We start from the raw sequence: 66,967 nt of genomic DNA, 5'->3' as shown, positions 1-66,967 counted from the left end.
TTAACATTCGTTTTAGGTATCTGGAGTTTGGGTGCAAAGCAGGAGGTGTGTGAAAACTATATGTAATTCAAAGGAAGCATTGTAGATACGTTGTAATTATAGAATTGTCCTGCTGTTACCTTTGACCTTCAGCATATAAAAATGTCATGTAGTATTGGGTCAAACAGGCCCCTTCCTCCAAGAGCATTTCATTTTGTGTCCACTAGCTTCAGTGCCTCACCGTTGGCTTAATTCACGTTATAATGCATCTGAACTGAATGTTCAATCCCATTCAGAAATATGTGGCTGATGAGAAAGATGTCAAAAGTATTGTTGTCAGGTCCTTCCAGTTTACCACAAGTCAGTGATAAGTTGAGACACAAGACGCTCGAACATGGGAAAGCAAAACATCTGCTGGAAGAACTTAACAGGTCAAGCTAAGGAAAGGGATCATTGACATTTTACGTTGAAATCCTGAATCAGGATTCATCAAATTTTCAGCTCCAGACCCTGCAACCCTGCAAAGGAAGGAGATTCTTTGTCCCAGTTATATGTGTGGGAGATCTGGGTAGAGGAGCATACCCAATTTTTCAGGAATTGCTCTCTACTCCCTTTCTGTGGTCCACCCAGCGTGCCCTCTCTTCGGTCTCAGCCAAGTCTGCAGCCACTAGTTTAGGCACCTTAAAGACCGACCTTCCTATTTGAGCAACTCACACCAAAGACTCTAATGAGACCGAATGATCCACTTCTGGTGGTCCCTGGCTCCCAAGTTCCAGAGAGTCCCAGTTCTGCAGGATTCAGCCAAGGCTCCAGATGGAACTCACTCTGTCAGCATTCTCTTAAAAAATGCGTAGCTCTTGATTACTCTTAGCTGACTATCAAAAGACCTCCTGGTGAATATCAACTCGTTGGAACAGTTGCATTGCAGATTTAGTTATTAAACTCTTCAGAAATGTGGTCCAGGACAGAAGGAGTTAGTTACTAACACAGCAGATTAAGATTTACTTGGACCAAATTTGCTCTTTTGAGTCCATGGAATTGCTTAGCCAAAGACGTGCGCATTTTGACCTCAGGCTTTGGCTTCATCCCAATGCAAGATTATGATCAGCAATCCCAGCTCTCCTCCCTACTAGGAAGTTACCAGATAGGCTGGGAGAGAATTCAGAGAAAGTTCTGGCTTTGCTGTTAACATTTTGATCTCTCCACCCGCTGAGAGAGAACAGAGTAGGTTCCTGTTTCTGTTACTCGCTGACTAATAGCATAGGTGCTAGATTGATAATAGATTGTACACCTTAGAACAATGTTGTGTTGATCTTTTAAACTGCTCTAAGATTAATCTACCCCTTTCCTCTGATATAATCCTCCATTTTTCTATCTTCCAGATGCCTATCTAAAAGTTTCTTAAATGCCCCTAATGTTTTTGCCTCAAAGGCGGGAAGAGAGAGAGCAGCGCGCCGCGTGTACGCAGCCCTCCAGTGAAAAATGATATCGTATCTGTTAAATAGGGGCCTTGGACAATTCTGATTTGATGGAGAATGGACATAAAAGCACAGAGGAACATCTGGAGAAATTTCTGAAATGCTCATTCGCTGCTGTCGTTACTGCATGGTCGGGAATCTTTCGGAGGGTAGGCCTCAAAATCCCCAGCTTTGCCTGCTGTTGGCGACCGAGGTTGAGGTCGAATCGTTCGGACAGAAATGGTGCTCAGTACTCGGTGTTGGAGAGCTGATCAGAGCTCGAAGTTTTCAGATGACTCAGAGTCGGACCGTGGTCGGCATGGCTGGGAGAGTTTTTTCTTCCTTCTCCCGTCTGCGTGAGATGTGGGACATTTGAGAGACTTTAAACTTTTACTGTGCTCACGGACTTCTTCATCAAGTTATGGTATTGTTGCACTGTTGTAACTATATGTTATAATTATGTGGTTTTGTCAGTTTTTTCAGTCTTGGTTTGTCCTGTGTTTTGTGATATCACACCGGAGGAAATAATGTATCATTTCTTAATGCATGCATTACTAAATGACAATAAAAGAGGACTACGTGTCTTCATAATATAACCAGCACCCCTGACAGGATGTTCTGCACACTCACCACTCACTGTGTAAAGAATTTACTTCTGCCATCCCCATACACTTTCCTCTAATCACCTTAAAATAATGCTCCCAAGTATTAACCATTTCCTCTCTGGGAAAATTAATCTCTAGCTGTCCACTCTATCGGCAATATGTATCTTATCACCTTCTGCACCTCAATCAAGTCACCTCTCATCTTCCTTTGCTCTAGGAAGGAAATAGAATCAGAAGCATGTTTAATATCATTAAGATATATCATGACATTTGTCGTTTCAGAGGAGCAGTACAGTGCAATACATAACATTTACTGTTAAAAAAATAAGTACTGCAAAAATAGAGCAAAGTACTGAGGTAGTGTTCATGGGTTCATGAACCATTCAGAAATCTGTTAGCGGAGGGGAAGAAGCTGTTCCTAAAACACTGAGTGTATCTTCAGGTTCCTGTATCTTCTCCCTGATGGTCACAATGAGAAGAGGGCACGTCCTGGATGGTGAGGGTACTTCATGATGAATGCTGTCTTCTTGAAGCACCAGCTTTTAAAGATGGTGGGGAGCTGATTGCCCATGATGGAGCTGGCTGAGCTTACAACCCTCTCCTGCTGATCCTGCACGATCGACACCACCCCCCCCATACCAGATGGTGACGTAACCATTCAGAATGCTCTCCACAGTACAGCTGTTTCAGTCATTTCACAAAATAAGTTTGTGACAGCATTTCAAAGATACCAAACTGAAGCCTGTAGGTATTGAACTAAGAACTTACACTGGAGAAAAGATAACTCCTGTGGGAATGCTATTCATAACAACAAGCCACATTGAGCTTGAATGTGGTAAAACAAGGACAACCAGCATTGTGAGGACGTCAGTGGCTGAGAAAACTACAACTTGATGAGAGATTCATCCATCGACTGCATGCCACATTCCCAGCAGTGAGGCCGGCTGAAAGCAAATTGAGAAAGCTACTGGGTGATGCCACAATTGTCTCCATACCAATCACCATGAATTGCTGCCCAACAAAGGACAAACAGGCGTTATTGCCAACTTCTGGGGCTCTGGTTGGAAAGTATATTGGACCAAGGAAGGTTCAGAGGAAGCATGAAAGTGATACAAGCAGTGGTCTGACCTACAGTTTTTGTGGGAGCCATTTTTGAGAAGGCTTGTGAAATGGGGCTTGGTTATAAGCTGGAGAACAGTTCAAGAAGCTTCAGGAAATTTTCAAGCATTTGGCTTTTGTGAAAAGAAAGAAACAGAATCTACTTTGCATGTGCAGTTACAGATTGGCAGGTATGATGTGGGCATCGCTGAATAATGGCTGAAAGGTGATTATAGTTGGGAGCTTAATGTTCAAGAATATGCATTGTATCCAAAGGACAGGCAGGAAGGCAAAGGGGCAGGGGTTGGCCTTTGGTGAAAAATTAAATCAAATCATTAGAAATAAGTGACGTAGGGTAGGAAGGTGTTGAATCATTGCAGATAGAGTTGAGGAACTGATGGGAATTGTATACAGACCCCCAAACACTAGTAAGGATGTGCTCTACAAATTACAACAGGAGATAGAAAATTCATGCCAATAGGGTATTGTTGCAATAGTCATGGGGGATTTCAATATGCAGGTAGATTGGGAAAAACAGGTTGTTGCTGGATACGAAGAGGGAGAATTTTTAGAATGACTATTAGATGACTTTTTAGAGCAGCTAGTATTGAGCCCACTAGGGGATCAACTATTCTGGATTGGGTGTTGTACAATGAACGAGAATTGATTAGAGGGCTTGAGGTTACAGAACATATTGGGGCAAGTTAACACAATATGTTTGAATTCACTCAGAAATTTGAGGAGAAGCTAAAGTCAGATGTATCAAGTATTACAGTGGAGTAAAGGGAATTACAAAGGCTTGAGACAGGATTTAACCAGCAGTGATTAAAAAAGAACACTAGCAGGGATGATGGCAGGACATCAACGGCTGGAATTTCTGGAAGCAATATGGAAGGCACACAATATATACATCCCAAAGAAGAAGAAGTATTCTAAAAAGAAGATGACACAACTGTGCTAACAACAGAAGTCAAAGCCAAAATAACATTCAAAGAGAAGGCAGATAATAGAGAAAAAATTAGTAGGAGTTTGAGAACTGGGAAGCTTTTAAAAACCAACAGAAGGCAACTAAAAGGTCATTAAGAAGGTAAAGATGGAATATGAAAGTAAGCTAGCCAATAATATTAAAGAGGATGCCAAACGTTTCTTCAGAAACATAAAGTCTAAGAGAGCCAAAAGTGCATATCGGACCACTGGAAAACACTGTTGGAGAGGTAGTAATGGGGGGACAAGGAAATGGCAAATGAACTGAATAAACATTTTGCATCAGTCTTCACTATGGAAGACAGTAGCAGTATGGTAGAAGTTCTAGGTGTCAAGGGTCGTGAAGTGTGTGAAGCTACCATAACTAGAGAGAAGGTTCTTGGGAAACTGAAACATCTGAAGATAAATAAGTCACCTGGATCAGATGATGAACACCCCAGGGTTCTGAAAAAGGCGAGAGATTAGGAGAATAGGCAAAAAAATTGGCAGATGGAATAGTGTCAGGAAGTGTATGGTCATGCACTTTGGTAGAAGAAAGGAAAGGATTGACTATTCTCTAAATGGAGGGAAAATACAAAAAGCTGGGGAGCGAGGGGATTCCCTAAAGGTTAAGTTGCAGGTTGAGTCTGTGGTGAGGAAGGCAATATGACGTTAGCATTCATTTCAAGTGGATGTGAATATAAAAGCAAAGGTGTAATGTTGAGACTTTATAAAGCACTAGTGAGGTCTATCTTGGAGTATTGTGAGCATTTTTGGTGTCCTTATCTTAGAAAGGATATGCTGAAACTGGAGAGAATTCAAAGGAGGTTCATGAAAATGATTCCTGTATTGAATGCCTTGACAGATGAAGAGTGTTAGATGGCTCTTGGCTTGTATTCACTAGAATTCAGAAGAATGAGGGGTGACTCCATTGAAACCTACCAACTTGTGAAAGGCCTTGATAGAGTGGGTGTGAAGAGGATGTTTTCCATGGTGGGAGAGTCTAAGACTAGAGGACACAGCATCAGAATAGAGGAGTGTCCTTTTATAATGGAGATGAGGAGGAATTTCTTTAGCCAGAGAGTGGTGAATCTGTGGAATTCTTTGCCACAGGCAGCTGTGGAGGTCAAGTCTTTATGTATATTTAAGGTAGAGGTTGATAAATTCTTGATTGGTCAGGGCATGAAGGGATATGGGGAGAAAGCAGGAGATTGGGGCTGAAAAATTGGATCAGCCATGATGAAATGGCAGAGAAGACTTGATTGGCCAAACGGCCTAATTCTGCTCCTATATCTTATTATGATTATTGCATGAGGTTCAAATGGGAGACAAAAAACTGCTTGTAAAAGTAAATGCAAAGACCAAAGCCCAGCTGGATGATTGGAAGGCCAAAAAGAAAGGAGTCAATAAAAATACAAAAGCTGAAGATTCACCAGATGCTGTTGTGGCTGAGAAAACCAAGTGGAAAGATGAGATCATAAAGGGAGCAATAGAAGGATTAATCAGAGAATACTCCAGTGAACTAAATGGACCTCCCCAAGATCAAGGTGCATCCTTACACTTTCTCCCTCACCACCATTCATGGCCCCAGACAGTCCTTCCAGGTGAGGCGACACTTTACCTGTGAGTCGGCTGGGGTGATACACCGCATCCGGTGCTCCCGATGTGACCTTCTATATATTGGTGAGACCCGATGCAGGCTGGGAGACCATTTCGCTGAACACCTACGCTCTGTCCGCCAGAGAAAGCAGTATCTCCCAGTGGCAACACATTTTAATTCCATGTCCCATTCCCATTCTGACATGTCTAAACACGGCCTCCTCTACTGTCAAGATGAAGCCACACTCAGGTTGGAGGAACAACACCTCATATTCCGTCTGGGTAGCCTCCAACCTGATGGCATGAACATTGACTTCTCTAACTTCTGCTAATGCCCCACCTCCCCTTCATACCCCATCTGTTATTTATTTATTATTATTATTATTATTATTATTATTATTATTATTATGATTAATATTTTTTCCTTTTTCTCTCTTTCTCCTTTTTCTCCTCTGTCCCTCTCACTATACTCCTTGCCCATCCTCTGGGCTTCCCCTCTCCCCCTTTCTTTCTCCCTAGGCCTCCCGTCCCATGATCCTCTCCCTTCTCCAGCCTCATATCCCTCTTGCCAATCAACTTGTCACATGGGGGCGCTGGGAGTGGACCCAAATGCAAGACACAAAAACACTATGTGAGATAAACTAAATTGAGTTTATTGCTCGTTACAAGGAGAGTAAAGCAGAAGCAGGAATAGCGTACTGGACAAGGACTCAGACCTTGGACTAGGCTGGGACTAAGGGTCTGGGCTAGGACTTGAGACTTGGAGCTGCCGGGGCCAGGACGTGAGACCTGGAACCTCCGGAGCCAGGATTTGAGACTTGAAGCCTCCGGAGCCAGGAACTCTTCTTATTCATGGGACAGAGTGAGACACAGGACATAGAACATAGAGCTGGGAATCCTCCTTAGACACAGGACGGAGTCGGGACTCTTCTTATTCATTGGACAGACTTAGACACGGTACATAAAACACTGAGCCGGGAATCCTCCTTAGACACAGGACGGAGTCGGAACTGTTCTTGACACAGGGTCAGGACCCTTTCAGGCTATAGGGCCAGGATCCCTTTTAGACACACGACATGGATACGGACACCACACAACGAAGGACAGAACTATAACTGGGCTCAAGTACCCTCCAAGCCACGGCGAGCTCTTGACTCACCCCACCGGGTTAACTTTGACTGACCCGTACTGACAAGGGAAGGCAGCTTGCTGGCATTTGCTTCGGGAGGAGACTAGGCTAGCTCCGGCCAGATGACATTGGTTCGCAGTACCTTCAGTGACCTTATTAACGCTCTTGCGCCGAACAGCTGAAAGCCAGAGACTATAAACTGCCGGTTCAGCCAAGAGTAAGTTGCCTCCAATCACCAAGCCCAAGGGACACGGGAAAACAGGGAATCAAAGGGAAACAGGGAGTCAACGGTCCGGATCATAACATAAACAAAGTAAATTTAAAGGAACCCTGATCCGGACCATGACACAACTGTCCAGTTCTTGGCTCCATCCCTCCCCCTCCTGCCTTCTCCTGTCATTTTGGTTCTCCCCCTCCCCCTCCCACTTTCAAATCTCTTACTAGCTCTTTCTTCAGTTAGTCCTGACGAAGGGTTTCGGCCCAAAACGTCAACTGTACCTCTTCCTAGAGATGCTGCCTGGCCTGCTGCGTTCACCAGCATTTTGTATGTGTGTTGCAAAGGAAGGAACAGTTGGAGAGAAAGAATGCGAACAAGAAAGAGAAAGGTTTGAAAGAGAGAAAGAAAAAGAAAGGGATCAAAGTCAATCCAGAGGGAGAAAAGGTGAAGAAAGGTATCAGAGCTACTTCCTGCATGCTCCAATGAGTTGATTCTCACCAGAAGTTCTTCTAATATTAAGACTCATGTTTTGTAACTTCAAAACATTGAACTAATTCAAAGAAAGACACAAGAACCCAGGAATATGGTACAAGTTTGAGTTTACCTTAAGCAAGGTGCACATGTATCATGTGGTAACGTGTTGACATATGCAATTAACATACTTTTACATATATTCTTCACAAAATATGGTCCGGGGCAGAAAGAGTTGTCATTACACCAAATTGAGGGTTATTTGGACAAAAGTTGCTTTTTGACAATGGGCTTTCTTTGAGTTCAAGGAACTGCTAAGCAAAGACGTACACATTTGGCTTTGACCTTAAGCTTTGGCCGTGTCCCAATTCAAGATTCCAATCAACAGTACAATATCCAAATCCAGGCTCTTGTCCCTACTAGCAAGTTACCTGGTAGGCTGAGAGAGAATTCAGAGAAAGTTCTGGCTTCACAGTTAACATTTTGATCTTTACAACCTGCTGGGAGAGACAGAGTACAGTCATGTTTCTGTACACTCTGATAAATAGCATACGTTCTAGAATAATAATCAGGAAATACATTCAGAATCTGATTTATAATCACTGACACAAGTCATGAAATTTGTTGTTTTTCAGCAGCAGTATAGTGCAATGCATAAAAATATTATGTTACAATAGAAATATTAAAATATCATCATCATGTGCTGTGTCTTATGCCATTGGTGATCATGGTCTACATAACCATGAATGTTCTTGGCAAATTTTCCTACAGACATATTTTGCCATTGCCTTCTTCTGGGCAGTGTCTTTACAGGATGGGTGACCCCACCCCTTATCAATACTCTTCAGACATTGTCTACCTGGCATCACTGGTCGCATAACCAGGACTTGTGATGTGCACCAGCTGCTCGTACAACCATCCACCACCTGCTCCTGTGGCTTCATGTGACCCTGATCTGATGGGGGGCGGTGCTAAGCAGGTGCTACACCTTGCCCAAGGGTGACCTGCAGGCTAGTAGAGGGAAGGAGCGCCTTACACCTCCTTTGTTAGAGACACATCACCAACCCACCACCCCATATATTTTACAACTCAGGTTGATAATGCTGCCCTTCCCTTAGCAGCTAAACCGCTTGAAGAACACAATGAGAGAGGAGAGCTTTTGTCGAAACTTCACTCATTCAAAGGACATGGACACTACAGATGCTTATTACCTAACCCTAACACAGCCTGGACCAAGCACGTAGACAAGGGTCAAGTACATTGGCAGCTCTCAAATCACTGGTGTTCGCTTCCCTGAGGACCATTAATGAACCAGATTTCTTTTTAAATGACAATCCAGTGGTTTTGCAGTTGCTATATCTACCTCCTTTGTTTAAATTCCAGATCTACTTAATTGCTCAGATTTAGATTTCCAGTGGGATTCAAACACATGTTCCTGAATTAATGGGCCAGAACTCTTGCTGTTAGTAGAGTAACTTAGCTGCTGTGTTAGCAACCGCAAGGAATCTGACTCGTAAATTCGCTACACAGATTACAGCAGCCAAAATCTGTTGATGTGCTGTCCGTGTAATATGTTAGGTTGCTTGGCAGAACAGTGCAGCAGAGACCTGGCGTAGAAGGAAGGCACTCCAGCATAATGGTTAACATAATGCCATTAGTAGTAATGTGATCACTCAAGTCGAGTATGATGCTCTGCTGAGGGGTTGTCTATTAGTGGGACCCCAGGTGGCTGTAGAGGCTGACCCAGGGTCTACATATTCTGGTACAATGTGGACACGAGTAAGTGGTGGCTGTGGTTAGTGGCCAGGTCTTTTGGTTGTTCATTCTCTCCTTTCACAGCCGCTGCTAGTTCTCTGCGGCACAGCAGCGGCCGCTCCAATGTAGCACTGCTCTCTCTTGAACAGATTCCCTCCAGGGCCCTCGCCTCGGCCTGAAAAGTCGTCACTTTACTCACCTCCATAGGTACTGCCTGACTTGCTGAGTTCCTAAATCATTTTGTGTGTGTTCTACTGGATTCTCACCATCTGTAGAGTCTCTTGTGCTTATTATGTGACCAATTAACTTACTAACTTTGGAATATGAGAGGTGTCAGGAAACGAAGCAGAGGCGTGACTCAAAAGCGGAACAGAGGACATGACTCAGCAGTAAGCAATACTTTACTAATAAATTGGAAAATAACAAGCCACAAGGGCCCACAAGACATAAGGGGTCAGATACTTCGCACAACAGGACAAAAAAGTAACTGAAGGCTAGGAGCAACTGGACAGGGCACATCGAGGGCAGGCAAGTGACAAGCTGACGTGCACCTGCAATCATAGTGGTACACCAGAACCAATGTTGCAGAAGATCCAGAGTCGGTCACACACCTGGATGGCCAGAGAGGGTGAAGAGTGGGCCCACCAGAGTCTTTCAGAGTACGGGCCACTGGCACGTACGTGCAGTTGTCAGGCGTGTCAGCTGGAGCAGGCTCGTGCTGCACGGCCTGGCAGATCCAGTTCTCAAGCTCATCGATGATCGGGCTGAGGATCTGGGAATCTGGAGTGAGAGCTGAAGGTCAATCTCTGTGTCCGCTGGGTCGAATTGTCCGCCTTAGCGTTATTGGAGCTGAATGGGTAGGAGATGGTGAGGCTGAATAGCTCGAGGAAGAGCAGGAGCATGAGGAGAGATCTGACAGAGGAAGGTTATGAGAGATATAAGTAGGGTGAATGCAAGCCGGTTTCTACTCCTCACGTTAGGTGAGACTAGAGCTAGCGGTCATAGGTTTAGGGTGAAGCATGAAATATTTAAGGAAGATCAGAGGGGGAGCTCCTTCACTCAGAGGATGGTACAAGTGTGAAACAAGCTCCCAGTAGAAGAGGTGGATGGAGGTTTAATTGTAACATTTGAGAGAAGTTTGGATACGTCCATGAATGGGACAGGTTTGGAGGGATACAGTCCGGGTGCAGGTAGATAGGAGTAGGCAAAAGATCAGGTTAGTTGTTTCTGTGCCATAGCAATACTTCAATTCCATTAAGCTGTTCCATCTATAAAAATGTTTCTCCTAATTATTAGAATAGTGTAAGTGATCTGGGATTTGGTGCTAATGGCAGATTAGCACAGGAGAGAATTTGAGGATGGGGCAGATTTGTTTTCATTGCATTGAGGAACAGAAAGACCTGCTCCAGTTCGTCTTAATATATGTTCCTATGTAGACAGAGTGAACCATCAGAACCCGGCATAGAGAGGTCAACTGTCAGAACCTATTAAAGTGAGGGCCCATAATCAGAATCTGGCATGAAGGGGGTCTACAGAACTGGGCACATATAAGATCAAAAGTCATATATAGGGCCGACAGTGAGAATCTCTTGCAGGTAGGGTCGACAGAAAGCCAGCTTGGAAATGTCAAATGCAGGAGAATCTAGAGTTAAGGTGAGAAGAGGAAAGCTTAAAGGAGATGTGCAGGGTGAGCTCTTTTGCACAGAGTACCAGGTGTCTAGAACCTGCGGCCTGGGATGATGGTGGATACAGATCCAATAATGGCTTTTACGAGGCTGTTAGACACATAAATACGCAGGGAATAGAGGGGGATGGATCATGTGCAGGCAGAAGAGGTTTAGTTTAATTTGGCATTGTGTTCGGTGTAGACGTGGCGAGCCAAAGGTTCTGTTCCTATACTGTACTATTCTATTTTCTATGTTGTGATATACTGTGGCGTGCCTTGGCCAACAATGACTCACTAACTGATCTCAGAAACAAATCACTTGTTATTGCTGACAACCTGTTGTGAACAATATGGCTACTGTTATTTCCCAAAGACAACTTGAGTGACACATCCAGAAGGCTTCATTATCTGTGAACCACTTGGGACAGTCTGAGTCGACAGAAGTTCCTGTGAAAAAACAAATCTTTCTCCCAGCGCCCCTTGGCCAGCCATTGATAAAGCTAGAGTGCGAGACGGCTGGAACTGGAGAAGGATCATCTCCTGTGTAATTTATGTCCCTCCATTGATAATGCTTCATGCTGCTTCAAGTCTGAGAATTCACAATGACACCACGTAGCATGTCAGGAAGGGTGAGGCTGCTGGAACTCTGTACAATGTATCCCCAGAGCTCAACACCGAACAGCCCCAGAACTTCCGTTCTTTCATAGTCGTAGTCATAGTCATAGTCATACTTTATTGATCCTGGGGGAAATTGGTTTTCGTTACAGTTGCATCATAAATAATAAATAGTAATAGAACCATAAACAGTTATACTGTCTTAATATATGTTCCTATGTAGACAGAGTGAACTATCAGAATCTGGCATCATCCACCACTCAATTTCACGGTGTCTTCCTCTTGCTGCTTGAGACCTGGCTAATTTTCTGCTAAGTTTGGAACAAGAATCAAATATTTGACAGGGCGGAGTCCCTAAAATTGCAGTCATGTCAACTGAGAATGATCTTAGTTTAAGACAGTCCCCAGACCACCGGCCGAGATAGCTCAGTTACCGGCCGAAATAGCTCAGTTGGGAGAGCGTTAGACTGAAGATCTGAAGGTCCCTGGTTCAATCCCGGGTTTTGGGAGCGCGGGTGTGCATTTTGTGAGAGTAAGAGTTTGGCACGGACTAGAAGGGCCACAATGGCCTGATTCCGTGCTGTAATTGTTAAATATGGTTATACGGTTATGCGACCTCTGACACCAGTATCGGTAATGGCTGGGATCACCCAACTTGTAAAGACACTGCCCAGAAGATGGAAATGGCAAACCACTCCTGTAGAAACATTTGCCAAGGGCATTCATGGAAGGACTGTGATCACCGACATCATACAACATGGCACATAATGAATGAATGAAATGTCACTTTAGGATTTCTCTTGTCCATATTTTCAGATCACAATATAGTCTTTGTACCATTCTGTTGGATTGCACTTGCTGCTGTAGTTATGGTTGTATTTATTACCGACTATTTTATTGTTTATTAATATGCACTCAGTGGCCAATTTATTGGGTATTTTCTGTACATAAGTGTTATGTTTGTGGTCATCTGCTGCTGTAGCCCCTCCACTTTAATGTTCTACATGCTGTGTATTCAGAGATGCTCTTCTGCACACCACTGTTGTAAATGTGATTATTTGAGTTACTGTCGGCTTCCTGTCAGCTTGAATCAGTCTAGTCATTCTCCTCTGACTTCTCTCATTAACAAAGCATTTTCACTCACAGAACTGCCACTCACTGGATTTTTTTTTTGTTTCTCACACTGTTCTCTGTAAACCTTAGAGATAGTTGCTCATGAAAATCCCTGGAAATCAGCAGTTTCTGAGATACTCAAGCCACCCTGTCTGACACCAATTATCATTCCATGGTCAAAGTCACTTAGATCAAATTTCTTCCACATTCTGATGCTTGGTCTGAAAAACAACTGAACTTCTTGACCATGTCTGCATGCTTTTATGCATTGAGGTAGAACATAGAACATAGAACATAGAATAGTACAGCACAGTACAGGCCCTTTGGCCCACAATGTTGTGCCGACCCTCAAACCCTCCCTCCCATATAAACCCCCATCTTAGATCCTCCATATACCTGTCTAGTAGTCTGTTAAACTTCACTAGTGTATCTGCCTCCACCACTGACTCAGGCAGTGCATTCCACACACCAACCATTCTCTGAGCAAAAAAACCTTCCTCTAATATCCCCCTTGAACTTCCCACCCCTTACCTTAAAGCCATGTCCTCTTGTATTTTGCAGTGGTGCCCTGGGGAAGAGGCGCTGGCTATCCCCTCTATCTATTCCTCTTATTATCTTGTATACCTCTATCATGTCTCCTCTCATCCTCCTTCTCTCCAGAGAGTAAAGCCCTAGCTCTCTTAATCTCTGATACTGTTACATGATTGGCTGATTAGACATTTGCATTAATGAGCAGGTGTACAGGAGTACCTAATAAAGTGGCCGCTGTGTACATGTATTATATGTAATTTTATATATAATATACTATATATTTATATATTATTGTATTTTATATTTTAATGGTTGATTGATTGTCTATCATATCTGACAGCAAGCATGTGCAGGAGAATTTATTAAGTGAAAAAACCATTGCAATGGGACTCTCTCAACCTCAGAAATCCAGATCTACTGGTACAAGTAGTCATTGCAACTGGGATCTTCTTTGGTTGAAGTGGATGGCCATGAATCCTTCTGCACCTTGTTACGCCCTTCATTTTCAGTATCATGTTGCAGACTCATCTGTCACGGTGTGTGCTGACAGGCGACTGGACCCAGATGCAGAGGACCAATAAACTCCCATGCCAACTGAGATTTCCAGTTTAAGATAACGCTGATAAAGCACAGAAACTACTTATCGGCAGCAAAGGAAACAAGGCAAGCCATTAAATACTTCATTAATAACACTTTTTCTGGTCAACGATCATTGCTAACACAGGAGAAGCGAGCGGGTGTGAAGCAGAGTCAAGGCGAGTGCAGGCCAGGCAAAGTTGAGACAGAGTCTGGGCCTGTCCTCTGACTCTGAGAGCAAGGAAAGACCCGAGGTTTGATCAATTTGAGCACAAGGAAGGATTGGGAAGGATGGGTACGAGCCAAATCGTGACGGTGCGATCCAGGCCCCAGGATGTACCAAAGTGACAGGGCCCAGGTCTGAGATCGAGGTCAAGGGAAAATAAAAATGTTCCAACATTGTGAAGAGTGTCAGCCTCTACTGTAGAAAACTGGCAATTGTAATTGCAATTGTGAACAAAGTCACCGGACAGACTCTGAAGCTGGTCGGTATAGAAGCGCTTTATTCAGCAAAAATGAGCAACAGGCATCATATTGAGACACTCTTGGAAGAAGAGGCCTGCTTGACCCATTACATGACATTTTTATATGCTAAAGGCAACCGTTAGCCTTGCGAGACCATGGATCTGCGCCTGGAAATTCTTCACTCTCCAGGGTGCAGGCCTGGGCAAGGTTGTATGGAAGACCGGCTGTTGCCCATGCTGCAAGTCTCTCCTCTCCACGACACTGATGTTGTCCAAGGGAAGGGCACTAGGACCCATACAGCTTGGCACCAGTGTTGTCACAGAGCAATGTGTAATTAAGTGCCTTGCTCAAGGATACAACACGTTGCCTTGGCTGGGGCTCGAACTCACGACCTTCCGGTCGCTAGTCCAATGCCTTAACCACTTGGCCACGTGCCCACTTTATATGCTAAAAATCAAAGATAACAGCAGGACAATTCTATAATTACAATGTATCTACAATGCTTCTTTTGAATTACATATATTTTTCACACACTTCTTTCTTTGCACCCACACTCCAGACACCCAAAATGAATGTTAATCTCCATTGACTTTAGGCCACATTCATGGATATGCAGGAGTCCGAGGTCTAATCGTTCCGTGCTGCATCCTAAATCCACATTCAAATCTGAAGAATGGCTGCTTTGGAAATTAATATTTGCTATATACCCTAACTCCAAAATACACCCGAACAGTAATTGTAATGGAGATTGACAGTGTACATTGTGGAGGTGGCCTATATATACAGGAGAAAGGCAAGGGTGACATTAGAAGAGGCAGTGTATACTGGAGAAGTGCCAGTGAGCATTGTAGAAAACCACCAGTGAGTACTGCAGTGGAGTGCCAGTATGCAGTGCAGAAGAGTGATGGTACGCACTGCAGATGAGTGCCAGTGCACACTGTAGAGGAGCACCAGTGAGCACACTAGAGTAGTGCCAGTGTGCACTGTAGAGGGGTAAAAAGTCTCTGTGGAAATGTGGCAGTCTGCCTGTGGAAGAACGTCACTGTACATGAGATCAGACTGCCCGCGTGCATTGTTGGAGATTTCCCGTGCTCTCCGTAGAAAGGCGCCCGACCCTGCCAGAGAGCAATTGCATTGCTCACTGTAGGTGAGTTCATGATCGCATACCATTGGAAGCTGAGAGTCGGCGAGCAGAGCGTGAGCTCACTCTGTGCATTTTAGGTGAAGTGCAGGAGTCGGGTACAAGAGTGGCAATCCATTAGTGTTGATAGAGGTAAGATCATGAACTTTCCACTTTGTGTATCGGCTGGGCCATTGTGGTAAGGACAGAGGGGTAATGATTCTCCCTACTTCTGTATTTTATCGTGGTGTATTTTTGTAAAAGGAAATGTACATCAAGTAGCTGAAAAGGCTTAAACCAAAGAAAAGAGAGAATTGCAAGGTCTGAGCCAAGTTTCCAAGATTTGATGAGGGTGGGGTGGGGAGCCGATAAACTGAACTCTGATAAATTTTCCCACTAACTTTCAAACTCTGGCTCCTGGGGAGGACCTTGACTATGATTGCTGTTGCCTTGCCCTTACAACTCTCTCCTTTTCCACTCTCAGCCACATGGACAATCGCAGTCTCAGGAGCCAGAATCTCAGTAACACTGCTCACTCCACCCAGCAAGCAATGGTTCAATGGTTCAATGGTTCAACTTAATGTCAGAGAATGTACACAGTATACAACCTAAATTCTTACTCTTTGCAGAAATCCATGAACAGAGAGAAAAAAAAGCAAAGAATAAGGGAGGGAACGTCGACTCAGACCATGGGAGGCCTGCGTCGGGCATTTTCATGCCTTACAAGGCTCAGATTGGAAGTCTGTGTAGGACGCCACTTCTCCCACAGACATTAGAGCAATGTGTGATTAAGTGCCTTGCTCAAGAACACAAGCACGCTACCACAGCTGAGGCTTGAACCAGCAACCTTGAGATCACTAGATGAACGCCTTAACCACTTGGCCATGTGCCCAAAGAATAAATAACAGGAAAATGTTAGAACCCCAAAGCCCCACTCCCCCGTCCCAAGCGCAAGCAGTAGCAAAGCATCAACCCTTTGATATCCCAACACTTTGACATCTCAAAAGGCCCTCTTTCTCACTAAAGAGGGAAGGAGAGAGTTCATTCATCAAAAGAGCAGGAGAGAAATTGCTCGAGTGCAGAGGCCTCTGACAGCTGAGCCCGCTGTTCCAGTGTTTCAATCTCTCGTGATACCTCAGTCGGCAAGAACGTCGAGGAATCAAATCTTCTACAGGGCTGCATTCCAAAGGCGCCTGCCTTCCAATCGGCTCCTGGAGATCCTGAAACGCAGGCCACTCAGTGAATTCTGAACAGTGAAAACCCACCGTCCGTGAAAAATGTAGTTTGAGTGCAGCTGTAGATCACGGACTCTGACAAAACCCCAGCCACCTTGAAAAGGAAAGTAGAAACAACAAGAGAACAGAAAATTTAAACCGTTTTGTGGATGAACTTGAAGAAGTTGCCCAGGTCCGCAAAAATCTCTGGCACCATCTTTAGGTCCTCCCACTTCAGTCCCGACAATCTGAACAAGTCTGGACTCATAAAGTCAACAGCCAATTGAAAGATTTCCACATTTTGGGGAACTTCAATCTATTTTATAAAAGCGTTGATTTTTAATTCCCCAGAGGTTAAATTTATGACTCAGCAGACTGGCTGACATTGAATATAATGATCCCACGAATCCATGCCCACCACTGCTGAGTTAGCTCATTTCATTTGGTAATGGGTCAGGGAATCTCTGTCTCAATACATTCACCCCATCCGCAAAAATTATACTCAGCTGGGGACCCTGTTGTCAGGTGACTTCCGTTTGTCAAGTCCAATTGGATGCATTCCCTGGTGGTCTCATTAGTGACCTTCAGTTGAGCTTGCCCTGGTCAAACCTCTTTTCTCAGTGAACAAGTTTTCCTTTGGCAAACACATAATACACAAACAGTGCAAAATAAATCAAAGGGAAACATTGCTTTGAATACCCCCTCATCTTGCCTCCTAGGATTTCTCATTGGAGAGTCTTGGAGATGAAGCTTCAACTGTGGGAGACTTGCCAACTCTGTGTCTGGGAAACTGGGTCGAGATGGGGTTGGACGGAGGCCCATTTCTTTTTATTTTTAACAAAGATTTGGACATCGCTGGTAGTTAAAGGACAGCACCAACTTTCCTGCTATTCTGGCCTTTTCAAAACACTTTCTCTAGTTTGCTGACACAAGAAAATAGGAGAGGGAGTAAGCCACTCAGCCCTTTAAAACTAGTCCATCATTTAGAAAAATGAGGGAAACCTTTTGAATATTGCAAGGTCTAGACAGAATGGATGTGCAGAAGATGCTTCCTATAGTGGGGGAGTTTAGAACCACAGAGCACAGCCTCAGAATAGAAGGATGTCCCTTTAGAACAGAGATGAGGAGGAATTTCTTTAGCCAGAAGGAGGTTGAATCTGTGGAATTTCGTTGCCACAGATGGCTGTGGAGACTAAGTCATTGGGTATGTTTAAAATGGAGGTTGATAGGTAAACACAAAATAGTCTGCAGATGCTGGGATCTACTCAACACTCACAACACACTGGAAGGACTCAGCAGGTCAGGCAGCATCCGTGGAAACGATGAGTCGACGTTTCGGGCCGGAACCCTTCGTCAGAACTGAAGAGGGAAGGGGCAGAGGCCCTATAAAGAAGGTGGGGGAGGGTTGGAAGGGGAATGCTGGTAGGTCCAGTTGAAAAACCAGTAATTTGAAAGACAAAGGGGTGGGGGAGGGGAAACAGGGAGGTGATAGGCAGGAAAACAACGGGTAGTAGACGGAGACGGAACCATGAGGGAGGTGGTAGGCAGCTGGGAGAGGGGGCAGAGTGAAATAGGGATAGAGGAAGGGAAGGGGAGGGAATTACCAGAAGTTAGAGAATTCTATGTTCATACCAAGGGGCTGGAGACTACCTAGACGGTATATGAGGTGTTGCTCCTCCAATCTGAGCTTAGCCTCATCATGGCAGTAGAGGAGGCCATGTATGAACATATCTGAATGGGAATCGGAAGCAGAGTTGAAGTGGGTGGCTACCGGGAGATCCTGTCTGTTGTGGCAGACGGAGCGGAGGTGGATAGGTTCTTGATTAGAAGGGCATGCAAGGTTATGGGGAGAAGGCAGGGGAATGGAGTTAAGATAGAGAATGGAGAATGATGGAGGAGACTCAATGAGCCAAATTACCTAATGTTTACTGGTCGCATGGTCTTAATATGAAACAAGTTGCTCAGCCCAAAATCTCATCATTTCCAATAGTCCCAGATTCTCTAATGTTTCAAAAAATTATCCTCCACCTCTTTAAATATTCCCTAGATCTAGATTCTATGACCCTCCAAAGAATCCTAGAGGTTCAACTAGCCGTGAATGAAGAAATTCCTGTGCGCCGTAGTATTAAATAAGAGTCCTCTAATCTCATAACTATTTCCCCTCATTTCAGACTCTTCCACTAATGGAAATAAGTCAACATCCATTCTGTCAAGCTCCCTCAGAGATATGTGTGTTTGAATAAGATCACTCGTCATTCCTCCAAACACCAGTGAATATAAATCTAATTAATTTAGTTGTTCACAGTGGGACAGGCCCCTTATCCGAGGAATTAGTCAGTGATGGGACAGGCTTCTCAACTGAGAAATTGGTCAGTGTTGGGTCAAGCCTCTTGTGTGGGGAATTACCCCAGTGATGGGATAGGATTCTCTTCCGAAGAATTAGTCAGTGTCTGGACAAGCCTCTCATTTAGGGAATTAGCCAAGCGATGGGATAGCCCTCTCATTCAAGAAATTAGTCAGTTTCAGGACAGGACTCGCATTCAGGAAATTTCAGGGAACTAGCCAAGTGACAGGACAGGCCTTCATCAGAGGAATTACTCCAGTGATGGACAGACCTCTCATCTGAGGAATAAACCCAGTGGTGGGACAGACCACTCATCCAAGGAATTAGCCCAGTGACAGGACTGAGCTCTCATCCAAGGAGTTAGTCAGTGATGGAACAGAGCTCTCATCCAAGGAATCTCTTTCAGGCTGCCTCCTTACATCAATTCTCAAAAAACAGAAGCAAAATTTTGCCTAGTACTTTGTATAATTTTAACAATTCCAACTAAACTCATGCCCTTTTGCAATAAATGCCAATATGCCCTGATTAAGGGTCTCAGCCCAAAAAATCGACAGTTTATTCCCCTCCATAGATGCTGCCCGACCTGCCGAGCTTCTCTATGTGCTGTCCAATAAGCCATTTCCTTCTGAAATATCTACTCCACTGATATTTTGTGATTCATGCAGGCAAACTCTTAGGTCCCTTTGTACTTCATTTAAATGCAATCTGATTTTTTTTTTTTTGGATAATAGATTTGCTGGGGCACTTAAAGAAGTTATTACTGAGCTAATTGCTTTCCTGAAGTTTTATGCTCACTATGAATACAACCAGTGTTTTATTGCTGATCTATCAGAATCAGGTTTAATAACACTGACATTGGAAATTTGTTGTTTTGGAGCAGCGGTTCAATGCAATATAGAAAAAAACTATAAATTGCAATAATAAACATATATATTATATTTTTAATTAAGTAATTAAATTAAACACATAATTAATTTTAATAAGTAGAGCAAAAGGAGAGCAAAAATATTGAGGTAGTGTTAATGCATTGGTTCATTGTCCATTCAGAAATCTGATGACTGCTTCTGAAATGCTGAGTGTGCTTCTTTGGTCTCCTGTACCTCCTCTTTAATGTAATAACAAGAAGAGAGCATGTCCTGGCTGATAGGAGTTTTAAACAATGGTTTTTGGGGACTCACCATTTGAAGATGTCCTCAATGCTGGGGAGACTAACACCCATGATGGAGAGACCTAATTATTGATTTGGTGCTGTTGCAGCCGCGTTACTGAACCAGCAGATGGCTTGTCCAGAGATATGAGTAGCACCCATAGCAGCTGGTAAATTTAGATTCAAGGAACTAAACTGTCTCCATATGACAGAACCGTAGAATCACAGATCCAATTCACAAATGACCTTCAGAGGAAGAAATCTACCATCCATCCTCAGTCCAACATCCACATGATTCCTGACCCATCAGCATCATGGCTTAGATGTCTCCTCCATTTAATTGCTATTTATAGAGCTACAGAGCATGGATCGAGGCCCTTCAGCCCAACTTGTTCGTGCCAATCAAAATGCCCATCTAAGCTAGTCGCATATGCCTATGTTTGGCCCATTTCAGTCTAAGCCGGGCAGCACAATTGTGCAGTGCTGAACGCATCACGTTACTGTAGCCAGCTGTAAGATTGGGGTTCAAATACCACCACAGTCTGTAAGGAGATTGTGCGTTTTCCCCATGACCGTATGGGTTTCCTCAGGGTGCTCCGGTTTCCTCCCACAGTCCAAGGGTGTACATGTTAGGGTGAATGCATGGTGGGCATGCTATGTTGGTGCTGGAAGCATGACAACACTTGCCAGCTGCCTAGGGCAATCCGTGCTGGTTTGATTTGATGCAAATGATGCATTTCACTCTGTGTTTTTATTTGTCGATGTACATATGACAAATAAAGATAATCCTTATATTAATCTTTTAACCATGCACCTGTCTAAATGTCCTTTATTTATTAGCATTTTTTTCCAATGCAATCACTGCTCATCTCATTCTATATACATGCCAGAGCACCTGGGACTGCGAATCTCTGCGCATCCTCTGTGGTAGTCAAAGGCCCAATGTCTGCATGTCTGCATTTGAATCCGAGTCCAAGTCCGAGACCGCTGGAGGCCGGAGAAGATTGACTGTCTTGGGGCTAGAGGAATGCATATTGTGTTGTGTTGGGTAGGAAAGGGGATTATTTTGCTGTTGTTTCGTTGCTTGTTGTGTTCTGTGGGCATGGAATGTGCAGCAACACTTGCAGGCTGCCTCAGGCGTGCTGGTTGTTAATGTGAATAATGCATTTCACTGTATGCTTCCATGTACACTTGATAAATAAACTTGTATTTTCAACCTTGCTACTCTCAGCATGAAGAATTTGCCCCTCAGATCACTTTAAAATCTTTCCCCTCTCATTTTAATCCTTTGCTTTCTATTTTTGGTTCCCTTTTGCTGGAAAAAAGACTGTGCATTCACCCAAGCTCTGTCCCTCATGATTTTAAGCCCTTCTATAAGATTATCTTTTAGTCTCCTAAGCTCCAACGAATGAAGTCTTTATCTTCCTAGCCTGGCAACAGTCTTATTCATCTTTTTTGTTCTCTTTCCAGCTTAATGATGCCTTTCCTTTAACAGGTTAACCAAAACTACATAATACCCTAGGTAAACACAATTCTGCAGATGTTGAAAATCCAGACTAACACACATTTCCTCTACTGCCATGATAAGGCCATTCTCAGGTTGGAAAGCAATACTTCATATTCTGTTTGGACAGCCTCCAACCTGACCACATGAACATCAATTTCTCTCACTTTCATAATTTCTCCTCCTCCCCTTCTCCCATTTTCCATTCCCCATTCTGGTTCATCTCTTATTTCTTCTCTTCTCACCTGCCCGTCACCTCCCCTTGGTGCCTCTTCCCTTTTTACCATGGTCCATCCTTCTCTCTTGTAAGATTCCTTCTTCTTCAGCCCTTTACCTTTTCCACCTATCACCTCCCAGCTTCTTACTTCATACCGTATCCTTGCCCCACTAACGTCTCCCTCACCTGGCTTCACCTACTACCTTGCCAGCTTGTACTTCAACCCCTCCTCCCGCCATCTTAAATGTGATTTCTGCCCCCCCTTCCTTTCCAGTCCTGATGAAGGGTCTAGGCCCAAAACATCGACTGTTCACTCCTCTCGATAAATGCTGCCTGACCTTCTCAATACCCTAGTTGCAGCCTCACTAGCATCTCGTGCAACTTCAAAGTCATGTCCCAACTCCGATACTCAATGGTGTGACTGAGAAAAGACCGGGAGGAAGAAAGGTCTGCAATGAATAAAGGTTAGCAATTAAAAATGCAAATTCTCTTTTACTGAGGTGGGATCTGAACTCTTGTGCATAGATCAGCAGATGCACTGAAGCATCCTCTTCACCACCAGACCTCCAAAGCTCAAAGATCAAAGTTAATTTTTTATTGAAGTTATGTATCCTGAGATTCATTTTCTTGCAGGCATTCACAGAACAAAGAAATACAAAAGAATCAGTGAAAAACCACACAGAAAGACTGACAAGCCAGACCACACTTCCTCAGGAGGTGAAAGTTGCCAAGGCAGCCACTTGACCAGTGTCCTCTAGGGACCAGCTGCTAAAGGGCAGTCAGTTGCCATGGAGTCAAACGCCGATGTGGGGGTGGGGGAGGGGGTCAATGGCTTCCACTGAAAGCTGATGGGGATGGAAACAACTTGGAGCTTGAAACTTTAAAATGTAACACGTCTGCGAACTATTTTCAATCAATCGGTGTGCAATCAGTGTAAGAACCCCAGTCGCTTGTGTTTATCGGGTCTTGTCAATCTGCCATCTGCTTGGAGCTGTTAGAGCTTGGGCCTTCCCCCTGCACTCAGCAGCAGTATTGTGTTAGCAGTTTGGCTTGGATTAGAGTCTGTCTAGACACAAACTGTTTATAACCACATATAAAGCAATTTTAATCATTTCTGAGCATTAGATTGCTACTTTGGTTGTTTCCCATAACAAAATGAATGCTTCTTAAGTTTACTTAGAAAGCCATCATTTTCATAACATGATTTGTACTAATTTATTTTAATCACAATTTTATGGTTCGTCTATTCATAATAAGCTGCCGATTTCAACTTTGACCTCTCAGTGAAAATAAATGGAATCTTGCTCTGCAAGTCTTCCATGGTGTATTTGGAGAAACAACCAATGGGTAAAACAAATGACAAATTTTCAACTATTTCAGGAGCTTTCAAGTACAGAGTCTGAGTAAGACCACACTCGGAGAAGTGTATACAATTTTGTCCCAAGAAGGAACATACTTGACAGAGATGGAGCACAGCTAAGATTCACATGAGGAGAATAATAGAGGTGTATATAATTATGAGGGGTAAAGATAGCATTCCTTAAGGCTGTTCTAGCTGGCAGTTGGTAATGGGGATACCTATTAAAAGCTCCCAGTGGCATGCATCTCAAATACCCTCTGACAACCATGTCTAACTCTTGGCCTTCGTGTGTGATTTGGCAGCTAAGCCCAGCAGAACTATTTCTGCTGACAGGAGAAGGGGCAAAGGTGGGTTACTGGCATCATAAGACCAGTCACTCCAGGCAGCTGGGGCTCGTCAGACGTGATTGGTAACTCATCAAGGAGAAGGAAAAATGATCTCAAACCCCTGGTGCCTTACGGCTATAGCTACTTGTGGGGAAGGCTTCGGGAGTAAAACTTGAGGGAAAACTCCAGAGCTGGAGTCCCTAAGGCAGTCCGGTGTTGAGTTCAACGCTGACTGGCAACTCGTGCAATGCTGCTGGTGCCAAACTCTATCAGTCTCTGCCGTTCCTTTGGGTTCATCAGATGCATGAAGAGGGGGAGCTTGCTAGATGGGAAACAGCTTGCTTTCTATATTGTACTGCCCTGGCTTACTTATCTAGACAGCTCGGACACAATATCCATGTTGACCCTGACCAACAGAGGTCCCTGATAGATAAGATAAATGCAAGCAGGCTTTTTTTTCCCACTGGGGTTGGATAAGGGGAACCTGAGGCGAAGCTTCTTCACTCAGAAGGTGGTGTGAGCACGGAACAAGCTGCCAGCAGAGGTGGTGGATGCAGGTTCGATTGCAACATTTAAGAGAAGTTGGTTAAGTACTTGGATGGGAAGGATATGGATGGCTATTGACCAGGTGTAAATTGATGGGACCAGACAGCATAACAGTTTGGAATGGACTAGATGGGCCGAAGGGCCTGTCTCTGTGCTGTAGTGCTCCATGACTCTATGATTAACTGATTCCAGGGATCACAAACACAAGAATTTCTGCAGATGCTGGAGATCCAAAGCAACACACACAAAATGCTGGCGGAATTCAGCAAGTCAGGCAGCAACTATGGAAATGAATAATTAGTCGACGTTTCAGGTAAAGCCCCTTCTTCAGGATGGGGTGTGGGTTAATGGCCTTCAAGTTGGGATGCGGGTCCAAATCCTAGTGAAACAAATCTAATCAAACTGATTTTTCAACATTCATCTGCCCTGCCATTCCAGGGATGGCAAGGCCGTTGAATGTTGAAAGATCAGGCTGATTAGATTTGTGTCACTTGAATTTAGAAGAACGTGAGGAGACCTAATTGAATCTTACAAAATACCAGCATGGTTGGACAGACTGGGTGAGAGGAGGATGCTTTACCTGACTGGGTTGTCTAGCACAGAGGGGCACGGGGTCACGTTCTTAGAAAATGGGATAACGTACTTAGGACCAAGAAGAGGATAAATTTCTTTGTTCAGAAGGCGGTGAACCTGTGGAATTCTCTAGCAGAAGACAGTGAATATACCTAAGAAAGATGTAGATCCCAAGGCATAAAAGGCATCAAGTGTGTGGTGAGAGAGCAGGAATATGGTATTGAGACTTAGGAACAGCCATAGTTGTATTGAAAGAAAGTTAGATTCACTTTATTTGTCACATGTACATTGAAACATACAGTGAAATGCATTGATTGTGTCAATGACCAACATAGTTCGATGTATACTCAGGGCAGACTGCAAGTGTCACCATGTTTATCCTGTCAACATTGCATGCTCACAGTTTACTAACCCCAATGCCTAGGTCCTTGGAACGTGGGCAGAAAATGGAGCAGCTGAAGGAAGTCCACATGGTCATGGGCAAAGCCTAGAAACTCCTCATGGACAGTGCCAGGAATTGAGCCACAATCATACCGCTGATGCTGTAAGACATTACACAAACTACTACACTACCATGCTACTCCAATAAACTAATCAAAATACATTACATCTACTGGCTCTCCTTGATCTATCCTGAACATTACATTGTAATAACTCATGGAGGAGAACGTACAAACTCCTTACAGACTGCGGTGACAATTGAATCCTGATTAGTGATTGCTGATTTTGTGACGTGGGAGAGGGAGAAGTGGAGAGTCTGTCATTGTGCCTGACGCCAACCCCCTAGGTCTGAGATGATGTAGCAGTAGTAGTAGTAGTGATGTTGTAATACCATTAGGCTAACTGCTAGGCTACTGTACCACCCACCCCACCCCCACCCGTAGGCTTTAAGGGCTGATGCTCTGCCTCTCTTCATATTATTTTCTGTTTTGATGTTTCTGATATCCAGTTCAAGACCTGCCTCAGTGCTAACTGCAGACACACTCGGTGGATCAATTCAGCCGGTGCATTGGTGGCCTTTCATGATGTTAAGCAAGTCCTCAGGATTACTTTCTTTCAAGAGATCCAAATGACATTTAGTTCACTAACTTTTTGTTGGAGTTGGGCTCAGCATTCATTGCCCTTATGTCTAAATTCTGTTTCTCCCTTCATAGCTGCCACCTGACCTGCTGAATATTTTCAGTATTTTCTGTTTCACTTTCAGAATTCCAGTAGATGCATATAAATTTTTTAACTTTTAATTTTAGTAATATGATCATGCAAAAATAATAAAATAATTTTTATTTTTAAAGTTGTTTTTTTACCCCTGAGAAGAATGAGAGAATTATCTCTTAAAATGTTTAAGAGGGCTTGGTGGGTAGTGAAATTATCACCCTGACTAAAGGGTCAAAAATAGGGTCTCAGGCTTTGAGTTTGAGATGAGGATGATCAGTCGCTATTTACATGTGAGCATGAGATGGCTACAATTTCCTATCCTGGTCCAGCATATATAAGCCAACTATAAAGAAGGGACACCAATGACTCTGCTTTCTTAAAAGTTTAAGGAGATTTGATGTAGTCATCAAAGACTATGGCAAACCTCTACACATACACAGAAGAAAGCATTCTGGCTGGTTGCAACACAGCCTGGTATGGGACAACCAACATTTAGGATCGCAAGAGGTTACAGAGAGTAGTGCTCTCAAATAGTTCCATCATGAGTGCAGTTCTCCCCACGGCCAAGGATCCAATGATTCAGGAAAGTGACATCTATCATCAGAGCCCTCTCCTCAATGCTGCCAACACGAAGAGGTACAGAAACCTGAAGACCCACACCTAAATGTTCAACAGCAGCTTCTTCCCCACTGTGATCATGTTATTGAACTTGTAGGGTAATGTAATGGGTGACAGATGACACATGTTGTTTATAATAGAAACTGTTCTACATAATCCGCAAACACCATCATTGAGTTGTGTGCTCACTTTAGGAGATGGCGTCTGATGTAATGACGTCAGTGTAAGGCCACTGCTTTTGGTTTGTTCATTATGGAAGCAAAGGGCTTTTGTTAAGTCCATAAAACCACTTTCGCATGTTTGATTCACAAAATCGTACATTGGTGATCCTGATTCTCTCGGAAGATTCCTGAGTTACTCAATGACTTGTTAGCCAACGCAGCTGCTTTGTAGCTGCTGGAGTCTTGGGAGCACCATACCATGTGTAGTTTGCACAGGTGGAAGCCCAGTTAACACTGCGAGAAATCACCGTGACAATACTAAATTTTACTACGTCGTGGCATCATTAAGAGGTTTCACTGCAGCCAGAGTGTTGGGTCTTCTAGAAGATCCATCTGCACGGGATAACTAAGTCACTTGTTGACTGATGTCTAGTTCAGCGATGAAGGAGTTTCTCCCCTGTGCAATGCCTCAACTGTCTGCCCTCACCCCATTGCACCTGCAAAGTGGAGGCATGCTGCTTTTGACTCCATTCATGGCCTCTTGCATCTGGGCTGGAAGGCTTCGCAGAAGCCGGTTGCTTTAAAGTTTGTGTAGCACAGCTTTAGGAAGGACGTGTGAGAGTGACATGCAGCCCGTGTTGCATGTTCGGACACCATCGGTACCTTTCAAGGAACCTGAGCGACGGTCTGACCACATTAATGTGGACCTGGCTGGTCCTCTCTACCGCCACCCCCCGCCCCAAGTCGTCACACATCTCCTTACCACGGTGGACCATACCATCAGGTGACCAGAGATTGTCCTTCCAGCATCGATGATGGCTGCAGATATAGCTCAAATGTTGATTAACACCTGGGTCGTTTGATTCAGCACCCTATCTGATATTTCTTCCAACTCTGGTCCCCAATTTACTTCAGACCTCTGGGCTGCGATGGCCCAGAGCCTCAGAGTTAAATTCCCTCACACTGCAACGCATCACCCACAGTCCATTGGCCGGTGTGAGCAGTTTCACCATTCTTTAAAGGCTGTTATGACGGACAAGTGTTGGCATGATTGTCTCCCATGGGTCCTGTTGGGGCTCAGAACAGCTCCAAAAGAAGACCCACAGTCCTCTGCAACTGCTAGCTACATACAGGTGCCAGTGATTTTATTCCTGACCGCATGGTCAGCGACTCAGGAGCGTTTTGCCCTCCTCAGTTAACTCAATTCTTTTACAACTCTCCCTACCTCCCAGGATGGTATACAACACTCTTGGGTTCCAGTTCACCTCTGTTCTAGCTTGTTCATTTCAGTCCGCCATGATACACATCAACAACCCCTTAATGTAGATGATCCTTTTTTTTTTAAAAATGTATTTGGCTTATTACCAGACTTAAATGAATATATGCTGCTGATGGGAGGTAACTTCAACTGTTGTTTAAACCCTTTGATTGACAAGAACCAGCTTCCGAGGCATTCGGCAACACCTATTAATTCCTTTTTAATTGATTATGGTTTGATAGAAATCTGGAGAAATTTGCATCCCACTGACAGAGATTATTATTTTTATTCACACGTTCATAATAAATATTTGAGAATTGATTATTTTATAGATGATTTCTGATTTTTGTCTAAAGTCCAGAATGTGAATATGATGCTATTGCTGTCTCGCATCATGCGCCTTTAAGCTTAACTTTTGAGTTAAATGGCGTTAGTAATGTAAACTTGCCTTGGCGCTTTCCAGAAGATTTATTACAAAGTTCGGACTTTGTTAAATTTATAGAGATTCAGATAAAAGATCTTTTTCTTCTTAATAATACGGGAGATGTCTCGAAATTGATTATATGGGATACACGTAAAGCATATTTGCAAGGTCAGGTAATATCCTATTTGGCTAAACTCAAGAAACAGACAAAAATAGAGTTAGATAGAATTTCAAAACTAATTAAAGACCTGGATAACACTTATGCAGTTTCTCCTAATGTTGATTTATTCAATCACAATATAATTTACTATTAACTTATCCTATTGAAAGAAATTTGCTTAAATTAAAAAGTCAATTTTACACGTTTGGAGATAAAAGTAATAAGCTACTAGCATCTCAACTTAAAGCAGTTAGAGCTAAAAGACAAATTTTTAAAATTCATAAGGGAGATGGTAGTTTAGCTTGTAATTATGAAGATATTAATAAAATTTTTCAAGACTATTACAGTGAACTCTATAAATCTCAGTTTCCAGCTGACCCTTCTAATATGTATGCCTTTTTACAAAAGATTGATTTTCCTAGAATATCTGTTGAAGATCAGCAAATTCTTGATGCTCCTTTTACTGAAAGAGAAATTCAGAAAGCCATTCTTTCAATGCAATCTGGTAAAGCTCCTGGATTGGATGGTTTTACTGTAGGATTTTATAAAAAATTTGAAGATTTGCTTACTCCTTATATGTTGGAAATGCTTAAAGATTCTTTTCTGCTAGGAGAGTTACCTTCCACATTTTATGAAGCTTCTATTTCTTTAATTCTTAAGAAAGATAAAGACCCTACTGATTGTGCTTCATATAGACCTATTTCATTATTAAATGTGGATGCTAAAATTCTCTCAAAAATAATGGCTAATCGGATGGAGAATATACTAGCTAAAATAATTTCTCAGGATCAAACAGGTTTTATAAAAGGCCGTTGTTCCTTTTCTAACACTCGGAGATTGTTAAATATTATATACTCATCCCTCTCTAAGACTCCCCAATGTGTTGTTTCTCTAGATGCTGAAAAGGCATTTGATAGAGTTGAATGGAAATAACTATTTAAAGTTTTAGAGAAATTTAGCTTTGGTACTAATTTTAAAAATGGATTAGATTGATATATAAAAGCCCTATTGCTACTGTTATTACTAATAACTGTAGTTCCCCCTTTTTCCAACTTTTCTGGGGTACAAGACAAGGATGTCCGTTAAGCCCTTTGTTATTTAATTTGATGTTGGAACCTTTGGCTATTGCACTTCGTGAAGCTAAAAATATTCAAGGAATTTCTATAAATGGGACTATTCATAAGATCTCCCTTTATGTGGATGATCTTTTGGTTTATGTTTCGAATCCCGAAGAATCTATTCCTAGTTTATTGAAATTATTAAATGAATTTGGATTGTTTTCAGGATATAAGTTAAACCTGCATAAAAGTGAATTACTTCCTTTAAACGATTCTGCTTCTATAGAGTTACGGATTCTTTTAAATATTTAGGTACTATCATCACTAAAAATTATGGAGACCTTTATAGAGCTAACTTAGTTCCCTTAGTGGATTTTATGAAGCAATTTTTTTCTAGATGGAATCCACTTACACTTTCGTTAGCAGGTCGAATTCATGCAGTTAAAATGATGATTTTACCAAAATTTTTATATGTATTTCAAAATATTCCTATTTTTCTAACTAAGAAGTTTTTTGATCAGGTTGACTCTATTATTTCATCTTTTGTTTGGAATAATAAAAGACCAAGAATTGGAAAATGTCATTTACAAAAATTAAAAAAGGATGGAGGTCTTACTTTGCCTAATTTAAGAATGTATTATTGGGCGGTTAATATACGTTATGCGTGTTCTTGGTTAAAAAGGAACGACCATCTTGGGTTGATCTGGAATTGAAAATTGTGAAACAATTTCATTTAACTTCATTATTAGGAGCTCCTTTACCTGTACAGTTAGCCAAAATTTCTATTCTAAATATAAATCCTATGATTAATCAATCATTATGAATCTGGTACCAGTTTTGTAAGTTTTTTAATCTTAAAAAATTTAACCTTTTTAGTTTAATTTATCGAAACTATTTAGTTAAACCTTCACTTAGTGACCATACTTTTTCCCTTTGGAGGAATAAAGGAATTTTTTCCTTTATGGACTTGTTTCAAGAAGACTGATTGATGTCCTTTGAGAAATTAGTAATTAAATACTCTCTCTCATATTCACATTTTTTGCAATATCTTCAGGTCAGATATTTCTTACAAGAATATTTAAGTAATTTTCCATATATACAAGACTCTGACCTGTTAGACATTATTTTAAAAATGAACCCTTTAGTAAAAGGTTTCATTGGGAAAATTTATAATTTACTATTACAACAGGATAAATATCCTTTACTTAAGATTAAGCAAGATTGGGAAAGAGAGCTTAACATGACCTTGATAACAGAGGATTGGTTGCGAATTTTGAAGCTGGTTAACTCTTCTTCGATTTGTGCCAGTCATTCTCTAATTCAATTTAAAATTGTACATCGTTATTATTTGACAAAGGAGAGATTGTCTAAAATATTTCCTAATGTAAATAGTCAGTGTGATAGGTGCAAAACTGAGATAGCTACATTGACGCATATGTTTTGGTCATGTTCTGTATTGAAACAATTTTGGAAATCTGTTTTTTCTACAATTTCTAAAGCTTTAAAAACCAATTTACAACCTAATAAATTGACAGTTTTGTTTGGTATAATTCCTCAATATATTCATGGTATTTCTACATCAGACCAACATGTCATTGCATTTGTCACATTATTGGCCAGAAGGGCTATTTTATTAAAATGGAAAGATGCCTCTGCTCCCACTTTGATACAATGGTTCTCTCAGGTGATGTTATGTCTTAGTTTGGAAAAAATTAGAAGTCAAACTTTTGATCCTAGATTTGACTTTGAGAAAAGGTGGGGTTCATTTGCCCATTATTATCATTTGATTTGAGTTAATAAAGATGGTCCTTTTCTGATGCTTGGGTATATGGATTTGGTTGGTGGATTGATGGCTTTTTTTATCGAAGCTTGTATGGCGTATAGCTCTGGGTTTGTGCTCCAACTGGGTTTTTCCCCGGTTTTTTGTTATTAGGGGTTTTTTTTAGTCAGTAAGGATTCTTTTTTCTTTCTTTTTTCCATAAAAAAAAGCTTTAACATTTTGTTTTTTTTATTATTATTGATATACTGTTCAGCTTGGTTGATAGTTTAACTCTTATTCTACATATGGATATGTTGCCTTGATTATTTTGATGTATTTTTCTCTGTTGTTGATTTTCAATAATAATTAATAAAAAGATTTAAAATTGAAAAAAGACAGCCCCTTAAGTTCCCTTACAATGGCCTGCTCTGTTCTGTGAAATGGGGCTAAAAGACTCTCATCGTAGAGAGGAAGAGTAAACCTGTAAGTATTTCTGTAGATTGCCTTAAACCATGCCCCCTGCATCTCGACATGACCATATGTGAGTCAGCACACCCCTGGATGAGCCAGAGGAACCTGCTGTTACCCCAACCAAGGCACGTTGGACCTGAGCCGGGTTGGTCGTATGAGCTCCAGATATTCCCGTTCTGCTGAATTCTAGTATCCTGTATAATGGGTGACAGATGGCACATTTTGTTCGGAATAGAAACTGTTCTCCATAATTCACCAACACCGTTATTAAGTTGTGTGTTCACTTTAAGAGAAGGCATCTGACGTAATGACATCAGCATAAGATGACCTATTTAGCTTTGTTTGGAATGGAAGTAATGGACTGTGGCTTTTGCTAAGCACGTAAAGCAACTCTTGCATGTTTAGTTCACAAAATCCTACAAACTAACCTGAAAAACCCTCACAATATAAACTTTTTTTAAAATTTCCTTTCTCTCAGCTTGTGCTAGTGTCATTATGGTTATTTTGTCATGTAAATAATTTATCATTAATGTTAATGGATGTTTATATTAACTCATCTTTGTCATGTTTATAATATTCTGCCCTACTGCATCAAAAAGCTCATTTTAATGGTATTTATACCCTGTAAGCCAAAGCCAATAAATGTGTACTTCAGTGAAGGAAGAGATATGTAGATCAAGTTGAAGAGTGAACTTGAGGTAAGGGATCAGTCATGGACTAAAAGCAGAAAATGTCACAAATGTTAAGCAGGTCAGGAAGCATCTGCAAAGAAGGAGAGCAAATGGTCAATGACCTTTCAACACAACTGGGGAAAGTTAGAAACAAGGTCAGTTTTAAGATGCAGAGAATGGTTAGCAGGGGTTGGGCGAACAAATGGGAGGTTCCAGTATTGTTTTTAGGAGGGGGGATTGATGGTGCAAGGTGAACCACCCCAGTATTTCGTTAGGTTGTGCTGGTTGTTAAAGTAAACAACACATTTCACTGTATGTTTTGGTGCATAAGTGATAAGTAAGTGATAAATCTGAATCTGAACTTGAACCTGAATCTGAATCTGAATCTGAATCTGAACCTGAATCTGAATCTGAACATGAATCTGAATTTGAACCTGAACCTGAATCTGAATCTGAACCTGATTCTGAACCTGAACCTGAATCTGAATCTGAATCAGAACCTGAATCTGAATCTGAACCTGAATCTGAATCTGAACCTGAACCTGAATCTGAATCTGAACCTGATTCTGAATCTGAACCTGAATCTGAATCTGAATCCGAATCTGAATCTGAACCTGAACCTGAACCTGAACATAAATCTAAATCTGAGTCTGAAGCTGAATCTAAACCTGATTCTGAACCTGAACTTGAACCTGAACCTGAATCTGAACATGAATTTGAACCTGAAACTGAATCTCAACCTGAATCTGAATCTGAATGTGAATATGAATGTGAATCTATATTTGAAGGAGAAGGGAAAAGGACAAGTAATGAAGCCAAAGATATGGCTGAAGGAAGTGCAAATGGCTGAAGCATTTTTGTTAAACTCAGGATTAAAATCAGAAGGTTGATATATACCTGAGTAAAGGATAAGGCTCTCTTTCTGAGTCCTGTCTGCCTCACTTGTCATTCTGGTTAAGAAACTGTATCCCCTTTACTTGATTTGATTAATGGCTGAGTCCATACCCACATCCATACCACTGACACTGACATAGCCTAGCAAGACTTGTATCAAGGACCTGTTATACTGTGTGGCAGTACTTTCACCAGAAGGGATACAGCACTTCGAAATGGTGGCTCACTGCTGCCTTCCTCAGGGGCAATTACCGGATGCACAATAAACGCTAGCCATTGCAGCAGCATCCCAATCTGTATAAGTGAACAGCTTTTAAAAAAATCGGGTACAAGAGAGTGTAGATACTTGAATCTGAGCAACACACAAGGCACTGCAAGGTTCCTAACCTCTTTTATGCCATGGACCCTAATCATTAAGCAAGAGGTGAATGGACCCTCGGTTGCAAACCCCTGCACTGGAGGAACTCAGTGGGCCAGGAGGGACACAGAGGGCAGAGAACGCCCGGACTGAGCTGCTGGAAGGAGTGACCAAGGTGGATACAATTGCAGTATTCAAGAGGAATTTGAATTGGCTCATGGTGGGGAAGGGCTTGGAACATGGATAATTAGGAGTAGCAGGGAGAACGCTGTGGTTGGACTGAAGGGCCTGGTTCTATGCTGTATGACTGCAGATGGAAGATGTGAAGGGCTAAATAGTTCATACAAATCCAGATTTATTTATCACACATATATCGAAACATACAGTGAAATGCGTCGCTTGTGTTGACAACCATCACACCCGAGGATGTGTTAGTTCCACTTCCTAAGTTTCGACCAAAAGTAGAAACACTGGGAAAACGGAGCACTTGGATAAGACATCCCCGATCGCTAGCTTCGCAAGTTTCAATTTTTCCCACAAGTTTTTGCCCGGTCTCAGACGAGACAAAGGATCGTTCTCACAGTGATTATTATCTCAGTACAGATAGCCAAGAACAAAGGGGGGAAAGGATGTGCCGGCCTCTGCCTTGTTATATCAAGGCAAAACCGTGACTGCCTTGAATGTGAGTTACATGGCTATTCCTGGAAGTGCTTTGTGTTCTGATAGTTACCACAGCAAAAGGTTTAGGAAGGCCAGGTGGAAGAATGTAATGCCTTGACATGACTGCTCTGACAATGAGTACTAGACTGAATTAGCAGGGTGGCGGCTCCTGTCTTTTGTCAAACAATAAGCAACAACTGTGGCTGCTCTTACAGATGATTAATTTATAGTAATTTATGTTTATGTTAATTCATGCTTGTTATGATTGTAATGTTTGCTGCAGAAAGCTAATTTTGTAAAAGAGCTGAGAACTCACTCATCACTGACAGGACTCACTTTCAAGGACTCTACATGTCATGTTCTCAATATTATTCATTACTTATTAATTTTTTTTCTTTTTGTATTGGCACAATTGATCATCTATTAGCACATTGGTCTTAGTGTGTAGTTTTTCACTGATTCTTTTATGTTCCTTTCTACCAACTGTGAATGCCCACAATAAAATGAATCTCACAGTAGTATATGGTGACATATATGTACTGTACTTTGATAGTAAATTTTTTTTGAACTTTGAACTTTGAATTTTATTGGTATTTACATGTTGCGTATTTATTTCTATGGATTTAATTTCAACTTGAACTTCACGGAAAGAAAAGATATGTAGTTCAAGTTGGAAGGTAAACCTGAAGTGCAATAGTACGCAAAACGCTAGAGGAAGTCAGCAGGTCAGGCAAAAATCAATGGAGAAGAGCAAACAAATGCCTTTCATCAAGACCTCTGGCCAAAATGTCAATTATTTATTTCCCTCCTCTGCTTTTGCCTGAGATGCTGAGTTCCCCAGCAACTTGTGTGTGTTATACCTAATGTAGGGTTCATTCGCAGACTGAAGGTAGAAAATGGCAGCAATGTTCTGCAGGTCGGGCACCATTGGCAGAGAAAGAGAGTGAATGGTCAATGATCTTTCACCCAGACTGGGGAAATTAGAGACAAACAATTTCCATGTCAGAAAGAAGTGATGTGTTCAAGTTGTTAGGGTTGGAGACCACAAGATTAGAATGTACACAAGTTTCTAAATAGCCCTCCTGGTGTTTTGTGTGGTATTTACTCTGTAGAATAGCTACACGTTCCACCTGCAAAGGAAAAGACAACAACTTATATTTACAGAGCATCTTTTGAGACGTCATTGTGTTCCAACGGTTACAGCTGAGTTCAATAAGAAACTTATGAGCAAACTCCCATATCCCGATCGTGGAGAGAATATGAAACTCCCATAATCCGATAGTGGAGAGAATATGAAACTCCCATAATCCGATAGTGGAGAAAATATGAAACTCCAGTATCCCGATCATAGTGAGAATATGAAACTCCCATAATCTGACAGTGGAGAGAATATGAAACTTGTTCTCATTTGAATGACTGAGGTAAAAAACCATGGGTGTAGTTTTGATGCACAGAAAAGTACTTGAACATAGAACATAGAATAGTACAGCACATTACAGGCCCTTTGGCCCACATTGTTGTGCCAACCCTCAAACCCTGCCTCCCATATAATCCCCCACCTTAAATTCCTCTATATACCTGTCTAGCAGTCTCTTAAATTTCACTAGTGTATCTGCCTCCACCACTCTCAGGCAGTGTATTCCACGCGCCAACCACTCTCTGAGTAAAAAATATTCCTCTAATATCGCCCTTGAACTTCCCACCCCTTACCTTAAAGTCATGTCCTCTTATATTGAGCAGTGGTGCCCTGGGGAAGTGGCGCTGGCTATCCACTCTATCTATTCCTCTTAATATCTTGTACACCTCTATCATGTCTCCTCTCATCCTCCTTCTCTCCAAAGAGTAAAGCCCTAGCTCCCTTAATCTCTGATCATAATGCATACTCTCTAAACCAGGCAGCATCCTGGTAAATCTCCTCTGTAACTCTTTCCAGTGCTTCCACATCCTTCCTATAGTGAGGCAACCAGAACTGGACACAGTACTCCAAGTGTGGCCTAACCAGAGTTTTATAGATCTACATCATTACCTCGCAACTCTTAAACTCTATCCCTCGATTTATGAAAGCTAACACTCCATAAGCTTTCTTAACTACCCTATCTACCTGTGAGGCAACTTTCAGGGATCTGTGGACATGTACCCCCAGATCCCTCTGCTCCTCCACACTACCAAGTATCCTGCCATTTACTTTGTATTCTGCCTTGGAGTTTGTCCTTCCAAAGTGTACCACCTCACACTTCTCTGGGTTGAACTCCATCTGCCACTTCTCAGCCCACTTCTGCAACCTATCAATGACTCTCTGCAATCTTCAACAATCCTCTACACTATCTACAACAGCACCAACCTTTGTGTCATCTGCAAACTTGCCAACCCTCCCCTCTACCCCCACATCCAGGTCGTTAATAAAAATCACGAAAAGTAGAGGTCCCAGAACCGATCCTTGTGGGACACCACTAGGCACAACCCTCCAATCTGAATGTATTCCCTGCACCACGACCCTCTGCCTTCTGCAGGCAAGCCAATTCTGAATCCACCTGGCCAAACTTCCCTGGATCCCATGCCTTTGACTTTCTGAATAAGCCTATGGTGTGGAACCTTGTCAAATACCTTACTAAAATCCATATAGATCACATCCACTGCACTACCCTCAACTATATGCCTGGTAACCTCCTCAAAGATCTCTATTAGGCTTGTTAGACACGATCTGCCCTTCACAAAGCCATGCTGACTGTCCCTGATCAGACCATGATTCTCTAAATGCCCAGAGATTCTATCTCTAAGAATCTTTTCCAACAGCTTTCCCACCACAGATGTAAGGCACACTGGTCTATAATTACCTGGATCATCCCTACAACCTTTTTTGAAGAAGGGGACAACATTTGCCTCCCTCCAATCCTCCGGTACCATTCCTGTAGACAACGAGGACATAAAGATCCTAGCCAGAGGCTCAGCAATCTCTTCCCTAGCCTCGTGGAGCAGCCTGGGGAATATTCTGTCCAGAACATCAACCTCACTCATATTATCCTCACCGTCATCAAGTTCCCTCTCATTGGTGAATACCGAAGAGAAGTATTCATTGAGGACCTCGCTCACTTCCACAGCTTCAAGGCACATCTTCCCACCTTTATCTCTAATCAGTCCTACCTTCACTCCTGTCATCCTTTTGTTCTTCACATAATTGAAGAATGCCTTGAGGTTCTCCTTTACTCTACTCGCCAAGGCCTTCTCATGCCTCCTTCTTGCTCTTCTCAGCCCCTTCTTAAGCTCCTTTCTTGCCACCCTATATTCCTCAATAGACCCATCTGATCCTCCTCGGTATCTGTACTGCTACCAGGGGGCCTATAGGATACTCCCAATAGTGTAACTGCTCTCTTCCTGTTCCTGACTTGCACCCATACTGACTCAAAAGAGGATCCTGCTACATTACCCACCCTTTCTGTAGCTGTAATAGTATCCCTGACCAGTAATGCCACCCCTCCTCCCCCTCCCCCCCCATCCCTTTTAAAGCACTGAAATCCAGGAATATTGAGAATCCATTCCTGCCCTGGTGCCAGCCAAGTCTCTGTAATGGCCACTACATCATAATTCCATGTATGTATCCAAGCTCTCAGTTCACCACCTTTGTTCCTGATGCTTCTTGCATTGAAGAACACGCACTTTAGCCCTTCTACCTTCCTACCTTTACACCCTTTATTCTGCTTCTCTTTCTTCAAAGCCTCTCTATATGTTAGATCTGGCTTTACTCCATGCACTTCTTTCACTGCTCTATCGTTCCGGGTCCCATCCCCCTCGCAAATTAGTTTAAACCCTCCCGAACCATGCTAGCAAACCTACCTGCAAGGATATTGCTCCCCCTCGAGTTCGGGTGTAACCCATCCAATCTGTACAGATCCCACCTTCCCCAGAAGAGATCCCAATGATCCAAAAATCTAAAACCCTGCCCCCTGCACCAACTTCTCAGCCACGCATTCAACTGCCATCTCCTCCAATTCTTACCATCACTGTCACGTAGCACTGGCAAGGAGATGAGATGGAGCATGTAAATTGGCTGAGGTGGAGGTGATAATGATATTGGTATCGGTATTGCTAGTGGCATTGGTTCCTTAAGGTTGTTACAGTCGAGGGTGGTAATGGGGACAAGCAGCAACTACCAATTAAATGTTCCCACGACGGGAGCTCCTAGTAGCCTATGACAACCAAGGCCAGCTCCTGGACTTCACCTGTGGCTTCCTACTAAGCCCTGTGAAACCATTTCTACTGACAGGAAGAGGGCTAAAGACGAGTTTCTGGTGCCTTAAAACTATTCGCTTCAGGCAGATGGGATCATCAGCTATGTTTGGCAGCTCATCCATGAGAAGGAAAACTCTGATCTCAAACCTACGCTGCTTTGCGGCTATACCCACTCACAGGGAAGGGTTCAGGAGTAAAACCCGAGGGAAAAATCCGGAGCTGGAGTCCCTAAGGCAGTCCTACATTGAGTTCAACGCTGACTGGAAACTCCTTTGATGCTGCTGGTGCCAAACTGTGTCAGTGTCTGCCATTCTTTTGGGTTCATCAGATGTGTGGAGAGGGGGAGCTTGCTACATGGGCAGCAGCTTACTCTCCATATTGTACTGCACAAGCTTGAGTATCGAGACAGCTGGGGCACAACAGCCATGGTCGACACTGACCAATAGAGGCCTCTGAATGGAATTGGAATCTGTTTGTTAATGTCACATATACCAATATACAGTGAAAAGCTTTTCTTGCATACTGTTTACACAGATCAAATCATTACATAGTTCATTGAGGTAGAACAAGGTTAAACAAAACAATGCAGAATAATGTAACAGTTAGAGATAAGATGAGGGTAAGCAATAAAGTACAACATTATAACAAGGTAGACTGAGAGGTCAAGAATCCACCTACCATACAAGATGCCCGTTTAAGGGTATGATCATTGGTGAGTTTGAAGATATTAAAGTCCCTGGTTTCGGCATTGGTAGTAAGCTGTTGCTTTTTGGCTGGTGCAATACCTTAGCACTTAATGTAATGCCATCACAGTGCAAGCAACCGGCTTTCAATTCCTGCCACAGTCTGTAAGGAGTTTGTACATTTTCTGCGTGACCTCGAAGTTTTCCTCCAGGTCCTCCAGTTTCATCCCACATTCTAAAGACCTATGCGTTGTAGGTTAATTGGTCACATGACATAATTGGGGCAGAGTGGGTTCATGGACTAGAAGGGCCTTTAACTGTACTGTATCTCCAAAATAAAAAATAAGGTTCTGCAGATGCTGTAAATCTTGAGGAACGCACAAAAAATGCCAGAGAAACACAGCCTCTCTAAGAGGGGAATAAACAGTTAAAATCTACAGCACAATATAGGTCCTTCGGCCCACAAAGCTGTGCCAAACATGTCCTTACTTTAGAAATTACCTAGGGTTACCCATAGCGCTGTATTTGTTAGCCCTGAGCTGAACCTCCAAACCTGGAGGGCCGGTGGACCACTCTTAGACTGGCCTTTGACCTTGCTGTCATGAGCCAAAACACAAGGCCCTGACTCTAGCCAACGTAGCTCTCCGGCTCATTGAGGCACGCAAGCCTTCAAAATCCTACAACAAGTTTGTGGTTCTCTTGGAGGGAAAAGTCATAAAGTTGCTGAAAATTACAGACATAAATAAATGGTGCAAAAATAATGAGGTAGTGTTCATGGGTTCATTTAGAAGTCTTATGGAAAATGACATCTGATGCTTGACTACAGTTTAATTTACACTGAAGTATCATCAAGCCAAATTAAATTACACATAAAGAGAGAGACTGTGAGCAGGGAAAGAGTTTGTTCACTAAATATTTATCACCTCATGTTTGTTGTTTCAAAGGGAACTCGATCCTGATCTAGTCATTTCTCTTCATTCTAATTAGCTCCGGGCTGGGCTTACCCAAATCTTTGTATAGCTTAGTAAATTGTATGGGTCCTCAGTTATGAATGTCCACAGGACAGAGGTATGGTATTTTCTTCCTGGGGTTCTTCGAATCATAGCCCTTAGGTACTAATACAAATAGATTTCTGTGTGAGGAAGGGGGTCAAAGGTTAGAGGCAATTGCAGTATCCCAAATAGACAAAATTAACCTTTGCCTGTGGATTCTAGATTGAACTTGGCTTTTGACCTCTTGGAGCTTAGTGGGGACACAATGTCAAGCTGTGGTAAATGGAATCAAATAGACTGCAGTCGAGGTCGGTAGCAGTGAGGATTAGAGATCAGAATTGATGGAGTAAAATGCGTCTGTGAACCGGGCTGGAAGGAAGTTGAATTTCCTGCATCATTTATGGTGTCAACATTTCTCAGGATCTACCCTGGGCCCAACATTTCGAGACAGCTACAAAGAAGACACTTCAGCCGCTATATTTCATTGGGAGTTTCAGGAGATTCGGTACGTCAGCAAAGACGCTTGCAAATTTCTACAGATGTACCATGGAGAGCATTCTAAGTGGCTGCATCACCCCCTGGTATTGGGGGGCGGGGGGGGGGGCAACTGCACAGGATCAAAATAAGCTGCAGAGAGTTGTAAACGTAGTCAGCTCCATCATGAGCACTACCCTCCGTAATGTCCAGGCCGTCTTCAAAGAGCGATGTCTCAAAAAGGTGGCATCCATCATTAAGGACCCCCATCACCCAGGATGTTCTCATTGCTACCACCAGGGAGGAGGGGCAGGGGTCTGAAGGCACGCACTCAACGATTCAGGAACAGCTTCTTCCCCTCTGCCATCCGATTTCTGGATGGATATTGAGCCCATGAACCTGACGATGTTTTATTTTAATTTTTGCACTACTTATTTAATTTAGCTATTTTATATACAGTATATACTTACTGTGATTCACAGTTTTTTCCCTATTATTATGTATTGCATCGTACTGCTGCTGCAAAGACAACAAATCTCACAACACGTGCCAGTGATATTAAACCCGATTCTGATTCTGAGTCTGGTCACATGTCAGTGATTCAGATGATGTTATTGACAGCTTTGTGGCTGTTTGCAGATGATATGATGGGAATGTGGTGTTGAGGAAGGAGAGAGTCTGCAGATGATTAGGAGAATGGGGAAAAGAAGTGACAGATGGAATATAGTGTAGGGAAGTGTATGGTCATGCACTTTGGTAGAAGGGATCAAGTTGTAGACTATTTTCTAAACAGGGAGAAAACAGGAAATTGCAAATGGAATTGGGAGTTCTTATGCAGGATTCCCCAAAGGATAACTTGCAGGTTGAGTCAATAGTGAGGAAGGCAAACGCAACTGCAGCATTCATTTCAAGAGGACTAGAATATAAAAGTAAGGATGTAAGGTTGAGGCTTTACAAGGCATTAGTAAGACCACGCTTGGATTATTGCGAGCAGTTTTGGGTTCCTTATCTAAGAAAAGATGTGCGGGCATTGGGGTGGGTCCAGAGGAGGTTCACAAGAATTATTCCAGGTATGGAAGGGTTAACATATGAGGAGCTGTTGATGGCTTTGGACCTGTACTCCTGAGGTTTAGAAGAATGAGAGGGAATCTTGTTGAAGCCTATTGAATATTGAAAGTCCTTGATAGAGTCTAGGACCAGAGGGCACAGATTAGAATAGACGGGTGTCCATTTAGAACAGACTTGAGGGGAAACTTCTTTAGTCAGAGAGTGGTGAATTCATTGTCACGTAGGACAAGTCATTGGATAAATTTAAACCAAAGGTTAATGAGTTCTTGATTAGTCAGGGTGTCAAAGGTTACAGGAAGAAGGGAGGAGTTTGGTTTAAGAGGGATAATAAATCATCCATGATCAAATAGCAGGGCAGATTTGATGGGTCAAAGTGCTTAATTCTGCCCCTATGTCTTATGGTCTTGTTGTCGAAAAGATTGATAGCTACACAGGTTGGTAGTGTGGTAGCAAAGATGTATGGTACGTTTGCGTTTATTAGTCAAGCCATTGGGTTCAAGAAAGGAAGCTGTTTCGCATGTGTTTAAAACTCTGATAAAGCCACTTCTAGATAATTACATTTGTTTCTGATCACCCAGTTGCAGGAAGGATGTGGGGGCTTTGGAAAGGATGTAGCAATGCATTGTGGATTAGGGCCTTCCAGACCCTCAAGTCGAACTGCCCCAGCAACCCCACAATTAATCCTGACCCAATCATGGGACAATTCATATTGATGAATTGTGCTTGTTCTGTAGGGGGAAACAGGCACACATTGGGAAAACATATGCATTCCATGGAGAGCATGTACAGAGACTCCTTACAGAACGGCGGCGGAATTGGGCTCCAAACTCCGGAACTCCCCCAGCTGTAATAACGTCGTGCTAACCGCTACCTTACCATGGTGCCCATCAGAGAGCATGAGCTGTAAGGAGAGGTTGGACAATGTTGGTTTGTTTGCTTTTAAGCAGCAGGGGCTGAGGGGAAAACTGAAAAAATTTTATAAGAATACTAGAGGCACAGGGAGAGTAGAGAGCTAGAATAAGTTTCCCAGGGTCACGATGCCCGACACGAGCGAGCATGCTTTCAAGGCGAGATGGAGAGAGTTTAAAGGAGATGTGCAATGCAAGTTTTTTACACAGAGGGTGGGGGATAACAGGAGTATGCTCTCATGGGTGGTGGAGGAAGAGAATAAGATAGAGGTGTTTCAGAAGCTCTTAGATTGATTGATTGATTCTATTCTGTTTCTTGGATTTGCTGAGTATGCCCTCAAGAAAATAAATCTCATATGTTGATAATAAATTTGCTTTGAAATTTGGACTTTTAAACATGAAAATGCAGAGAAAGAAGTAATGTGGACATTATGTAGGTTGATAGGATTAGTTTAGTTAGCCAAGCATCTTCACTCCATCGCAAAAGGCACCATTTTAACTCCAATCCCCAATTCCATTCAGAGATGTCAGTCCCTGGCCTCCTCTAATGCCATAATGAGGCCAATATCAGATTCGAGGAGCAATATCTCATTTTCTGTCTAGGTAGCTTCAAACCTGATGGCATGAACTAGTACCCTTCTCCCTTCCCTCTTCTTCCATTTCCCACTCTAGCTCCCCACTTACTGTACCCTTTCTCTTCTCCTCACCTGCCTATCACCTCCCCCTGCTGCCCCTCCTCCTTTCCTTTCTCCCATGGTCCACTCACCTCTCCTATCGGATTCCTTCTTCTCCAGCCCTTGACCTTTTCCACCTATCACCTTACAGCTTCTTGTTTCATCATCTCCCCCCCATCCCCCCACCCACCTGGCTTCACCTATCACCTTCTAGCTTGTCCTTCTTTCCTTCCTCCTGCTTTCTTCCGGCCTCTTCTCCCTTCCTTTCCATTACTGAAGAAGGGCCCTGGCCCAAAAAGTCGACTGTTTATTCATTTCCATAGATAGTGCCTGACCTGCTGAGTTCCTCCGGCATTTTGTGTACATTACTCTAGTTTAGTTAGGTGTTTCATTTTAGTTAGATTTATTTGGCTCAGCATCGTGGGAAAAAGGGCCTGTTCCTGTGCTGTATTGTTCTATGTTCTCTGTTACAAAAAATCCTGAGGGCCATCCTAATGGAGACCAAGTACTGTGTGTTACTATAAAAGAAGGATGTAAATGTTTTGGAAGCCATTCAGAAGCTTATTACTTGGAATATGGGTTGGTTGTGCTCTGAAGATAAATTGGACAATTTGGCCTTCATCTGCTGGAATTAAGAATAAGAAGCAACTTGGTTGAGATGTGAAAGATCCAAAGAGGCCCCAACAAGGCTGATATAGAGAGGATGTTTCCTGTTTTGTAGAATATATAACTAAGTATCCCTTTTCAAAATTGGTTCTCATCGATTTAAAATGGAGATGAAACAATTTTTATACTCATAGTGTCATTAGTCTATTGATGAATAATTTTAAGGAAGTATTAGATATATACTTGATAAGCAAGGCTATCAAGAGTAGACTGGGTAATGTAGAATACTGCAAGCCCAGTTCATTGGCTCACTGGCGTGCCTGATGGCAGAGGAACTACATGGCCTCGGTTATTGCATGGACCTGGAACTCAAGCCCAGGGGAGGAGATACCAGAGGCAGTGTGGGAGAGAGAAGAGGTGTAGCAGGCACACTGTAGTCCATGCTGGGTTTGGGGCTGGCCACTCTTGTTGGTGCTGCTCTCCAGTGTTTGCTCGGTGGAAGGCAAGATGGATTCCGTTCATCTGCGGCTGCGCTAGCACATGATGAGGAACTGCTGCGTACTTGGTCTTGCAGAAACCTAGCTCCAGGACAACATCTCATGCACATCAACCAGTGGCCATGATGCTCAGAGACTTTGCTAATATTATTATTTATTATTTCTCTTTTGTGACATTATATGCTATCTTAATTCTATGTGCTACGTGCTGTGCACTGTGTGACTGTATGTAGCGTACTTAACACCTTAGCCACAGAGGAACGCTGTTTCGTTTAGCTGTTAAATGTAGATGGTTGAATGACAATTAATTGAAAGCAGAATTGAGGTTCCGTTCATATTAGCCATGATCGGGTTAAATGATGAAGGATGAAGCGACCAAACACTTCCTTAATTTGCATATTTGTATGTAAATTTTGAAGCGGAAGATACATAGAAACAAAAGCATGCAAATCATAGAAATCTGAAATTTTAAGTCAGCTTAGGGAAGATTTTACCACCTGTGGAACATAAGACCAGAAGACCACAAGACGTAGGAGAAGAATTAGGCTTTTTGGGCCACCGAGTCTGCTCTGCCATTTAATCATAGCATTGAAAACGAAAGGTTGGAAGTTTAAGGAAGTCACTAACAAACCTGTGTAGATTTAACAGAAAAGCCACTAGGATTTTGAGGAAATATATAAGGTGTATACCATATGACAGTGGTGAGATTTGAACTTCTGCCTCTGATTCAGTAATCTAGAACTCTGATTGCTTAATCTCCTCACTACTACACTGCACCTGGAATTTTCATCTGGCCTCTCATCAAATAGTAATCAAGCCATCATCTTTTCTTTTCAAATTTGGTTCCTTTTTGAAGACATGGGCATTATTTATCAAGAGATAGAGCGTGGAGCGGACCCTTCTGTTCCAATGAGCCACACAGTCCGGCAACCCACCCATTCATCCATAGCCTAAGCACAGGACAATTTACAATTAACCTGCTAACCGCTACATCTTTGGCCTGTGGGCGGAAACTAGGGCAACCAGAGGAAACCCAGGCGGTTCACAGAGGAAGCCGGCATTGAACTCCGAACGCCGATGCCCCAAGCTGTAAAGCGTCAAGCTAACCTCTACACTACCATGATGCCCCATACTAGCCAGCTAGGGCACAATTTATTACCCATCCCTATCAGACCTTGAGAAGGCTTGGCACAATGAAAATGCTCGTCCACCGCTCCTCACTCAGAGCATTAAATTACACAAATCAGGACTGCAGTCACTGGACCATGGACAGTTAAGGATTTAGTTATTCAAAGATTTTAAGACATTGAAGGGAGTGATTACAGTAGAAAAAACATTTCGACTTCCGGGGTTGAGTATGGCGTGAGTCGGTGCGTGTGAGTGTGGCTCCCGATTTTTATTGAAAATCTACCTGTTTATCTTTGCCGTATGCTCGAGATAACTGAATATTTACCATTGTGAACAACACAGGACATAGCTGGACATTGAAATGGCAAGTAGAATGTACCTTCGAAGTAAAACTGGGGAAAAAGATAGCGAAGCCTCGAGCAAGAAGGCAGATGTTACAGTAATGGCGCCGTTGCACGCTGCTGGAGCTGGTCCCGGACCTGCGCTACCCGATGACTTGGAGAGGCTTCGTTTAGTACTTATTACTGACATGACGCAAGCGGTGCATTCTGCCCTAAAAAGAGAACTTGAAGATGCTTTATCACCAGTGAATGCTACCATGGAACAAATTATGTCTTCTTATGAGTCACATGAAGAACGCATTCGTGGGGTTGAAGACGGCCTGAATGATTACAGTGACCAACTGGTGAGCGCCGAAGCCGCCATTGCAGCGTTGCGGAGCGAAAACGCATTTCTGAAGGGAAAGCTAGATGACCTCGAAAATCGGTCGCGGAGATCCAATTTGAGAGTGGTCGGCATTCCTGAAAATTTGGAAGGTTAAATTTATGATCGAGTTTTTTGACGAAGTGCTGGGGACAAATTTTTTCCCAAGACCTCTTGTACTTCCGCATGCTCACCAAGTCAGATATAAACCATCCGGTGTCTCTGGAGCCAAACAAACGAGACCAAGAACGTTCCTGGTTTGTTTTCACTCCTTTCAAGATAAGCAACGCATCATCAATAGACGGAAGCAGGAGCTGTATTTCCACGGACACTGTGTGTTTTTTTATGAAGATTTTAGTGCGGAGCTGGGTAAAAAACGAGTAGCTTTCAAGGTGAAATCCCTGCTTTATGGGAAAGGGGTCAGGTTTGGCCTCTTGTATCCTGCCCAGCTCCGGGTCATGCATGAAGGTAAAAAGCATTATTTCGATACACCAGAGGCGGCCAAAGAGTTTTACCATTCGCGCTGGGGAGAAGAAGGACAAGAAGAGCAACGACTTTTTTTCAGGTTATTCATGCAGCATTGAAGGGGCCTCATGCCGAGGCAAACTGTTAATTTTCACAATCCACTTCTTTGTTCATTTTTTCCAGTTTAATTTGTGGAACGCGATCCGGTCGAACTGCTATGCTGCTGAAACTGATTAACAAAAACTTTCAACCAGCAAAATGTAAATATTTGGGATTTGTATCTCGGGCGTTTAAGTTGCCTAGTGTTGTTTTTTGTTTTTAATGCTTAGCTTGACCTGTTTCATCTTTAGCCTATATGTTATATTAAGGGTAGTATAAGTGATAGGATAAATTTTAAGGAGGAGAGCCACCCTAGATTAGATTGAAAGTTAGGCTGTATGGGGAACGCCTTGGAAGTTTTTTGTTGGGTACTGCCTGCGGTCATCCTCAATTGGGGAGGTAGATCTAGGTTTCGGGGTTAATTGGGTTTTTTTGTTGTTTGTGTAAAGGGGTGGGGGGAGTGTTCTGGGGGATTATCATGGCAGTTTATTCTTTTGTGTGTCACGGATTGATCAGACTTTCTTTTCATTGTGCGTTATTGTGCGCAATTTATGCCCTCGCACTGTTTTGGATTGTAGGCCCTGTGTGCCTTTTGATATGTTTAACATGAGTGTTGCTGATGGAGGCCACCCTGTGAGGATTATTTCTTGGAATATAAAGGGGCTCAATGGTCCGGTTAAAAGAGCTAAAAGTTTTCTCTCATCTGAAACAATTAAAAACAGATATACTATTTCTACAAGAGACACATTTAAGAGTGGAGGACCGTAATAGACTTCGTAAAGCATGGATTAGTCAGGTTTTTCATTCCAGATTTAATAGGTCCAGGGGGGTGGCAATATTAATCACCAAAAGAATGCAGTTCACCCCATCTGATGTAATCAATGACCCTAATGGTCACTTTATTATAGTCTCGGGCTCTCTCTTTCAGATACCTGTTATTTTGATAAATGTTTATGCCCCTAATTGGGACGATGTCCAATTTGAAAATAAGGTTTTGTCATTACTACCTAACCTGAATACACATAAGCTAATCTTTTCCGGAGATTTGAACTGTGCTATTGACCCACTGCTTGATAGGTCTTGCCCTAGGGGAACGTTTTCTGGTATGGCAAAGGCCTTCTCGATGTTTATGCAACAAAATGGTTATATGGATCCTTGGAGATTTTTGAATCCTTCAGTTAGGCAATTCTCTTTCTTTTCTCATGTTCACCACTCCTATTCCAGGCTAGGCTATTTCTTTATAGATAACTCCTTGATACCAATGATTAGACAAATTTAATACACTGCTATAGTTATATCTGACCACTCGCCTGTGAAACTGGACCTATGTATTCCTTTAAACATTAGAGAATGGCCTCTGTGGAGACTTAACCCCCTTTTGCTTTCTAATGAGAAATTTTGTAGTTATATATCGGCTAACATTGACACATCCTTCGAGACTAACAAAACTGAGTCGGTATCGTACTCTTTACTTTGGGAAACTTTAAAAGCTTGCTTGAGGGGTCAAATAATACCTTATACTTCACATGCCAATAAAGAGCGTAGGAAGGAAATGCAAGTGTTATTGCAATCTATTTTGGACCTGGATAGAAAATACTCTGAGGCACTCACTGCAGAATTATATAAAAGCCGGGTTGATTTGCAAGCGAAGTTTAATCTTCTATCTACAATCCTATCAGAACAATTAATTCTTAAGACACGTGGCCTCTATTATGAATATGGTGACAAGACGAGCCGGCTTATGGCTCATCAGTTGAAACGTCAAGCTGCATCACGACTTATTCCCCAGATAAGAGACACGCACCAAAATTTGACAAGCAATCCAAAAGGGATTAATAACATCTTTGCAACTTTTTATTCCTCTCTATATGCCTCAGAGTTCCCCTCAGATAAAACAAATATGGAACGTTTTTTAGATAATTTGGAAATACCAACTCTTGAACCAGAGGTGGAGAATCTAGATCGGGCTGTTGGGCAGGAAGAGATTAATAATGCCATTATGGCTATGCAGAGTGGTAAGTCCCCAGGTCCTGATGGTTATCCAATAGAATTTTATAAGAAATTTAAGGATAGGCTCATACCGGTCCCTCTAGAAGTGTTTCTGTAATCTTTGGAGAACGGCTCCTTATCCCCTTCTCTTTCACAGGCAGCTATTTCACTACTTCTTAAAAAGGACAAGGACCTGACTCAATGTGGATCATATCGCCCCACCTCACTTTTGAATGTAGATGTGAAAATTTTGGCTAAAGTGCTTGCATGCCGTTTAGAACATCCCCTTCCCAAGATAATTTCAGACGATCAAACAGGTTTTATTAAAAATAGCCATTCTTTTTTTAATATCCGTCGACTGGCTGATGTGGTTTATTCACCCAGTGATTCTCCAAGTCCAGAGGTTGTTATCTCCTTGGACGCGGAGAAGGCGTTTGATAGAGTGGAGTGGGTATACTTGTTTAGTGTTTTGGAGAAATTTGGATTTGGCAGAATATTTGTAGCTTGGGTTAAGTTATTATACCACTCGCCTTTAGCATGTATACAGACAAATTATTTTCGATCTATTTCCCATTAACACGTGGCACTCGCCAAGGCTGCCCATTGTCTCCTTTTCTTTTTGTAATTGCAATTGAGCCTCGTTCTATTGCACTTAAGTCAACTACATTATTTCAAGGTGTTAGAAGAGGGGACATGGAACACCGTGTATCCCTATATGCTGATGACCTCTTACTTTATGTTAACGACCCTGTGGGTAGCAGTCCTGCTATTGTGTCATTATTAGGCCAATTTACAGCCTTCTCTGGCTATAAACTGAACTTTCAAAAAAGCAGATGCTTTCCCATTAATAACTTGGCCCTACAGATCCGACAGGAATCTTTGCCTTTTCCTTTATCTCAAGATGGTTTTGTATACCTAGGAATACATATTACTCGCTCTTTTACATCTCTGTTTGAAGCTAACTACAGGCCTCAGGTTAGCCAAATGAAGGCTGATTTCGAGAGATGGCGCAGTTTACCCCTTACTATAGCTGGGAGAATTCAATCAGTGAAAGTGACTATACTTCCTAGATTTCTTTATTTGTTTCAGTGTTTGCCAGTTTTCTTATCTAAGTTATTTTTTAAATCAGTCGGCCAAGCTATAACCTCCTTTATTTGGGAAAATAAGGTCCCAAGGGTTAATAAGCACACTCTCCAAAGAGGTCGCGACGTAGGTGGAATGGGTCTTCCCAGCTTTATTCATTATTACTGGGCATCGAACATTCAATAAGTATTATTTTGGCTCCACTGGCCAGATATAATCAGGTGCCTGCTTGAGTCACAGTCTTGCCACTCCTCGTCTCTCCCAGCTTTGGTGTATCCTTTCTTACCATTGAAATCCTCTCAGTTTACATCTAACCCAGTCGTGCTCTCCACCCTCAAAATTTTTAATCAATTTTGCTGCCACTATAAGTTCATATCAGCTTCAGTTTTGGGCCCCATTCATAAAAGCCATTTATTTCCTCCCTCCACATTCGATTCAGCTTTCAGACAATGGGGTTTGAATGGTCTTACACGCATTAAGGATTTGTATACTGATAACATATTTGAAACATCGACTGCACCTCTTCCTAGAGATGCTGCCTGGCCTGCTGCGTTCACCAGCAACTTTGATGTGTGTTGCTTGAATTTCCAGCATCTGCAGAATTCCTGTTGTTTACATATTTGATAGTTTTAATAACCTGCGCGGTAAGTATGGCCTTCCGCATAATCATTTTTTTAAATACCTGCAGATTCTCCACTTTGTCAAGGAAAAATTTCCCTCTTTTCCTGATCTACCACCTGCTATGTTATGGGAAAAACTCACTCTTAGCTTTAACAATAAAGGGCTGATCTCTGAACTATACTCTCAGCTGATGTCTTTGGGAGTTCAAGATCGAAACAAAACTAAGAGTAGGTGGGAGGATGACCTCGGTATGGATCTGGCTGAGGAATATTGGGCAAAAGTATTGAATAGGGTTCATTTCTCATCATCATGTGCTAGACTGGGGCTCATACAATTTAAAGTTTTACACATTTAAGTAAAGCCAGACTTGTAGACATATACCCTGGGACAGACGCTGGCTGTGACAGGTGTTCCTTCTCTCCGGCTGATTTAGTACATGCATTTTGGTCATGCCCTCAGCTTGATGTCTATTGGGCACTGGTTTTTAAAATTATCAGTGAGGTTTTGGGGGTGATACTGAGACCTTGCCCACTTATAGCTGTATTTGGTGTGGCAGATGACGATTTGGGTTTAAATACAAGCCAGTCGGATATCATTGCATTTACATCGCTATTGGCCTGTAGGAGAATTTTGCTGGTTTGGAAATCTGCCACTCCCCCAACTGCTGCTGCTTGGTTAGAAGATGTAATGTTCTTTCTGAAATTAGAAAAGATTAAATTCACTTTGAGGGGGTCTGTGAAAAAGTTCTATTCGAAATGGGGACCTTCCTTATCATATTTTGGGAGTCTTAAGGAATTACCTACTAGTTGAGGGCATTTGATTGTACTTGGGAAGTTGCCTCCCATTTAACACGCTTATAATTTACCTCACAGGGTGGTTGATGAATTGTAAATATGAGTGTATTTTGGATCATCTGACATGTTGCAGATGTGTGTGAGCCGTCGTATTGAGGTAGTGTGGGGGTATGGTCGTGAAATGTCCGTACTTGTATTTGTGAATTGTTGTGTTGTTAAATATATTAGCTGCCATGATATGTTCGGGAAGGGCGGGTGGGGGGAGGTTTGTTTGGGGGTACGATATAAAAGCAAAATGGAGGAAAATGTAATCCATTATATATTCTGTATTGTGTCATTCCTTCAATAAAAATAAAAACTTTAAAAAAAAAGAAAAAAACATTTCTTTTGGCTGGAACTTTTTGTATTGGCAGGTGGAGTCTGCTCTCAGCTCTGAAAATTGGCAACAGTTCTGGATGAACAGCATTGTGGAAGTTTGGGAATCTATTGTCTAATAGCACTTGTTAATTTTAACTCTGAGATTGATATGTTGTAGTTGACTATGGGGATTAGGGGAAGTTGGAAAGAAGCAGGTTTATGAAGCTACACTGAAGAATAGCCCAGATTTCCATGGATGGCAGAACAAATTCTAGTTTAAGTAGATTTATTCTGACCCTAAGTGATCAGAAAGGGTGGCGTGTTAGAATATGGTAGCACTGCAGCGTGGTGGTTAGCATAATGGTATTGTAGTACTAGCCGCAAGATTGTGGTTCGATTCCTGCCACTGCCTGTAAGGAGTTTGTATGTTCTCTCCGTAACCATGTAGGTTTTCTCCGGGAGCACCAGTTTCCCCCCTCATTCCAAAGAAGTTTGGTTAGGGTTTGTGACTTGTGGGCATGCCATGTTGGCACTGGAAGCGTGGCAACACTTGTGGGCTACCCAGCACAATCCTCACTGACGATAAATTTTGCCATATGTTTTGAAGTGCCTGTGACAAATACAGCTGGTCTTTAAAACGCAATAAAGAATTAATGGAAAATTAGAACCGGGTTTATTATCACTAACTTCTGCCACGAAACTATTTTTTTATAGTACAAGAAGAGATCAAAGTACTAGTGAGGTAGTGTTCATGAGTTCATGAACCATTCAGAAATCTGATGGCAAGGGGGAAAAAGCTGTTCCTAAATTGTCGAGTATGTGTCTTCAGGCTCCTCTACCTCCTCTGCATCTCTTCCCAGGATGCGGCTTTCCTTTCCAGGGCATCAGAGATGTCCTCCTTCTTCAAAGAATGGTGTTTCCCTTCCTCAACCATTGATTACGTTAGATTAGATTAGATTATGAGGACACGCAGTCCTCTTTTATTGTCATTTAGTAATGCATGCATTAAGGAATGATACAATATTCCTCTGGTGTGATATCACAGAAACACAGGACAGACCAAGACTGAAAAACTAACAAAAACCACATAATTATAACATATAGTTACAACACTGCAACAATACCATAACTTGATGAAGAACAGGCCATGGCACAGTAAAAAAGCTCAAAGTCTCTCGTAAGTCCCACATCTCACACAGACGGGAGAAGGAAGAAAACTCTCCCAGCCATGCCCGACCACAGTCCGACTCAGATTCGTCCAAAAACTTCGAGCTCTGATCAGCTCTCCGACACCGAGTACCGAGCACCACCTCTATCCGAACGCTTCGACCTCAGCCTCGGTCGCCAGCAGCAGGCAAAGCTGGGGATTTTGGGGCCTTCCTTCCGGAGATTCTCGATCGCACAGTAGCAGCGGCAGCGAACCGGGCATTTCAGAAATTTCTTCAGATGTTCCTCTGCTTCTCACGTCTGTTTTCACCAAATCAGAATTGTGCACGGCATCCTACTTACAAATACGATATCATTTCACAGGAGAGGCTACGCGTGCTGTGTCGCGCTGCCATCTTCTCCTCCCGCCTTCACCCTCACCTGTGGATGCTGCTCTCACCCACAACTCCTCCATTTTCCAAACATCCACACTCACCCCATCTTCCCAACACTTTAACAGTGATAGAGTTCCTCTTGTCCTTACCAGCCACTCATCCAATACAACATCCTCTACAATTTCCGTCATCTCCAAATGGATCCTACCGCCAAGCACATTTTCAACTCACCCCACCTGCTGAGTTCCTCCAGCATTTTGTGTGTGTTGCTTTGGTTTTCCAGCATCTGCAGAATTTCTCGTATTTGTGATCCTATACCTCCTCTCTGATGGTAATAATGAGAAGAAAGTGTGTCCCCTTGGCATAAGTGAGGGGGACTTAATCCGAGAGAGGGCAGTTCTGGATGACATCATGTTCGGGAGAAATAGGGACATGGTGAGCAAACTTCCTACCAGCCACAAAATGTGGCACATTCTTTATATTCGCTGCTCCAAGCACTAACAAACTGACGTTTGGGCAATCCATCATTCATTAACCAACTCCAGTAACTACTGAAGTATGCAGAGACTTTCACCTCCTGCCTGAAGCAACCCTTATCTGTTATCACTGCCTTTTATTCAGACATTGCCATTGAGTAACTCCACCAAACAAGGTCACTTCGAAGGTCATTAAAGGGCAAACACAGGAACGTGACGAGCTGCAGAGAGCAGTGGGCTCTGCCTAACACGTCACTGCACATCCCTCCCCATCCACAGAGTATCTACAGGAAGTACTACCTCAAGAAGGCAACGCTCATCATCACAGATCCCCACCATCCAGCTCACGCCATCTTCACCCAGCTACCTTCAGGCAGGAGGTACAGAAGCCTGAAATCCACGACAGCAGGTTCAAGAACAGCGACTTCTCTTCAACAATTGCTTCCTGAACCAATCTGGACAAAATCACTGCCTCGGTATAGCGAAAAATTTGCACCACAATTGACTGTTTTTGTTCTAATTGTGTTCTTTCTTGTATAACTTTTATTTATTGGCTTGATTTACATTTTTCCTGTGAATGTTGTGTCTCTGAAGCTCTGTGCTTGTGATACTACTGCAAGTAAGTTTTTCATTGCATCTGTCAAAACATGAACTTGAGCATATGACAATAAACTCGACTCTGACTGATTTTGACCACAGTACGGGAAGCATTCAATGGCACTGAGCAGGGTACAGGGAAACACAGTGATGCTCTAGTTACTGCTGCTTCCCCACAGCTCATCAACTTGGGTTCAGTCCTGTGGGTTGGGCAGTGTGTGTGTGTGTGTGTGTGTGTGTGTATTCATGTCTGCATGTGGTTTAAAAGAAGCTCGCGCCTTTCAGGGATTTTTGGTAGGCTGTAATCATTGCCATCTTTTAGGCACTCGACAGGAGCCACTAAAAGGAAGCGAGGTGTAAGCAGAGCGGTCATTGTTGGAGTGGGCCAGTGTCAGAGTGGTCAGGCTTGGGCTTAATAGGCCTGGGTGAGAACCAATGCAAGCTAGAACTTGAGCTTGGGAAGTTAGAGACAGAAGAAGGAATAATAGTTCAAGCAGTGGAATGCCCCTCATATGCTAGTCAGAGCAGGAGTAGAATGATATACAGATGTAGGGGTGACTAAGAAAGTGATGCAGGGGGCTGGGTTTCAGATCTCTGGATCACAGGGATCTCTTCTGGGGAAGGTATGATCTGTACAAAAATGACAGGTTACATCTGAACATGAAGCAGGACCAATTGAATTGACTTGAATTGACTTTATTTCTCTTACATCCTTCACATACATGAGGAGTAAAAATCTTTATGTTGCATCTCCTTCTGAATGTGCACTGTACAAATTATAGTAATTTGTAATAAATAGTATGTACAGTAAGAAATACAACAGAACAGTCAATATAGCTTAGAAATACAATTGTGTCAGTGAGAATTAATCAGTCTGATGGCCTGGTGGAAGAAGCTGCCCCTGAGCCTGTTGGTCCTGGCTTTAATGCTGTGGTACTGTTTTCCGCATGGTAGCAGCTGGAACAGTTCGTGGTTGGGGTGACTCAGGTCCCCAATGATTCTTCAGGCCCTTTTTACGCACGTGTCACTGTAAATATCCTTAATAGTGGGAATTTCACGTCTACAGATGCACTGGGATGTCCGCACAACTCTCTGCAGAGTCCTGCGAATGAGGGAAGTATGGTTCCCATACCAGGTCATGATGCAGCCAGTCAGGATGTTCTCAGTTGTGTCCCTGTAGGAAGTCTTTAAGATTTGAGGATTCATGCCAAACTTCTTCAACTGTGAGGTGAAAGAGTTGTTGTTGCGCTTTTTTCACCTTACAGACAGTATGTACAGACCAACTAAGGTCCTCTGTGGTGTGTATACTGAGGAACTTAAAGCTGTTTACCCTCTCAACCCCAGATCCATTGATGTCAATAGGGGTTAGATCGTCTCCATTCCTCCTGTAGTCCACAACCAGCTCCTTTGTTTTTGTGACATTGAAGGAGAGTTTGTCTTCTCGACACTTCCTCTCTGTAGGCTGCCTCATTATTATTTGAGATAAGGCCAATCAACGTCATCTGTAAATTTAATTTGTAGGTTGGAGCTGTGGGTGGTGACACAGTCATGGGTGTACAGAGAGTGAAGGAGGGGGCTTAGGACACAGCACTAGAAAGACCTTGTATTGAGGGTCAGAGGGGTGGAGGTGAGGGAGCCCACTCTTACCACCTGCCAGCAATCTGACAGGAAGTCCAGGATCCAGCTGCACAAGACGGGGTGAAGATCTCTGCGTTTCTCGTCAAGCCTGGAGGGAGTTATGGGAAATAGCCTTACGGGCAGGTTTGCTAGAGCTGTTGGGGAGGGTTTAAACTAATTTCCCGGGGGGGTGGGAAATGGAGTCATATAGCTGAGGATGAAGCGGTTGCTATACAAGTAGATGCAGTGTGTAGTGAGGTTGTGAGAACAGACAAGCGGATGATAGTGGAAACTGCAGTCAGTGGGATGAGTTGAAGTGTAACATGGGAACAAAATTGAAAAGGGTGATGGATAAAGGACTGAAGGTGTTATATTTGAACGTATGCAGTAAACAAAATATGATAGATGATCTTGTAGCACAGTTAGAGAATGGCAGGTATAATGTTGTGGGCATCACTTAGTCATGGCTGAAAGAAAATCATAGTTGGGAGCTTAACATCCAAGGATACACATTGCATTGAAAGCATGGATGCTAGACAGAGAGGAGGTGAGGTGGCTCTGTTGGCAAAAAGTGAAATCAAGCCCTTGGAAACAAGTGACATAGGATCGGAAGATGTAGAATCTCTTGTGGGTAGAGTAAATGCAAGGTTAAAAAGATCCCATGGGAGTTCTATATAGATCCCTAGAGTAGCCATGATGTAGGATATAAATTTTAACAGAAAATAGAAAAGGCATTTAATAAGGGCAATGTTATAATAGTCATGGCGGATTTCAGTGTACGGAAGATTGGGAAAATCAGATTGGTGCTGGATCCCAAGAGAGGGAATTTATAGAATGCCTACGAGATGGCTTTTTAGAGCAGCGTATAGTTGAGCCCACTAGGGGAAAGGCAATTCTGGATTGGGTTTTGTGTAATGAACCATATTTGATTCAGGAGATTAGGGTAAAGATGGACTTACAGAGGCATTGGAGAGGAGCTGGCCAAAGTTAATTGGAAGGGGACTTTAGCAGGGTCAATGGCAGAACAGCAATGGCTGGAGTATCTGGGGGAAATTCAGAAGGCACAGGAAAGGTGAAGTATTCTAAAAGAAAGATGAGGCAACCATAGCTAGCAAGGGAAGTCCAAGACACCGTAAGGCAAGAAAGGGTATATAATAAGAAAAAATTTGTGAGAAGTTAGAAGATTGGAAAGCTTTTAAATACCAGTGGAAGGCAACTAAAAAAATCACAAGGAGAGAACAGATGGAATATGAACGGAAGCAAACCGATAATATCAAAGATGATACCAAAGATTTTTTTTCAGATATAGAAAGAGTAAAAGTAAGGCAAGAGGAGGTATCAGACAGTTGGAAAAAGATGCTGAAGAGGTCGTAATGGGGGGGGGGGAGAGGACAAAGAAATGGCTGACAATCTTAATAAGTATTTTGCATCAGTCTTCTCTTTGGAAGACTCTGGCAGTATGCCAGAAATTTGAGAATGTCAGGGGTCAAAAGTGGGTGTAGTTGTTGTTACTAAAGTGAAGGTGCTTGGTAAGTTGAAAGGTCTGAAGGTAGATATGTCACCTGGACCAGATGGACTACACCCCAGGGTTATGAAAGAGGTAGCTGAAGAGATTGTAGAAGCATTAATAGTGATCTCTGAAGAATCGCTAGAAGAAGTTCCAGAAGAATAGAAAATAGCAAATGTCTCTCCATTCTTTAAGTAGGGAGGGAGACAGAAGAAAGGAAATTATAGGCCAGTTAGTCTGCCTTCAGTGGTTGGGAAGATGGTAAAGTCTATTGTTAAGAATGGGGTTTCAGTGTACTAGGGGGTGCATGATAACGTAGGCCAAAGTCAGCATGGTTTCCTTGAGGGGAAATCTTGCCCGACAAATCTGTTGGAATTTTTTGAGGAAATAACAGACCGGATAGACAATGTAAAGTGAGTGGATGTTGCTTACTTGGATTTTTAGAAGGCTTTTGACAAGGTGCCACGCATGAGGCTGCCGAGATAAGAGCAAATGGCATTACAGAAAAGATACTAGCATGGATATAAGATTGGCTGACTGGCAGGAGGAGAAGAGTGGGAGTAAAGGGAGTCCATTCTGATTGGCTGCCAGTGACCGGTGGTGCTCGAAAGGAACTGGTATTGGGACCGCTTCTTTTCGAGTTATATGTCAATGATTTAGACGATGGAATTGCTAGCTTTGTGGCCAAATTTGCCAGTGATACAGGGATAGGTGGAGGGTCAGGTAGTGCTGAGGAAGCAGGGGATCTGTAGAAGGACTTGGACAGATTGGGTGAATAGAATAGAGGTTGATAGTTTCTTGGTTTGTAAGAGCATCAAAGGTAAGGGGAGAAAGCAGGAGAATAGGTTGAGAGGGAATATAAATCACCCATGATGGAATGGTGGAATAGAATCAATGGCCTAATTCTGCTCCTGTGTCATAGAAAAGTACAGCCCAGAAACACGCCCTTTGCCCATCTGATCCATGTCTAACGGTTTTATGCTGCGTGTGTGTGTGCATTTACATTACATGTGTGTGCACATGTGGGCGTGCATTCATGCATGTGTCTGTCTGTTGGTTATCTACATGGAGAACCACCACAAGAAAGCAGCATCCATCATCAAGGACCTCACCATCCAGGACATGCTTGCTTCTCACTGCTGTCATCAGGAAAGAGGTACAGGAGCCTCAAGGCCCACACTGCCAGGTTCAGGAACAGTTATTACCCCTCAACCATCAGGTTCCTGAATATAGAAACATAGAAACATAGAAAATAGGTGCAGGAGTAGGCCATTCGGCACTTCGAGCCTGCACCGCCATTCAATACGATCATGGCTGATCATCCAACTCAGAACCCTATACCTGCCTTCCCTCCATACCCCCTGATCCCTTTAGCTACAAGGGCCATATCTAACTCTCTCTTGAATATAGCCAATGAATTGGCCTCAACTGTTTCCTGTGGCAGAGAATTCCACAGATTCACCACTCTCTGTGTGAAGAAGTTTTTCCTCATCTCGGTCCTAAAAGGTTTCCCCTTTATCCTCAAACTGTGACCCCTCGTTCTGGACTTCCCCAACATCAGGAACAATCTTCCTGCATCTAGCCTGTCCAATCCCTTTAGAATTTTATACGTTTCAATCAGATCCCCCCTCAATCTTCGAAATTCCAGAGAGTATAAGCCTAGTCGATCCAGTCTTTCATCATATGAAAGTCCTGCCATCCCAGGAATCAATCTGGTGAACCTTCTTTGTATTCCCTCTATGGCAAGAATGTCTTTCCTCAGATTAGGGGATCAAAACTGCACACAATACTCCAGGTGTGGTCTCACCAAGGCCTTGTACAACTGCAGTAGTACCTCCCTGCTCCTGTACTCGAATCCTCTTGTTATGAATGCCAGCATACCATTCGCCTTTTTCACCGCCTGCTGTACCTGCATGCCCACTTTCAATGACTGGTGTACAATAAGTGTATAGTGAAAGCTATAGGTGTGTAGCTTCACTCATCTCAACACTGAAGTGATTCCACAGCCTATGGACTCACTTTCAAGATCTCTACAATTCATGCTCACAATATTACTTATTAATCATTTATCTATCATCAATATTTATTTTTGTACTTGCAGGGTTTGTCTTCTTTTGCACAATATTTGTTTGACCATCTTTCTTTGTGTGGGATTTTTCATGGATTCCATTGTATTTTTTGCATTTACTGTGAATGCCTGCAAGAAAATAAATCTTGGGTGATAGATATGTACTTTAATAATAAATGTACTTTCAACTGTGAACTTGAACTTTGCCTTTCAGTCTGTCTGTTTGTGTGAGTGTGGGAAGGGATGGGTGGTTTACATGTTCTTCCTGTCACCCCATTAAGTTTCCCTAGGGTGCTGCCAAAGATATAGAAGAAGAAGAAGAAGAAGAAAGCCCTTAACTCTGTGTGGAGTCATCGGGACGCCATCATGACAGCATTTTTTTAGCAGGCTTTCTTATTTTTACGAGGCCGGGTTGCTAGCTCGACACTCAACCCAGCATGGATGGAAAGTGTGCAAGGGAGCCGGCTGGATTCGAACTCGGGAGCCTTCGCTCCGAAGTCCAGTGCTGATGCCACTACGCCACCAGCTAGTGCGCCAAAGATATGTTGGTAGGTTAATTAGCTGCTCTGAATGACTCCTAGTGCAGGTGTGATAAGAGAAAATAGGTTACTGAGTGACTGAGAGTGATGGAAATTCTCTGAGAACCAGCACTGATTCAATAGGTACAGTTAATGTCAGAGAAATGTATACAATATACACCCTGAAATTCTTTTTCTTTGCAAACATCCACGAAAACAGAGGAATGCCCCAAAGAATGAATGACAGTTAAATGTTAGAACCCCAAAGCCCCCCAACTCACCCCTCCTATGAATAAGTAGCAGCAAAGCAATGACCTCACCCCTCCCCCACCAGCAAAAGAGCATCAGCACCCTTCACTGAGCATTCAAGCGCGCAGCAAAGCATCAATAAAGACACAGACTTGCAGTACCCCAAAAACTACTCGTTCACCCAGTAATTTGACATATCACAGGCTCTCTCTCTCCCTAATAAGGAAAAAAGAGGTGACCCCGTTTCACTGTGAGAAGGGAGACATAACAAAACAGTGAGTCAGTGAGCCAAATCACCATCTTCTCTGTCTCAGAAAAGTGTGTGGATATGAGGAGATTCCTGGTGATTTTGCCAAACGTGGAGAATTATAGTTTTGAGGAGAAATGGTCGGGCCAGAAATATTTCCTTTGAAATGAGAGTGACAGAGGGACATTGAATTGATTATGGGAAGCGTTGACAAGTTCAACAGAATGGATCTATTTCCTTCGGAGAGGAGACATATAATTTTAATGGCAGGAAAAGTAGTGAGTAACTGAGAAATTAAAATATTTCACTCAATGAGAGACGGTGGCCTGGATCTAGCTCTGCCCAAGCAACTCACAACATTGTCAATCGGTGCCCCTGGAGTTTGGGTCCCAACACTGGCTAGAGGTGGTTGATACCAAGGATCAGAGCCCGAAGGTCAATCAGTAGTCCAAAAGTCAAAGCCCAGTGGCTAGAGGCCTGTCTGGAGTTGGAGAACTGTCCATGTATATGGATGGGAGGGAGGAAGGGGGCTTGTTTCCCTGTTGTTGTTCTGTTCCTGGTTGTGTTCTGTTTTGTTGCGTTGTGCCGAGCATTGTGGGGATGCCACCTTGCCACGATAGCATGAGGTGACACTTGCAGGCTGCCCCCAGCGTTCTCTATCCTGGGCCAGTCTTTCAAGGTGTCTCCAGGCGTAGCCCATCTTCAAAGATGCTTCCTCTCCTAGGGATGAGGCCTTTGGAGCTTCCTTTAGCATTTCTGTAGCTCTGTGTTTTTATGGGATGGGATTGCTATCTCCATGCCAACGCTCCTCCTTTCGCAGACAAGTTCCGGATCGTCCACAGCAGAGTTGGTATGGGTGTTGGTATCGGTTTACTCTTGGCACATCTACCAAGATACAGTGGAGATCTTGTCTTGTATAATTTTCATAGTGATCAATTCATTACATAGTGAACTAAAGTAGAAAGGGACAATGATAACAATGCAAAATAAAATACAAAAGATACCGAAACAGTGCCGTGTAGCAAAACAATAAAGTGCAAAATTGTAACGTTATATTACAAGGCCAAGAGTCTATCTTATCATACAAGACGTCCTTTCAAAAGTCTGATAACAGTGAATTAAAAGCTGTCCTTCCTCCAAGAGGACCACAACCTTGTCATAGGGTTTCAAGGCTTGCGTGCCTCAATGACCAGGAAAGCAACGTTGGCTGGAGTCAGGGCTTTATGCTTTGGCTGTTGGTAGGGTCACCCATGCCAAACAGGTCAAAGGGTAGAGACCAGACTAAGAGTGGTCCACCAGTCCTACAGGTTCAGGGGTTCAGCTCAGGGCTAACAACCCTGACTGGTAAAACAAAATAGTTACAGAAACAGCAATGAAGACTCCTTCTACATCTGGCTGCCATGGTATTCCTGAGTCGACTTGCGTGACTTGAATATTTCGTGTTTTTCTCACATCGCCTCTGGGCCTCTGACCACTCATTCGGTTGCAGAAGATTTGGCATTGAAGTGGGGGGGATGGGGGAAGTGGGGATGAAGTTCAGACTTTCAGAGACTTCGGAGTTTTAGTTTCGTTCATCCGTGCTTACCGGGAAACAAAGCAGGAAAAATAAACTGGAGTAATTGGAGAGGAGGCAGAGGAAAACTTTGGAGCTGTTTATTTGTTCGAAAGAGAGCAAGTTACTAAGTGCAAGGTCTCTAACAGAAACAACAAAGTCAAAATTGAAGAAAGAGATTGCAAAGAGAAAGCTAAAAATAAACACATGGACAAGAGCAAAGAATAGCTTTGAGAGAACAAACAAGAAGTAAAGTACAAGTTTCTAAGATGACATCTAAGGGTGGCTTCTGTAAAAACAATAACATTGCTGTTTTTGGAAGTTCGTTCTCCTATAAGGCCATAAGACCATAAGACATAAGAGCAGAATTAGGCCACTCAGCCCATTGAGTCTGCTCTGCCTTCCATCATGGCTGATTTATTAACCCTCTCAACCCCATTCTCCTGCCATTTCCCTGTACCCTTTGATGCCCTGAATAATCATCCTCCACTTTAAATATACCCAGTGACTTAGGCTCACATTATGAGGTCAATCTGTGGAATTCATGGTCACAGCCATCCATGGCAATGAATTCCACAGGTTCACCACCCGCTGGCTATGCTTAAATAACCAACTACATTTTGTGCTTTACAGCAGCTACTAGACTTAGAACATAGAACAGTACAGCACAGTACAGGCCCTTCGGCCCACAATGTTGTTCTAACCCTCAAATCCTGTCTCCCATATAACCCCCGACCTTAAATTCCTCCATATACTTGTCTAGTAGTCTCTTAACTTCACTAGTGTATCTGCCTCCACCACTGACTCAGGCAGTGCATTCCACACACCAACCACTCTCTGAGTAAAAAACCTTCCTCTAATATCCCCCTTGAGCTTCCCACCCCTTACCTTAAAGCCATGTCCTGTTGTATTGAGCAGTGGTGCCCTGGGCTATCCACTCTATCTATTCCTCTTATTATCTTGTACACCTCTATCATGTCTCCTCTCATCCTCCTTCTCTCCAAAGAGTAAAGCCCTAGCTCCCTTAATCTCTGATCATAATGCATACTTTCTAAACCAGGCAGCATCCTGTTAAATCTCCTCTGTACCTTTTCCAATGCTTCCACATCCTTCCTATAGTGAGGCGACCAGAATTGGACACAGTACTCCAAGAATGGCCTATCCAGAGTTTTATAGAGCTGCATCATTGCATTGCGACTCTTAAACTCTATCCCTCGACTTATGAAAGCTAACACTCCATAAGCTTTCTTAACTACCCTATCCACCTGTGAGGCAACTTTCAGGGATCTGTGGACATGTAACCCCAGATCCCTCTGCTCCTCCACACTACCAAGTATCCTGCCACTTCTATGTATCCTGTTGCCTGTGAGCCCCTCTGGAATCTGCTGAGACCACAGAAGATGATATATAAAAGCCATTCTTTGCCACAGATGCAGTGCAGAGGCAGAGAGTGAAGTTTTTATTAATATACCTTGGGAAGCCATTGCCTACAGATTTAGCAGAGCGCAACAGACTATAGTCCAATCATTGTTCACACACTGTCACTCACTCCTATTGCATGCAACATAGTCTTTTTAAGACTACATTACATACTGAATATGCAGCAAACTGCACATAATTACTGTTGTTTCAGATCATTTTAAGACCTATAATTGCACAGTCTGGCTTCTTTGCTCAATGACCCAGTAAATGTGTTGAGATTTCTCTGAGTCCTCAACAAAACCAACAAGAATTAATAAAAATTTCCATTCAGTAGACAATAGACAATAGGTGCAGAAGCAGACCATTTGGCCCTTCGAGCCTGCACCGCCTTCTGAGATCATGGCTGATCATCTACTATCAGTACCCGGTTCCTGCCTTGTCCCCATAACCCTTGATTCCCCTATCCATAAGATACCTATCTAGCTCCTTCTTGAAAGCATCCAGAGAATTGGCCTCCACTGCCTTCTGAGGCAGTGCGTTCCACACCTCCACAACTCTCTGGGAGAAGAAGTTCCTCCTCAACTCTGTCCTAAATGACCTACCCCTTATTCTTAAACCATGCCCTCTGGTACTGGACTGTCCCAGCATCTGGAACATATTTCCTGCCTCTATCTTGTCCAATCCCTTAATAATCTTATACATCTCAATCAGATCTCCCCTCTATCTCCTTAATTCCAGCATGTACAAGCCCAGTCTCTCTAACCTCTCTGCGTAAGACAATCCGGACATCCCAGGAATTAACCTAGTGAACCTACGCTGCACCTCCTCCACAGCCAGGATGTCCTTCCTTAACCCTGGAGACGAAAACTGCACACAATACTCCAGGTGTGGTCTCACCGGGGCCCTAAAACCTCTTAAAGCATAAAGCCTCACTCAAGGGAGGTATCGGAGTCTGTGCACTCCACTGGAGTGGCAGGGGCAGTGTGGCATGGCAACCTTGCTGGAGTTGGTGCTGCCCCCTAGTGTTCAATCAGCAGAAAACAAGCTCTATTGTGTTTCTAAATAATAAACGCACCGCAACCTTTGAGTTGAAACATTTTAGGGCTTCAACATACTTACATTGCCAGTGTTTCATATTACAACATGGTTACAAATTTTAACAATAAACACAGAATGAAAGTCAGTAGCTCATTGTTACTAAACTGTCAGCCTGCTGAACGCCAACGCCATCTAGTCAAAACATTTTTATGTTTTGCCGTTGTGCCTGTCAGTTGTTTTGACTGCCTGACGTTGTTTACTTGTGTTATAAGTTGTGGTTTGTGGTTTGTGCACGTTGCAAAAAAAAAAGTGTAGTTTTCAGGCTACGTAAATATTTCTTGCTTAGAGCAATGGCTGGTCTGCGCAGCTGTAAAGAAATTTAGAGGGAACATTGCTTCTGACACCAACATAATTTGCCACAACTTATTGACCTGAATCATATGTCTTTGAAATGTGGGTGGAAACTGGAGCACTCAGCGGAAACCCACACAGTCATGGGGAGAACATATAAGCTCCTTACAGACGGCGGTGGGAATCGAACTCCAATCTTACAGCTGGTGCTGTGTAGCATTGTGCTAACCACTATGCTACCATGACTCTCTAACATCTCTACTGTAAGTACCTCCAGCCCCACCCCTGACAGTGTATTCCAGACACCCAGTTAAAAATACTTGCCTCGCACATCTCCTTTGAACTCACCCGCTCTCACCTTAAAGTCGTTTTGCCAGGTGCATATGCTTTGCTGCCCTACTCTCAGTGGCACTGAGAGGGGCATCTGCCCTCCTTCTGTTAACCCTTTGTGGTCTCTTCTCCTTCCCCTCACGAATTGCAAGGATGGAGTAACTTGCAGGGCTACAGGGGAAATAGGTGAATGGGGAGTGCTGGGGTTCCTCCACTGGGATGGGATGAATGGTTTTTGTCTGCATCATAAGTAAGACAGCCCACTGTGGATTAATCTTCATGGTAAGTGAAAATACACATAGGAGATACAGTTCAAATGATTGAAGCTAAGTAGGTCTGTTGTTCCAGCCGTCTGACACCCACCACAGTCAATAGTTATATAACCACTTACCCTGGCAATCGTAATGCATACAGTTTCATAAAGGGGCCAGGCACTGTTTGTATGGGAGAGAAAGGCGATCTTTTTACTGGCAATGGTTCACAATTTAAGAAATGATCACACACATCAGACATGCTAACTTCTTCATCCAACAAAGCACCCATTGGCATGGACACAAAAATCACTACAGACTGTGCCTCACAGTTAAAGGCGCCATTCACATCAGGTGTAGCAACTGTTCATATCTGGCACTCCAAGCTGACACATAAGCACACGTATAACTTGCGCACATATGGCTGAGGCCTCTTTCATCTGTTCATCATCGGCGGTGTACGCTGAACTCAGTCTGTGCTTGCAAGTGGGGTGAAATGCTGGATGGAAAATGTACACTCAGTGGCCAGTTTATTGGTATCTCCTGTACCTGTATGTTTGTGGTCTTCCACTGCTGTAGCCCATCCACGTCGCGCTTCGACTTGTGTGTTCAGAGATGCTCTTCTGCAGATCCCATTGCAACACGAGTTACATAGAACATAGAATAGTACAGCACAGTACAGGCCCTTTGGCCCACAATGTTGTGCTGACCCTTAAACCCTACCTCCCATATAATCCCCCACCTTAAATTCCTCCATATACCTGTCTAGTAGTCTCTTAAATTTCACTAGTGTATCTGCCTCCACCACTGACTCAGGCAATGCATTCCACGCATCAAACACTCTCTGAGTAAAAAACCTTCCTCTAATATCCCCCTTGAACTTCCCACCTCTTACCTTAAAGCCACGTCCTCTTGTACTGAAAAGTGGTGCCCTGGGGACGAGGTACTGGCTGTCCACTCTATCTATTCCTCTTATTATCTTGTATACCTCTATCATGTCTCCTCTCATCCTCCTTCTCTCCAAAGAGTAAAGCCCTAGCTCCCTTGATCTCTAATTACTGTTGCCTTCCTGTTAGGTTGAACCAGTCTGGCCATTCTTCTCCGACCTCTCTCATTCAGTCAGTCAGTGGGTGCCATCCTAAATCCAGGGTTGGTGGCTATGCACCTCCATCTTCTTCGATCTTGCGACAGCACCGAGTACAGCCTCCCCTCCAGTTTGTTCTCGCTGGCCGCCTTGGCACTGCCGGCTGCCGCCCCTGCCGAACTCGAGCCCGAGGCCGTGTCGGCCTCCAGCCGCGGCCGCTTCTTCGAGCTCGGCCCTTCCTTAGGCGGAGGCCTTGGACAGGTCCAGGCACAAGGTGCAGCGCCCAAGTTCATCGGATCTCTTCTAACTAGGTGCATAGCATACCATTCGTAGATACGTGGTGAGGCTTTAATCTCTTCCACGGAAGATGGCCGTCGGCTCACAAGGAGCTCCTCCGCCCTTTGTCAGGTCTTGTTTTTCAGTCCTGCTGGGTGTCCTCACACCCTCCTCACCAGACTAGGTCCGGTGGGGGAGCCGACCCAAGTCGCTTACCACTCGACCACAGCCCCCGGCCG

The 66,967-nt window shown here is 43.0% G+C and overlaps 1 non-coding gene across 1 annotated transcript; it reads left to right on the top strand.

Moving 5' to 3' along the window:
- Nucleotides 1–11,990: 11,990 nt before the first annotated feature.
- On the top strand, nt 11,991–12,066 carry trnaf-gaa (transfer RNA phenylalanine (anticodon GAA)). The gene has a single exon. It is a non-coding gene; the product is annotated as a tRNA-Phe (tRNA).
- The last annotated feature ends 54,901 nt before the right edge of the window (nt 12,067–66,967 follow it).

This window comes from Mobula birostris, chromosome 16, assembly GCF_030028105.1.
Source record: "Mobula birostris isolate sMobBir1 chromosome 16, sMobBir1.hap1, whole genome shotgun sequence".
Classification (NCBI taxonomy): Eukaryota; Metazoa; Chordata; class Chondrichthyes; order Myliobatiformes; family Myliobatidae; genus Mobula; species Mobula birostris.
The sequence above is the reverse complement of the archived record's forward strand: the minus strand, read 5'-3'. Positions and strand labels throughout refer to the sequence as shown.